Below are 72089 nucleotides of genomic sequence, written 5' to 3' on the forward strand. Positions count from 1 at the left end.
TTACAAGTTTATCTATGTAAATGACAATCAACAACACATGGGTTTGTACTTCATTGATCTATGAAAGTAGAAGTTAAACATTTTGACGGATATGGAAATTGAAGAGGAGAATCCGACGGAGCTTAACACTCTCAACATCGGTAGAGGATTCGCTAGCGTAGGCACATTGATGGATGAAGTAGGCAGAAAGTCAGATTGAACGATGAATCATGAATTCAATGCTCATTTATATTAAAAACATGCTCTTTCATTTTGTCTTCCATCTTCCATTGATGATGAACCTATTCCTATTTTGATCTTCTAGAAGGTGCATCCATATATTTTCTGCCAAATTTTCTTTTTGCTGCAATTAAGTAAATAACTTAACATATGGGTTAATTACTATAATACACATTTTTCATTTCCTGGTTTTTTGAAATAAACATAATTTTCAATTTGTTTGAACATTATTTTCCATTATTGCAGGAGATTCTTGATGGAATTGAGTTTGCTAAGGGTGACTCCAAATCAACCTGGGGTTCTATTGATGATGAACCTATTCCTATTTTGATCTTCTAGAAGGTGCATCCATATATTTTCTGCCAAATTTTCTTTTTGCTGCAATTAAGTAAATAACTTAACATATGGGTTAATTACTATAATACACATTTTTCATTTCCTGGTTTTTTGAAATAAACATAATTTTCAATTTGTTTGAACATTATTTTCCATTATTGCAGGAGATTCTTGATGGAATTGAGTTTGCTAAGGGTGACTCCAAATCAACCTGGGGTTCTATGCGTACAGCAATGGGGCACCCATAACCTTTTGACTTGAAATATGTTGCTATTGGGAATGAAGACTTTGTTACTATTCAATGATATTTTTTATTGAAAAAGATCCATATTTTATGAATAGTAATAAAATATGTTAGTATTCAATGATCTGCGAATGTGAAACCATCAAATGGCAAAATTCTGAAATGAAATGCATAATCTATTTGAAATTGCGAAAACTTATGCATAAAAGATTGTGACTAGCTCAATTGATCTTTTTTCCTAAATTTCTCAAAGTAGTGCTCTTATTTACTGACCTATTGGATAATGAGGTCTAACGCCCGCGATAGCCATCCTCTTGGCGAAGGTCTCGTGGTAACCAGATATATCAAGTGCTCGATGGCTGTTATTCGCGCCATTGAAGCAGAGCGAGCGAACAAAGAAAGGTATATATAGAGAAAATTTGGATTTTACATGGAGAGAGCTCAGTCCGAACAGGGTTCGTGATGAAACACTAAGAAATGAGCTGATGAAGCGGAAATTCGCCGCCTTGATCGGAGAAGAGACAAGAATCTCCGGCGCCATTCGCCGCCTTGGGGTTTCGAATATTGGCTTTTTACATTTTACCTATTTATTCCATGAATAAATACATTAGTTAAATAAATCCATAATTCTTTTCATTATTCTTTTTATACACCCAATTTTTATTAAAATAAAATAAATTAAATTCTTCATTATTTTAAATTAGAAGGAACATATAAAAAAAGTAATTTATAAATAATACAAATTACATTTATAAACATATGATCTATCGAATATAAAATTTGAAACAATTGGTTTGGACAAATTTTTTTAATATTAAAATTTTATTTTTTTAATATATTATTAAAGTATTGATTTAAATGAATTAATGTTTGAAAATTTTGTATATGTATGTCTATATTAACAAAGGGTTTAATTAATATTTGAGACTCGAACTTTAAATTGTGTCATAAGACCTAATTATCATTATTTTAGATATTTAAAAATTTTTCATAAACGAATAAATATTTGTCTTTTTATTTTAACATAATAGTTTTATTTTCTTAATTAATTTACCAATATAAATAAAATAGTAATACATTACACAACTTTTTAAGCCATTTAAACTGTATTCAATAGATTTAAACTTATTCAATATATTTAAACACATTTGTCTCGAAAAATATTCATTTTATGAAGTTATTTGATAATATAAAATACATTTATATTTAAAATTTCTCAAATTTTTATTTATTTATAGTCACCCAAATCTGTAAATCTCAAAAATAATATTTTAACTTTAAAAAAATATGTTAAAAAATAGCACATTAAAATAAAATAACACTTTTTATCCATTTTAAAAAATCTAAAAAACCAAAATTTCGATGGATCAAGATGGTACAAAGTTCAAGCCTCATCCTATAAAACAACTCTCATTCAATTACAATTTACAGCTTAATGTATTTCCAGATAGGCCCAATTATGAACAAATATTTGATCTATTCAAATAACATAACATGATTCTCAGTAGTCAATAAAATATGATATACTAATAATAAATTTGATGGGGGCAGTAAGTCCAAACATAAACTTGTAAAAAACCCACTCAAATAAAAACAAGTTAACTAACCAAATAAAAAATTCACATTGTCCAAGAACATAGTTTACAACCAGTAAAGACATAAGCAATTTGTTACAAAATGGGAAAAGATGCCAAACTAAAATCATTAAACTATTCAAGCATATAAAAAATAATAATAATAAAATGAACCAAGATCTGCATTGTTCTGCCTATAATAATTAAATCATTTGAAGAAAATAGTAAAACTCTAATACGGTTAGTCAAGTCAAGACCAAAACAATCCATCAAACAGTAGTAGTTGTTTATTGTTTTTGTTTTTGTTTTTTCCTTTACATATTAAACCGAAACTTGTCATTGCAGAACCCTCTTCCCAGCAGCCAATTCCATTTCTCTGGTATTAATTCCTTCGCTGCTCGAACCAGAAGGATTCAAACCATATTCGCTAGTGGTTTTCCCACCACTATACTCACTACTGCCTTGCTCCTGGCTCGGAAAAGCCATCTTTCTGAAGTTCTTCATATCGTCGTTATATTGACTGGCATCGTAATCGGAGCTTCCATAAGAGCTGTAAACTGTACTGTGTCCGGGCCTTATGCCTTCGTTTAGATCAGACAATGATACATCTCCTTCTAATGCTCTTACAACCTGTGTTTTTATCGTTTCAAAATCCCATTTAACTAACTCAATTTGACTTTTCTTTGTTAACAACAACCTTGAATTGAAATAAAATAAAATACCTGGCTCATTCTAGGGCGACGTTTTGCAGAATGGCGAACACAAGCTGCGGCACAAGCAATCATTCTAGACATCTCGTTTTGATTGAAACTCTTTGGTAATCGTGGGTCCACGAGATCGTCCAATTTTCCATCATCTAATGCTCGTGTCAGCAAAGGTCTTGCCTGCAATAATAAGAAATGCATTTTTTTTCATCTTGGTGTCAGCAGCCATATATGTTTGCGCTCTTTTAAGGCCTTGTTTTGTTCTTTTAATAATGAAGTGGTTATTTTTAAATAGTCGTGCTTCAAGTAGGTCATTGTTATTTGGGTACAAAAGCAATAAGGTCATGTTCTACAGAACTTGGGTCATTTTCAAATAACTTTGTTCTGCGTTGAAAATTGGGTTGTTAATGGGTTATTTGAGTAAAAGACAACAGGGGTATTAATGGGTTGAAATAATATGTGATGTGACAATGATCTCCGAGGCCAAGTGAAAAAGAACGAAGAATTTTGAAAAAATGCTTACCCAATCAACCAAACTATCGTCCATGAAAGCATAAGTAGAATCAACCGGACGCCTTCCAGTAATCAATTCCAACAACATAACACCGTAGGAGAAAACATCGGACTTGTCGGTTAGTTTACCCGAAGACGCATATTCAGGAGCTAGATAACTGTCGAGAGTGTGTGAAAAAAATGAGCTATCTTGGCCGCCAATTCTTGATAATACTATTAGATAAAAATAAGACAAGAATTTGACTTTACCCGAAGGTTCCCATAACCCGGGTTGAGACATGAGTATCCTGATCAGATGAAAATCTTGCAAGTCCAAAATCTGAAACCTGTTACAGAAAAAAAAAGAACATGTTTTAGTTTTGTCATGAGTTATTAATAGCTTTGAATCCTCGAAAAAAAAATCCAACCTTTGCCTCAAAGTTCATTTCTAGGAGAATGTTGGAACCCTTAATATCACGATGGATGATTTTAGGATGGCCTGCAACAAGAAAACCATAATATTTGAAACTATACCATTCACTAGTATTCAACGACAGACAGCAAAACCCGCATTTTATCCAGATCCATATGAGAAACAACCAATAATTTACATAATCTCAATCCAGAATTTTTTTATTGAGTAACACAAAGATTTACACTCTCCTAGAAATAACATCCAAAGTGAATAACTATACCAGTGAAATCACTCATTACATAATCACAATCAATCCTGAAAATAATAGCAAATGATAATTTAAGATACACATGAATCTTTCTTTCTTTTATTGAGACTAGGGTTTATATCAGGGATGAGCCTAGTACAACAACAACAAGGTGTTCTTAGTGGGAATAGAACCTGTTAGCACTCGTTACATAATCACAATCGCCCGTGAAAAAAATAACAAATGATAATTTAAGAGACATGCATTTTTCTTTTATCAAGACTAGAGTTGTACCCGGGATGAACCCAATACAACATTCAAGGTGTTTGGGAACAGAACCTGATACCGAGACCTCAACATCTATGCATTCAAACCTTTCGAGTTCATTCTCATTCTCAACATGATCCAACTCTCCCCTAAAGTCTAGTTTAACAACAAAAAGAACAAGTTCTATAGTAACTTACAGTCTTCATGAAGATATGCAAGTCCTTTTGCAGCCCCAAGAGCAATTTTCAGTCTTGTGTGCCATTCCATGGGAGGTCTTCCCTTTGCTGCAAGAAGAAGGTAATTTAAAACGAAACTCTAATCTGAGTATTGCAAGTGATAAACAGTTAAATACCATGTAAATGGAACTCCATAGTATTATTAGGAACAAACTCATAAACGAGCAATCTTCTAGATCCAGTGATGCAATATCCAACCAAAGAGACAAGATGTTTATGATGAACACGGCTAATAGTTTCAACCTCAGCATGAAATTCTCTTTCACCCTGTCCACTTCCAGCTTTAAGCTGTTTAACAGCAACTTCTTTTCCATTTGGAAGAATTCCTTTATGAACATATCCAAATCCACCTTGTCCAAGAAGATTTGCTTCTGAAAATCCATTAGTAGCCATCGACAACTCCTCATAAGTGAACGCGCTTTTAGTGAAACCCAATGACATCCCCGGAGATAGGTTTCCTTCTCCAACGGAATGGTTGGATCCTGAGCCACCGCCGCTGTTCATAAAGGCCTGTGGAGGTGCCGGAGGTGGAGGAGGACGGCCGGGAGAATATGGCGGACGGGGTTGATATTGAATTGGAGGAGATGGTTTGGGCGGCATTGCAACTGCGTGATGATTTGCCGCCGCCGGCGGTGGAATATTTTGCTGCCACCGTTGCCCTTGGATTCCGTATGGATCATCTGAAAAAATGAATCGGAAATCAGAAAACAGGAATTAGGTTAGGTTAGATTGATGAATGGATGGATAGAGAATGTGGGTAGTAAACCTTTAGGACCATGAGGAGGCGGAACATAGTAATCATGATCTCTCCTTCTCTTCTTCTTCTTGCAACAACAAATAAACAGAAGACTCAAAATCGCGAGAATAGCAACGCCGCCAATTGCAATTCCGACGACGAGACCCGTCGATATAGTAGACGAGTCGGAGCTCGAAGTCGGCGGCGGCGGCGGAGTATTCGATGAATGATGCGGAGGCGGAGGTGAGGATCTCGTTGGCGGCGGAGGCGGTGGCGATGGGTTTTTTGACGGAGGCGTATGGGTAGTTGGGGTTGGGGTTGCCGGCGACGGGGGAGAAGGTTGCGGTGTGACGGGAACCGGAGGAGATAAAGCTGGAGCTGGTGATGAAGGCGGCGGTGGAGAAGAAGATGGCGGTGGAGATAATGCCGGTGGCGGTGGCGAGGATGTAGGAGGTGGGGAAGCAACCGGAGGAGACGGCGGGGATGTGGTGTTGGTAGGAGGGGATGTCGTCGGAGACGGCGAGGATGTCGGAGAAGATGACATATCTAAGAAATTTGTTATTGCTAAATCAAAAAAAAATCTAGTAATCTTCTGGGTAGTTTAAGGATATGAATCAAAGGCTAGATCGGGCGTAATCCTTGAGACACATGTGGAAGAAAGAATGGAAAAGTTTTACTTTTTTTTGAAACCTAATGCTTTGCTGGTGGAATTAGGCCGGTGAGAGAGAGAGAGAGAGACATACCTTTTTATCATTTTCTCTCTCTACAGTTCTCCATACCCACTACCCCATGTGAGTGAGAAGATGAAGATGGAGTAGAAATCGATTGAGAAATGGGACCCACACGACCGGCCCGATAATCTCGCCGTCTTTTACTCCGGCAGCCGGAAACAAAATTTAAATCCGTCGTATTTCTCTTTCTTAAAGCGGCGACTGTTTGTCTTCTCTCTCACATCAAGAATTTTGGTCGTATTCTTTAATAACTATTTTTATTATAATATTTATAAAAAAAAATACTTTTAAATAATTTAAATATTAAAAATTAAAAAATGACTTTGATAGAATGTACAAATAATTCACATTGAACAAACTCTTATAACTGGTTTGATATAGGTTTTTTCATTTTTTATTAGTTTTCTTATAAATATTTTATTACATTAATATTATTTTAATTATTAAATCACTCGTTTATTAATTAAAATGTATTTACTTTATCTTTACCAAATTTTAAATATAAAAAAATATTATAGTAAGTAATTTAATCAATTAAAAACTCAAAAAACTTACCTTTTATATTTTACTTATTTTTTTATAAAAAAAAATCTAAAAAAAAAAAAACAATATGGAAGAAAACATTTTAAGGAGTAAGATAATAAGTTTGGATTATTGAGAAAAAAAACTCAAATTAGTGAAATGATTTGTATTTTTCAATGATTTTAAATTGATTTGTATTTTTCAATGATTTTAAATTGATTTGTATTAATTAGGAATATAAATATATGTTCTTGTGATAATAAGGCAACAAATTATATATTAATACAAAAAAAAAATATCACCTATATAATGTTTAAAACTCAACATTAAACAGCTAATTTACTATTTAGGTGACGTGAAATTATTTGAAATAGTAAAATTTCTGAATGTTTGAATTGGAATGGTAACTATAAAAGTTGGGATGTTTAAATTGTAACCAAACAAGTATAATATTATATTATTATCTTAAAGTATATTTTATAGATTCTAAGAAATCTACAAATTAGTCAACAAGAGAACAGATTTGATATGCCATTTTAACAAATGGATTAAATTATCATCATATTTTAAATTGCTATTATAATTATATAGATATTCTCATACAATTTCAATTTATGAGATTTTTAGTGAGAATATATAATCATCCGTCCTTTACAATAATAAAAATATAAATTCAATAATTGATACTTGAACATGTAGGTTCGACTTAGTAGTTGCACCAAAAATGTTTATAAGAAAATTTGATATATTTTTATCATGTTTCCACCATTATCTAATAAATAATCATAATATAATTAAGTTACTAGTGTTACAATTATCATCAATATATCTGTACTTATATTCTACAGATATTATTAACCTAATGTGAAATGATTGAGTTATACATTAAATAACATTAGCGTTACTTATGTCTTAATCTTCAATAATTGTAAAAAAAAACTGTTTATATTATTAAAAATACATTTTAATGCATATATTCACTGTGTTCAGTGATTTTATTTTTCTTAGTCCTAGTTAATTTTTAAGCATTGACTAAACTCAAATTTTATTCAAATTTATTTTGTTAAAAATAAAAATAATACAAAATGAGTGGTCTAAAGTGTTATTTATTTATTTATATATATATATATATATATATATATATATATATATATATATATATATATAAACGAGAAACAAAATGTTCACCGAACAATAAAAAAAATGTTCATTGATGAGTCAATAGTCTTAAAAAAAAAATGATTTTTTCAAAGAAACATTAAAATCGTTATAATAGCATAGGTTTAGAGTAAATGCATTAGTCAAACGAAATCATGTAATTGAATTTATTTCAAAATAAATGATAAGACTAATTTAACTCAAACAAACCGATTTAACTTAAAGTCAAATGCTATCAATTTGTCTCAAATCTCAATGAACTAATAGTGTAATATTCTGTAATTAAGTTTTTGAATTATATTCAAAATAATCTAATTGTTATTTAGAGCTTTAAACTTAAATCATTCTTAATAAATAATTGTCGAGAATTTTAAATTGTAATATAGATCTATTTATTATAATTTTAGTCATTTAAAATTTTTTTTTACGAATAAGCGTCCAACTTTTTTTACTTTTAACATAATATTATATTTTTATTAATTAATTTACCACATTTTCCAACAAAATAATAATTATATTTTTTCAATTATTTATATACATTTTTTAGGCATTCAAACCGTACCTAACCGTTTTGAATGCGTATATCTCAAAATACTTTATTTAAAATCAAAATAGTCCAAATTTGTCAAAATTAATAAACCATACACAAAATTATATCGTTATAAAATTATTTAAAAAATAAATACAAAATCTATTTTTATTCAAATTTTCTTAAATATTTTATTATCTTACATATTTTTTTAGTCACCCAAATAAAGTTTGATAAATTAGAAGTATAAATTTCGGAAACAATACTCAATTAAAAAAAGTACCTGCAACTGCAAAAAAGTCTCTAGATATTATTTAATTTAAAGACATGACAAATTAATCAGAAAAATGAAAATAATACGTTAAAATAAGATTACAGACGTTTTGTCTATTTAGAAAAAGCCTCAAATAACTAAAATTTTGATAGTTTAACCTCATATAACACAATTCAATCTTCAAATCTCATTTGAAATAAACGACTTAAGTTTAAGTTTGAACCTTAAATATCAATTTAGCCTATTCAAATTTCATTAGCTTTGTGATATAGTCTCATAGTCATGGAATGATAGACCATTGATGATTGTCTAATATATATATATATACTTAAGAAAATGGTATCTAAATATATTTTGCATTTGACGTTACATTAATCATGGTGTAAATATCAATTAAAATTCTTACAAATATAGACTTAAGCGGTCATGAATAAAATGTTAAACAAATGAAATAAAACATAAAACATAATAAAAATGAAGTCACCACTCACCACAATTCAAGTAGCCAATATCTAATATATAATTCATTTATCCTTTATAGTCTCATTTTATTTTGTTACACTACTAATTTATAAAATAATATGAATGAGAAAAGAATTAGTCTAAACATGGAAATGTTAATAATACATACAAATATTTTATATTAAACACAATTATAAGAAATAAACTAAATACATGCATTTTAGAGGTGATGACATGTTTAATAGTATAATTAATAATTGTTAAACATGAGCTTGTTGGTTGTTGCTTTTCAAATGCATGTTCTCTTGCTTCTCTAAGCAAAAAAGAGCTGGATACCATGATAGAGACATATTATTATGTTATTCTTTTTTTAATTATTGTTATGTAGTTTTAAACTTTTATTTACTTTTATCAAAAATTGTAATAAAATTTAGATTTTTAATCCCTTAGAACTTTTAACTAGCCGCTATGATAGGTTGGGGCTACCATAACTATATAAAATTCAAAAGTTATTTTATTTTAACTATAATTATATTTATACGTGGAGACTTATAATTTAGTGGTAAACTTAGTGGTAAACGCACGCATTCATATTCAAAAGGTAATATGTTTTCACGAATAAATATTTAAAAAATTAGTTTCTATTTTTTTTTTCAAATTATTTCTAAACATTTAACTACATATCAACAAATTACAAATTAGAGTTGGTGGAAACGGGAGTGATTGTTAATTTTGCTTCTTTTGGGGAATAAGAGAAAAAGTAAGGAACTAAATTTAAAAAATTAAGAAATGAGAAGTTAAGTGCTTTTCCTATATTTTTTTTTTAGTTTTAGTCTTTTCATAATTCACTTTAGTACAGAAATATATATTTAATTAATATTTACTTTTAGTTTCCACATAAATAAATAGATTTATATTAACAAATAAAATACTGACAATATAATAATAAATATAATACCATCCTCTATATTCTAATATGAGGTGATACAAAACTACACCTAACTAAAAATTGAATATCGATCTATGTATTTTTATTTGTTAATTTCATAATAATATATTTATTTGTAATCTAAGAAAATTTTGGTTGATAAATAATACAGTCTTTAATTAATAATAATTATTATTTTGCAGTACTTAATACATCTATTAAATAAAATTTAGGTAAAGAAAGTATTTTGAATAAAATATTTCATCATATATTTAAAATAAAGATAAATAATATATGATAAGAAACTATATCTCAAATTAAACAAATAAACTAAATAATTAATTTTAAAAATATCTTTATTTATATATAAACATGTTTTTAATATAAAAAATACAATAAAATAATGAAGGAAGAAAGAGAGCAAATCGAACAAATTAATAAAATAATTTCAAAAATATTTTACTTAAAATTCGAGCAGTATTTTAGTTTGTCCTAACGTTGATAAATAATATTAGAAAAAGTTATGTTAAATAATAATTCAATATCTACAAATATTGTAAATTAACGAGAACATATACAAATTATTTGAACCCCACTAAGGTAGTATAGTAGTAAGAATTTGTTTAAAAATCAAGATGTCACGGGTTTCTATTTTATTTGAAAACGTTTTGAATGCAAACGAAATATCATGACTATATGGTGTTATGCTAATTTTCCTTAATAAAAAAAAACGTTTAATAATTAAAAATAGATGTAAAAGTCTCTAGATAAATGATGAATTATTAAAACTATTTATTTAAAATAAAATAAAAAACAACTCAATATTTGATTATATAATTTTTTTCTGAAAAAAAGATAATGACTTTAACTTTAACTCTAACTCTAATTCGATAAATAAAGCATTAATATATTTAGAAGATATAAGCAGTTAGGATCAACCCTAATATTGATTAGGTCACTATATATGTGTTAACATAACATTTAAACAACTAAATTAGGTTAGTTTTTGTTAAAAATAATATAAATTTATTAATAAAATATATTTATTTAATAAAACATAAAATATAACTACTAAATAAAAAATTTTAATTTTTTTCGTTTATGGTCACTTCTATAAGCAATATACGACGTACAAAAGATTAAGGAGCGAATCTAAATTAGGACTTTGGCCCACAAAAAAAACGGTAAAAATGTTACATAAATCTTTAATTTCCTAAAAATTTTTCAATTAAATTCATTAGTTGTTTATCAAATTTTTAAAAATGACAAAATTAACATTTATTCACTCGTTTTATCCATAATTTTATCGATAAATTCTTTTAAGTCCACTACAATTTTATTTTTGAAATTCACCTCAGTTATAATTTTTAGATTCATCTCTACAAAAATTAAGAGTACTATTATTCAAATTACACAAATCAAAGACGATAAATCCAATTCGACTAAATAGAATGCCGACAAAATATGATTTGTGAATAAAGAAACGAGACACACTCATATGCTAAAAACTCATCGTCATCGAGGAGGCCATAAAAATGATTACATTTCAATTCTCTACGGATTTATTAGAGGGAAAAAACAAGAGAATAATAATTGTTTTTAATGGATGATTCTAATATGACTCCCTATATTCACTTAAGTCATTTAAGTAGAAATCTATATATATATAATGATGCTTAATTTTTAAAGTGTCCGGATTGCCGGGTCGAGAGCTGTGGTTAATTTGGATACTTGGGTCGGATTGTGGGTTGACCCGTTTTTAAATTTAAAACGGTTAAAAATAAAATTAAAAATGCTAGAGGTATGTTTCGAACTTGCAACCTAACAAAACAAATACAACTCTTTAACCAACTAGGCTACAAAAACTTTATATTTTAAATTCAACACCAAATTTGATAAACGCGGGACGTTTTAATATTAATATAAGTTCAACTTTTTAACTATCTAATATATAATGATGTTGAGTAAATGGATAATTGGGTCGGATTGTGGGTTGACTCACCCATAAACTTAAAACGGTTAAAAATAAAATAAAAAATGTTATCCGTAATTTTTTTTCACGGTTTTTATATTATTACTCGTGCAAATGCACGGGCTAAATGCTAGTTGAATTAATGATATTTGTCATTTAGAAACCATCGTTATCACTTAAATTATTTTAGAAATCATCTTTCATATAATATGATTTTATCTTTAAACATGATTTATTTTAACAAAAATATAAATATATTTAAGATGTCTAGTCTAATAAAAAAATATGTTATATTTCATACAACATTTTAATGTACATAAAATGAAATTATATACTTCATATTTATATATTTTAAATTAGCTAAATAATTGAAACATGTTACTAAAAATAATTTTATTAAAAAAAAGGAAATAAGTTGGATTTTGAGCTGTCAAAAGCTCATACAAAATAACCAATCATTCACCACAAAAAATAATTAAATTTGTATTTATTTATTTAGCAATTACAGACATTATAAATAAGCGAGCTAAATATGCGGCCGCTGCGAACAATCCGACCGACCGCTGCGAACAATCCGACCGACGCCATCGCCTGAGTCGGAGGAGCTTCGCGGCAATCGGGATCTTTCCTTTCTCTCTCATTTCCTATTGCCATTTTCATTCTCACTGCTGACTCTCCGTGGAAAATCCTCTGACACCCAGAGGAGTAAACCCTTCAATTTCCTCTTCCTCTCCTCGTTCCCCCAAGAATGCAGCGGATTCATGATAATCGGACGAGATCAATTCGTCCCACCACCATTCATGGGTTCGCCCAATCTGGGGATTTCCATGCCTTCCAGAAGTTGCTTCGAGAAAATCCTTCTCTTCTCAACGAACGAAATCCAATCGTAAGCCCTCTCACTTTGTTTTAAAAACAGATTTTAGTTTAATTTGTATATATAGGTTCATATTGTGTGTTTGGATCAATAATTTGAACATTTTGATGAAGATTTTACTTGAGATTGATCAGATATTCAGATCCATTCGCTTTATATACTGTTGTTAATGTTGTTTGAGATGAAACGTGATTGATTTTATGGCAGATGGGTCAGACACCACTTCATGTTTCAGCTGGTTATAACAATGTGGAGATTGTTAAGCTTTTGCTTAATTGGCAAGGATCTGATAAAGTTGAACTCGAAGCCAAGAACATGGTGGGTGAATATTGATTTAATTTGATTGGTTTAACCTGTTTTGATGTTAACAATTTGGTTTTCTTTCTTCAGTATGGAGAAACCCCTTTGCACATGGCAACTAAGAATGGATGTAATGAAGCTGCAAAATTGCTCCTTGCCAATGGTGCTGTAATTGAAGCCAAGGCTAATGTATGTATATACATGTTTCCTTCATCTTCTTTTTGTTTATCTTGGAAAACAAAAACTTTCTTACAATACCCATCTTAGGTAGTTTAGTGGGTGGTCAAAGACTTGGTCTAAAGTATGACAGGTGGATTGTTGTGTTAGCTTCTACATAGATTAGTCGAGGGTCATAAATCACAACAATGTTTATTTTGAGTCACTCGGATCATAAATTGAAGTGGGGTTATGACAATGGGTTGTTGTACATAGATTAGTTGAGGCTCACAAACTGAAGAAACTTTGATCATAAAATAAAACTTTTACATTCTCATTCACGACAATGTTTGTGTCTTGAATCACTGGGTTATGATTAGTGGATTGTTGTGCTAGCTTCTACATAGATTAGTCGAGATTCACAAACTGACTTGAATACTCTGATCATAAAAAAAACTTGTATCCTCAATCACGACAATGTTTGTCTTGAGTCACCCTGATCATAAATTGAAGTGGGGTTAGTGCTATCTTCCACATAAATTAGTCGAGGTGCACAAAACCCATACACTCTAATAAATAAAAATAAATTCAATCCTCAATCACAACAATGTTTGTCTTGAGTTACTCAATCAAAGGAAGATAACATGTACTTAGTGCCAACCACAAGCCACTAAAATCTCGTATGTTGAAACTATATTGTATCTTTTGTGATTCTCGAATGTGGTATGATCCATGTGAAGACATGTTTCATGCTTCTATCTTTTGTTACCATCCTATAACAATATAAATACTTAGGGGATAGTAAATTACGATCACAAGAGATTGCTCCCACAAAGGGTATATTAAGATTTGAGATGACCTCGGTAATGGTGTTTGGATATGTTGTTGCTCTTTGAGGGTTTTCTTTCTTGATGCTGACATTACTTCAACGGCTGTTTTTCCCATTGTGCATGCGACCTTCGCTTTGCATGAATCTATGAAAAGTAGTTTTTATTTTTTCAAAAATCATTGTTAATACTTCACCTTTTCAAGAGAAAAACAATGTAAATACTTAACCTTCTAACTTCTTCCCTTGTCTTTAATTATAGAATGGAATGACTCCATTACACCTAGCGGTTTGGCACTCGCTTCGCGTTGAAGACCACTCAACCGTCAAGACATTACTGGAATATAACGCCCTTTGCTCCGCAGAAGACAATGTAAGACTTTCTAATATAGTTCAGAAGCCTATGTTGTTTTTTCTATCCTAAGACTAAAGTTTTCTTCAAAATGCAGGATGGCATGACACCTCTGAATCATCTCTCTCAAGGCCCGGGAAACGAGAAACTAAAGAAGCTTCTAACCTCGTACCTCCAAGAACAGAGGAAACGAAAAGCTATCGAATTGTGTAGCGAAACAAAAGCCAAGATAGACGAGCTTGAGAAAGAAATCGCGAATATTGTCGGTCTCCATGATCTTAAGGTACAGCTTCGGAAATGGGCCAAGGGCATGTTCTTAGACGAAAGACGTCGAGCCCTTGGTCTAAAGGTCGGTCCTCGAAAGCCACCCCACATGGCATTCCTTGGCAATCCCGGGACAGGTAAACATAGTTGACGTTGTTTATGGATAAATCTTTATGTTTAGCTGCAAAATCTGATATCTTTTAGAAGATTGGAAGTTACCGATTTTATTAGGTAGTAGTTATGTTTATTTAGTTTAAAACTGCATTATATAAGCTTCAAATATAATGAAATCAGATAGTTAATTGTTCTACTCTAAATAAAAATGTAATTCAATAGAATAATAATTTCAGTTTAGCTTATTCTTCTTGAAATTCTTTACACAGGAAAAACAATGGTGGCAAGGATCCTGGGAAAGTTACTATATATGGTAGGAATTTTACCGACAGACAAGGTGACAGAAGTTCAAAGAACTGATTTGGTCGGGGAATTCGTCGGCCATACAGGACCAAAGACAAGGAAGAAGATAAAAGAAGCCGAGGGAGGTATTCTGTTCGTGGACGAAGCTTATCGGTTAATCCCAATGCAGAAATCCGACGATAAGGATTACGGGCTTGAAGCATTGGAAGAGATAATGTCTGTTATGGACAATGGAAAAATAGTAGTCATATTTGCAGGATACAGCGAACCGATGAAAAGGGTAATTTCATCAAACGAAGGTTTCTGCAGAAGGGTGACAAAGTTTTTCCATTTCGAGGATTTCAGTTGCGAAGATTTGGCGAAGATTGTTGTTATGAAGATGGAGAATCAGAAGGAGGATAGTTTATTGCTCGGATTCAAGTTGGATGGTTTGTGTAATGTGGATACGGTCGCGAATTTGATTGAGAGAGTCACATCGGAAAGGCAGCGTGGGGAGATGAATGGGGGTTTGATCGATCCGATGCTGGTAAATGCTCGAGAGAATTTAGATTTGAGGATCGATTTTGATTGTATTGAACCCGATGAATTGGTTACTTTAAAACTAGAAGATTTGGAAGTTGGGCTTAAGCTGTTATCATCTTCTATTATTACATGTAGTGATTGATTGATTATCAGAGAGTTGAGGAGAAAACATTGTATAATTTGAATGTGGGAAATTGTATTGTTCCAACTTAAAATACATTTAATTCAATCTGGTTGAATCTAAAGATGAATTTCCCAATCTTATCTGTTTTGATTAGCCATGTCATCATGGTCTCCAACAAACAGATAATTTTGTGAGGATAAGAATTAATCAAACAACCAAATAGAATCCGTGTCTTTCCCTTGTATAATGGATCTATACTTTGCTAGTTACTACTAACAGAAGTCTCTGATCTTCTTCAAAATTCAATTTAGGGTATAATCTTAAATGACTAATCAAACAAACCTTTATAGAGTTTGATATAGACTTTTTTTTTTTTTCCATTTTCTACTCATTCTGTATAACTTCTTACATTTTAAAATATATAATTATATGTGAATATTAATTATTAATTAATAATACGTGATGATGATGGAATAAAATGATAGAAAATAGGTAGATTACTTTCTATTGAGATAGTTCATCAAAAAATAATAAATAGAGTACTCAAAATGTATCCTATTTGTTGTGATAATTATTCAAAAATTTCGAGATCAACCACTATGAATTTCAGTAATACTGAATAAGAGAAAATGTGCCCATTATAAATATTGTCTCAATCATAAGGATTTCAATCTACATAACTTTAAGTTAAAAATATTCCAGCTATATAATCATCCAATGCTCATGATGGTGACTAGGAGCCAATACTTTCCATTTCAAAAGGGTAAAATACAATGCCATCATTAAAAGTTAACACAAAATAAAAGTAATAATGGAAGTATCTTAATCCACACTCATGTTTTGTCTCCATATATTCCCTCTTTTTCAGTAATTTGCTTCTTTCAGTTTCAATTTTTCCTACTCTCAATAGAGCCAAATAAATAGCACAAGACTATCATTTCTGTAGACCTCCATTCCAACCACAATGGTGCTAACTAGAACCTCCATAATTTCCAACACAAAGAAGTTCTTCAAAAGAAAATTGAAAAGCTTCAAGATATTCATCTCCGGTGGATACCAAAGGCTTCCTAAAACCTATCATTTCAACCCCTTTTCTTGCGGCTGCAACTCTTCCAACACTAACAATGACATTAATCCTCTGTTCTACTCCGATTTCGACATGCAAAACAAAGACAACGACAAAGCAAATGAAGCCAAAAGAGAAGATGATCAAAGGAAGGAAATGATCCCATCCAACATTAACAATAGACCGAAAAAAGGATTGTCTTGTTCCCGAAGTGTGAGGGAAAGAAGAGCTTGTATGGTTGGTAACAAGTTGATTAGAGAATTGGAAATTGTGGAAAAGAGAAGTAGTGTGGAACATCGATTGGACGTTGAAGAAGTTTTACATTACTACTCTCGTCTTACTTGCCCAACTTATCGAGATATAGTTGATCAATTCTTGATCAATTTGTATGAAGACATCTCCGACGAACAAAACCCTAGCTCCGGCTAATCACTCCATTCATAAACTATTAGATGAAGGATGGATTAATTAATTTAGTTCATTTATTAGAATTAAAGGAATCATGATATATATCAACCTCTCTATGTTGCTTTTACCAACTTTTTATTGATGTAGTTTGGTGGTTCACAGCCGGCATGTTTGAATTATCATTTTCAAATAATCATATGAAGAAGATGCGTAGTTGTTTGCAAGCTACAATTTTGAATTTATTCAAATCCAATTATATATATATATATATATATATATATATATATATTTTATCTTAATTTGTTAATTATTTAGATTTCACATTTTGATTTCTGGTTAATTAATTTATGTCAATTTATTTCATAACTTATTAACCAACTATTTTCATTGGATTTTTTTTACCATAATTTCTATATTTAAAATGTGAATGAAATAAATGTTTTATTATTTCAAAAAATTATTTAAATTCATATGATTATATAGAATCCATTACAAAAATTATTAAATAAAATATCAATGTTTTCAAATTCAAATCACTTACCTATTATAACTTCTTAAAAAAAATATATATATATATATTACATGACTTATAAATAATTTTGTAAGAGCTCATCAAAAAAATTATTATGTAAATATATTGATTGTGAGGATAAGAATTAATCAAACAACCAAAGTGTCATTCCTTGTATAACGGATCTACATTTTATCTAATTACTAACTAACAGTAGTCTCTTATCTTCTTCAAAAGCCAGAAGACAGTTCTTCACAAACAATTCTAACAGTAAGAAGACATGGAAGTGGCTGAAATTGAAAACCAGGCACCCAAAATCTCGTCCCCTTCGAAAAAAAGTTTCAATAAGTATGCTGTTTCTTGTGCCATTCTAGCTTCCACCAATTCATTGCTCGTGGGTTATGGTAAGTTATAAGTTCCATTAATGTTGGTTCATTTAAACACATAATCTGGTTTTAAATGAATTCTTTTATATATTGATCAGATATGGGGGTGATGAGTGGAGCAGTGTTGTATATTCAAGACGATCTGAAAATCTCACAGTCTCAAATTCAGGTCGTGGTGGGTTCATTAAACATCTGTTCTTTATTTGGATCCTTAGCTTCCGGAAAAACCTCAGATTTTATAGGCCGGCGATTCACCATAGTCCTCGCCGCCGGTACATTCTTGATGGGTGCACTTCTAATGGGTATGGCTAATTCATTCGCTCTTCTCTTGGCCGGAAGAATCATAGCCGGAATCGGCGTCGGCTACTCCCTCATGATCGCTCCTGTCTACTCGGCCGAGATCTCACCGGCGATGACACGTGGTTTCCTCACATCTCTTCCGGAGGCATTTATCACGATCGGCATATTACTCGGTTACATAGTTAATTACGCTTTATCGGGTTTGCCGGAAAATTTTAATTGGAGGCTAATGGTGGGTATCGCCGGCATACCCGCCATTTGCATTTCTGCCGGAGTTATGATAATGCCGGAATCTCCCAGGTGGCTGGTGATGAAAGGAAGAATGGCGGAGGCCAAACGGATTCTAGTGAAAACGTCGGAGAATGAAGAGGAAGCGAATGAAAGACTCCGGGAGATCATTAAGGCGGCGGATGATGCTTTGCCGACGACTAACGCCGGCGATGGCAGTTCGGAGAGGAATTTTAGCGGTGAAGGTGTTTGGAAAGAGCTCTTTTTACACCCGACGAAGAAAGTCCGACGGATGCTCGTCGCTGCGATCGGTATCAATTTCTTTATGCAAGCGTCGGGAAACGACGCCGTCGTTTACTATACGCCGGAAGTTTTCAAGTCGGCGGGAATCGTTAATCGGAAAGAGTTAGTTGGAGTTACCATAATAATGGGCCTAGCAAAGGCTTTTTTTGTACTGGTATCAGCTTTATTCCTAGACCGGTTCGGTCGAAGGCCTCTTTTGTTATTGGGAACATTGGGTATGGCCATTTCCCTTGCTTGTCTGGGCTTGGGTTCAAAATTTTTGGAACATAAGGATGATAAGCCTCTTTGGGCTATAGTTTTATGCGTGATTGCAGTATGTGCAGTGGAGTCGTTTTTCTCAATTGGGCTTGGGCCTATTACATGGGTTTATTCCTCGGAGATATTCCCTTTGCGGTTGCGAGCTCAAGGTTCGAGTCTCGCGATTTCGGTTAACCGATTAGTAAGTGGGATTATTTCTATGACGTTTTTGACCATTTCTAGTAAGATTACGTTTGGGGGTATGTTCTTTTTACTCGCGGGTATAATGGTAATTGCGACGGTTTTCTTTTACTATGTGTTGCCCGAAACTAAAGGGAAGACGTTGGAAGAGATCGAGGCTCTTTTCGACGATAAAGAAAACTAGGAGACATTTTATTTTGGAAGTTACTCTTGACATAATTATTATTTTTTTTGGTAAGATTATGTCTGTAACTTAAAAAATATATATATAGGATATGAATTGAATGATTATATTATGTTTTCTTATTCTGTAATTCATGTTTCTTTAATATTGTTTAGTGTTTTATTTATCTACATATTTTAAAAGATTTTTTTTTTATTAAAACAAAAATACATATGCAACCCAATTAGTAGTGGAACTAGCCTAGCCGCAAGCTTATTGGATAAGGTAGCCCAATTATTGAATACTAAGGTCAAATTAAATATATATTTTTTTTTGTATTTTTTTTGGAATTCACTAATTAAAAAAAATAAAAATGAACAATGTTATTTATTTTTTGAATAATACAAATTTGTTATATTTATTTAATAAAACTTAGAGTGAAAATAAAATAAAATTTATTTGGTTAGATTAAGTCACCTATTGATTGAACTCAAATCTCAATTGCCACCAACTCGAACTCTCTTACAATAAAACTCCACCTCAATTATATTTTCAAATTGAATATTTGAATTTTCAATTATTGATGAGCAAATAAGTTAAGGTTATGGACATAACATATGACAAAATCTCACATGCATGAGAAAAGTGGTTATTTTTTGAAAACTATATTGATGTGAAGACAAGTGAAGTGACAAAGGAGTTTGAAAAATTCAGAGCCAAATATATATATTATATTGAAACGGAAAGTTTTACAAAATGTTCAAAACTTGAAACAATATATATCAAACTTTTGTAGAAATTTGAGGTAATTTTACAGTGTAACACTACATTTATATAAGTTTAAGTTAAAAATTCCTAAATAACCCACATCAAAGGACCTCTCAAAGTTAGTTTAATCATATTTGAAACTCTTATTTATTAAACATTAAGGGTAAATAAAGAAAATGAAAAAAATTATATGAGTTGGTGAAGAAAACATAGTCAATAATGGCAGTTATAGTTTCTGTTTGTCGTTAAAGCTAAAAAACAGCATGGAAATCTCAATTCCCAACTCAAATCTTTAGTGAGTGTTCTTGAAATTTCTGTGAAATTTTGAAAATTTATTTATTTCTAATATGTTTAATTAATTGTTTGGTAGCTCTTGGAAGCTTCTCCTTGCAAGATGCTCACGCATAACTAATTATTTTAAGTATTAGCTAGTCTAGGAATTCGAAGAATATTATATAATTTTTTTTTGAAACAACAAAAATGTTATATATATATTAGTACCAATAATTAATAGAAGAAGAACATAGATTAAAGCCTCTTGTTATTATTAATTAAAAAAATAAGTTAATTTTTAATAACTAAAATAGAAAATTACATATAATAAATTAATTAATTGACAAATAATACAAAATAACATTTACAAAATCAAAACAACTTTATAAAATTCAAAGGAAAAGTTCAAACAATCTTTAAATTTATTGAGGGTGACTTCCGATACGAATTTGTTTGAGTTTTATAACGTTGAATGAAAAAGTAGAGTAAGTCGAACAAACTAATCCAGCGGTATCGGAAGAATGTATACCTAATATTTTGAGCGATAATTAAAATTGTTTTTGCTTATGCGTTGATCCACACCGAAAAATGTTATATCAGAATAATTGATTATGTACATAAATATGATTGAAGTAATGAAAAATTCATTAAAATCAATGGAAGATATCGGGTCTAAGGGTTTCCATTAAAGATCATCTTCAGTAATTTTTTATTAAATTAAACCAAATCGAAACAACTCTAAATCTAACAACTTCATCTGCTTTGTTTTTTTAAGAAGATGATGGAAAAAGACTCGATAAATAAACATCAAGACAATTGACGGATATTAAAATACCACCAAAAACTAAATAATTTGGTCCGACAAATCTAATCTCGCTAAACAAAATACAACATAAACTAAAATCTAAGTGGTGAAAAAAAATAACACTTTCCAATTCTAAAAAAAGACAATAAGGAAAAAGAAAGAAAAAAATATATACTATTTTTAGAGATATTTTTAAAAGATAAAATAATTTGCACAACTTAAAATATCCATTCTCTATTTTTTTTTACATATTTATTTGGCCCATTTAATTTGGTGTTAACTTGTATATTTATTGCATCTTAATAATACACTTTAAATTTGTGTAAAGTTCATAATTGTCTATCTTAGAGCTTTGATTGATGTTGTTTATTTGAATTTAAACTAATTTTATTAATGTCTAACAATACGTGGATATTTATTAAAATTATTAACTAAATATTGAAATTTATTTCATTTATAATATTTAATATTAAAAAATCTATTCAAACACCTACAGTTACCATTTTTTTTATTGTCTCTAGCGTCATATAGTCTTTATTTTTCTATATGTATTGTATTTGATGAATTTTAATTTTTATAATTGTCATTATTTGTTTAGTTGGGTTTAAAAACTCATTCTTAATATTTCATTGACCTTTAAAAAAATTATATTTGATTCAAATATCCCAAATAAAACACTTTTTTATCCAGCAATAATTTTTTAAAAAAAAAACTAAATTATTTAAAAATCAACCTTATGAAACAAGCTTACATATTAGAAAGGTCTTTTATAAATGAATATAAAAATGTATGAGACAAGGCAAAAGGTTTAATAATTAAGAGCCTGTCTTTTAGCAAGCAAACAAGTTCGAAGAGTTCATCAAGGTATGTACAAAATTTTTACTATATTATTTTATTTATCGATATGTAGGTAGATATTGTATTAATTTAATCAATTAAATATATAATATATTGACCAATAATAAATTTACTTTTTTTAATATGACTTTGATTTAGATTATCATATTAATTCAAATATAAGGAGGATAGGTTTGAAATTGATTTATAAATATATTATATTATTATATTTTTAATTTAAAAGGTTAACACAATCACATTTCACTTTAAATGGTTACAATGAGATTTGAACTCATAACAAATTAACAATCATTTATTTTATACACTTAATCAAAAATATATTTTGATTTGAATTTATATTTAATAATGTCTTAAAGTGGATTTTTTTTTAAGAATTGTGTTAATTTATTATAAAGAACAAAATTCTAATTTAAAAAAGTATATATAATATGAATTTTAAAATGTGGGTATTATATATATATATATATATATGGTTGACAATTTAAAATAGTTATTTGAAAAAAAACAAACATGGATCAGATGACAGTTTGGCGGTTTGGCCTTGTCCTTCATTTATTGGTCTCACTTTTCCACATATCTCTCTGATTGAGACAGAAGAAGAAATATATATTATATGCAAATAATAATATTTAATATTTGAAAAATAATAAATTAATAATTATACTAACAGCTATTCAAAATATGGGAACTTCGGACAAATCATTAGAAGTTGTATAAGATTCTGTGAAAAAAATGTTGTCACGAGCATCAATTTGTACATTCAATTAAACATGTATTGATATCTGCAATTCCAGAAACAAGGTATCATATATGTACAATTATAAACATTTTAATATTTTTAATTTTTTTTAAAGTGTATAGTATGGGTTTAAATTTAGGGTTAAAACTCTGAAGAGAATTGGTTAATAAAGTACTATATATTATCCTATCAAAGTAGTTCATGATAAGAGTCGGTTTAAGAGACCAAAATGTCACGGGTTCGATTTTATCATGAAAGCATTTTGAGTTTAAGATTGTTTAAATGTTAATAACTCACATTTATTCAAATAAAAATTAACTATCATTTATTAATTTTTAATGCTAGAATATTAAAAAAAATACAAAATATATAATTAAATATGCGTTCCATAAATGTAATAACATTTACCGATGAGTATTAGTTGCAAAATCAGAAATCTTTACAAAAAAAAAAAAAAAAAAAAACTTAAATAATTTGAACTAAGTAACCATTTATTCAAATAAGCCCTAGAATGGGTTAATCGTTGTTCATATTATATAAGAATATCAGAGTCTCCCGTTAAGCCACTGAAAATTCTCCTTCTTCTCTCTCTAAAAAAATATTGAATTTACAGAAAGATTTCCTTCACGATGGAGAACCAAAATCAAAGCAAGTTGAAACTGAAAATCTCTCGTATGTTCCGTTCTTCATTCGGTTATTGTAAATCAGTTTCCGATGTCATCGAACGCCCTCCGCCGCCCTCCGCCGCCGACCAACCCCATCGTCACTACCAGCTAATCGAACTCTTCTCACCAAAGATCGAACCTTCTCGTCATACTCGCCGAGATAAATGGTCGAAGTTCGTAGAATCAGTTGACCAAAACTGTTCCCTAGCCAAAGATCGAATCTTTCAAAACAAAAAAGTTCAATATCACTCTCCCATCGCCATCGCCCCTCCCGTCACACCCATTTCTCCGATCAAATCATTTTCGACTAAACAGAAGAATCGAAAACAGAAGAAACATAGAAAGAAAAGAGCGACTTACAGCATGGACAAATATTACGAGTTTTTCAGCAGCAGCAGTGAAGAAGATGAAGAAGACGACAGAACAACGGCGACCCTTTTCTCTTCACGGTCACTTTCGTCTGATTCGTCGGTTTCATTCCGGGGAGGTGTTGAGAGAAGTCGGATGAGAAGGGAAGGAAAGGCGGTTGGTATGAACATGATGATGAATATGATGATGCCGGCGATAGAGATGAAGAAAGATGATATTAAAGTGAAGGATAGTTTGATGGTTGTGAAGAAATCAAAGGATCCATATAGCGATTTCAGGAACTCGATGGTGGAGATGATTGTTGAGAAGCAGATTTTCGCGGCAAAGGATTTGGAGAATCTTTTGCAGACTTTTCTGTCTTTGAATTCGAGTAATCATCATAGGGTTATTGTTGAGGTGTATACTGAGATTTGGGAGACACTGTTTTCTAACTGGTCTTAGATTAATGGCTAGGGTTCTTGTTCATGTTAATGTTCATGTTTGTGGTTTGGTTTGGTTTTCATAGATTAGTTTGATAGTACCAAGTTAGTAGTACTGTTATTAACTGTATGGCATTAATGGTTGGTCTCTCTCGAGTTGCTTCAAATCTTATCATCATTGATAAATCATAAATTGTACTAAGTCCTATGGTTTCAGCTAGCAAGAAACAACAGACCATTTCAATTAATCTATCATATTTTCGTTACTTATTTTTTGAAAAGATAATTTATGTATAATGAAAAATTATAAAAAAATGATACTTTTTAAAATGTTTCAAAAAGTTTATTTGAAAAAACCTTTGAAATTATCTCTATTTGTTTCTATCAGACATATTTTAAAAAAATAACTATTAATTAGAAAGAATTTATAAAACAACTTGTTAGAAAAAAGGAGCTGAGTGATGATGTTGATAGTTGTTTGGATGGAAGCTTTTTGTAGATTCAGGAGAGAGAATTCATGAAGACGACAAAATTAAGCTACTATATTTTTGAAAGTGGACTGATGACTTCTCAAGAACCTGCATGGCATGTTTAAACTATATTAATTTGAAAAAAACAAAATATAATTTATCTTTTTCTTTATCTAATTTTATTATAAAAAATGAAAGAATTTGTATCATGAACTTGAACTCCATGATACAAGATTGTAATTAATATGTATGTATTTTAATTTTTTTTCTATTAAGTACAAGATTTTGTAATCAATACTTTAATTTAAGACATTTTAAAAATAGAAATTTCTAACTCTGGTTAATTTTGATTTCTTAACCACCTATCCTTATCCAAAGGCAGATTTATTACACCCACCAAAGGAAGGTGAAGTGAACTCTAATTTTTTATTTCTTTTAATCTAATTAACTATTTATAACTCCTCTAATTATCATAAAGAAACCTAATATAGTTAGATAGCCGGCCTAGCTAGCTATATATGAAGAAGAAATGAAGAGTAGTTAAAGATTTAGCCCCTAATTCACTAGTTTTATCCACAATCTTTTCATCATTTTTCTCGAAGTCTTTAATAATTTTTTTTCGAGTCCACTATAACTCTAATTTCTATATTAGTGTACTCTTCAAATTAGTTTGATATTGTTTTTTTTTACACAAACAATATTTTCTCAATTTTTTCACTTCATCTATCTCAATCACTCTTTTTATCCATAAAAATACCAAAATACTTTTAATATATTTTTTCTATCTTATCTATTTAAATAATAAAATCGTCATTAAAATTTTAAACTAATAAAGATTTTATTTATTATAGGTTAACTAGCATGGTATTTATTTGTAATAAAAATGTTTGGAAAGAAACTAGAGAGTGGGGAGGGGTGGATGGGCAGTTTGAATTAATGATGAGAGTGTGATTGGTAGTAGAAATATTCGAATGTAGATAGATAGATATATAGCCCGGCCATAGCTAGCTAGCTAGCTATGAAGAAGAAGAAGATGGAAGAAAGAGTAATTAAAGAATGTTTTGCACATGCATTCCTCTGCCTGCTTGGTCTGTCTGGTTTTGCAGAAGAGCAGATAAAGAAGGGTAAATAACATTAATATTAGCTGGATTTTCTCGATCCATCCGTAGTAATATTAGTTACTAGTCCATTTATTAATTGTCGCATTTTTTGGGATTTCGAGCTCACTTTCTCTCTCTCTCTCTTGAGAAGAGAAGAGAAGATAATAATGGCGTAGGAGGAGGAGGAAGAGGAGTACTGACATATGCTGCATTGCCTCATCCTTCCTTTGTTCCTTAAGAATTGCAGCAATGGGGAGCGTTTCTTTTCTTTCCTTTTTCCCTTAATTGTCTCTCTCCCTATACAATCCAACCGAGTACCATAAATTGACTATACATCACCTTATAACATATCCATCAATGGATCACGTGACCCACTATTATCATTTGGCTTTGTTTCATCAATTCAAATAACCTTACTTAGGTATATATACTATAGTGCTACTAGGGTTTGTTTTATCTTCATTCTTTTGCACCTTTTTTTATTGCTTTTTTGTTTATATCTTTTCATTCAACCTATAAGAAATTATAAAGGGAAGAATGCCAATTTTAAACACCAAGTTGTAAGAAGGTGTCAAATTTACTCATTAAGTATCAAAATTTTATTTATATATACTAACTTGTCAAAAAGTGTCAAATTTATTTAAAATAACAAAAAAGTTAAACGGAGTTAAAAGTTTTGCCACATTTAATATCCACCTATTTTTTATTTATTTTTAATTTACATTAATTATTTTAATATTTTTTTCATTCAAACAAAACATCTAAAATATTTTTCCTTGTCCATTTTTTCTCTCTCTATCCCCAACTCTTCATTTCTTTTAATTGTTCATCTTCTATCCACACCATTAATCATATTTGATGAAGAACCTTCTATCCACACCATTAATCATATCTGATGAAGAACCGCCGAAATATTTGGAATCAACTCCGTTTGAAATCCTAGATCAGGATTTCATTTTCCTGTTTTTCCGATAGTCGTCGCCGATCGATACACTACGGAGGGCCCCACCTTTTGTCCAGTACCTTCTACATATCTTGCAGAAATACCTCGGTTACGCGAAACTGTAGTTGTTGTAGTAACATATTGCATCTCGAACACTTCATCGGCTGTTCCGCCACCTTCACCGTCGTCACAGTTTTTTGGCCACCTGATTATTCTTCCATCACAATATTATTATTTGACGTCGACATAGCTAGTTCATTAATAGAGATTTCAGAAAAAATAGATTACTTATATTAGAGATGAAGAGGAACAGTGAGAAGAAAATGAAGAATTGGGTAAAGAGAGAGAAAAAATGGATATGGAAAAATTTAAATGTTTTGTTTAAATGAAAAAAGAATTAAAGTAATGTAAATTAAAAACAAATAAAAAATAGGTGGATATTAAATGTGGCAAAAATTTTAACTCCGTTAAATTTTTCTGTTAGTTTAAATAAATTTGACACTTTTGACAAGTTAGTATATATAAATAGAATTTTGATACTTAATAAGTAAATTTGACACCTTCTTACAACTTGGTGTGTAAAATTGACATTCTTTCCAAATTATAAATTAAATGAATTTTGTTTGAAAATCACATTTATATTTATTTAAAATTATTAATAAGAAAATCATTTTTTCATATGAATATTATTTTAAAATAAATATGATATTTTTCATTTTTTTGAAAATGTCAATATATATTTAAAAATGATAAAAAATCGTTTAAGCACAATAACAAAACATGAATGATTTAAAAATATTACTGAATAAGTTATCGAGCTCGTAAGTCCTCTAGAAGAATAATTAATTCTCCGACGGACTCTACTACATTTTCGGAACGAATCTCAGAAGTGTCATAATAATATCATTATGAATGATACACATTAGAGGACTACAATCATTAAAAGTTCGACGATTTCTCTCCATTCAGATAGTGCACAAAAATAATAATTGGGATAGTAACTCAAATATGAAAGTTTGTCATATCAGACGCATCAATCCAAACTTCTTAGCAACTATCCAAATACTCGGTTATCACCCAAGAAATCCCAATAATACTCTACAAAAGGCTCCATATACTAGTCATCTATCGACAATGCAAACATAAGTGAGTTATCGATTTAATCAATTCGTGACATATACGACTAACCATGATACAATCTTTTTTCATTCACATATATCATCCCTAAGAATACCACCGTGAATAACGCTTCATCCAAAGAACGAGATCTTGTTTGGAATCTTTGACATCCAAAGTTTCTCCCAACAAAAATTATATGAAATCGTCTTAGTGAACAATTTGTAACAATGCTCACATGAAAATTATCAATGTCTTGCCAACGCATAACGTCTTGTTTAGACGAGGACACTTGTTTGCATCCTACCAAAAGAAAACCCTATTATGTGATAACTCTCACTAATGTTTAATCTCCTTCTATATCTAATTCGACTAGCGAAACCACTAGATCGATGATCAAACATATCACTAACTGTGACAATTCTACATATAGAAATGGAAACAAGCTCATGATACGTCGTAGCTAGACTTTGACACTACACCAAATGTCTTCTTAAAAAATGATTGAAGAACCATCCCCACAATGAATCTAGATTGCTCACGAAAACTTTTCCACAAAATAAATTCCCCTCCAAATGTTAAATCTCGTTGGATAATTAGACATTATAGTGAACCAACTAGACCAATCATGACCATACTTTTATCTGATCATCGATGCCCAAAGACTATTCGATTCCGTTGCAAATCTATTACACAATTTTGATAGAAGAGTCTTATTAAAGAAAAATAAGATCACGAGTATTCAGACCTCACTGATCTTTAAAACATTTAACCTTATTTTAACTAGCTAGATGACAAAACAATGAGTTAAAAGATCTTCATAAAAATTTACACATTATTCTCTTCATTTTCACGGTCACACTCTTAAGAAGAATAAATAAATACATCATATATGTGGGCAAATATGACAATGCACTCTTAATGAAGATTAATCGACCATTTTTCGAGATTATTTTATTTTTCCATCTAGATAATTTATATTATACTTTAGTGATAATCGGGTCTCAAGAGAACTTAGATCGTAATTTAGCACCCAATGACATACCAAGATATGTTGACGGAAGACCACTAATTATAAACTTCAACACATATGCCAACCTCACTCTTCTTCTATTCGAAACAGAATTTGAGAAAAATATGTCTAACTTATTAAGATAAATTTGAAGACTAGAGAATGCACTGCATAACCATAAAATATCGCGAAGCAGTTTAAAATCCATGTAGGTAGTCTGAACCATACAAAGCGTTTCATCAACAAAAAAAATCAAATGTGATATGTCAAAATAATATCTTTTTAACTCACAACTCATTCCACGGATGAGTCTCGAGTTTTCTTCGAAAGCCATCATTTTTTAGATGACTTCTATAACAATAATGAACAAGAAAGGAGATACTGGATCACATTGTCTGATCCCTCGAGAGCTCTCAAAAAATCCATGAAAAGTTCCATTAACGATAACATAAAACTTAATTGTTGAGATACAAAATCTAATCCAACCAATCCATATCGCACCCATTCTCATTTTGTCTATTAAATCGAAAACTCCCAATTGACATGATCATAAACTTTTTGTATATTTAACTTGATAAACGCACATTTGTCACATCTTAAATTAGATGAGTCTATGCACACATTAACTATTGATACGACATCATAGATTTGACGTCCTTTGATTACGCCATCTAATTAACATATTGGACAAACATTTTGCGGCAATCTTATAGATAGACGAAATGAGACTAATATGCCTAAAGTTATTCACATCAATAGTCCATTGATCTTTACGAATGAGACATATCAAACTAGAGTTATAATTCTTGTAAAATGATAAAAAATAATTAATTGCTTCCATTATTCTAGTCTTAAGGAAATGTCATGCTTTCTTGAAAATGATCAAAGAAAACTCGTCGCATCCTAACGCTTTATCACTTCCACAACTCTTAATTGTCTCCTCAACCACCTCTAACTTAAAACGAGCCCCAATACATCTTTTTACGCTGTACTAATTGAATAAAAAATAATATAAAAAAAACCCTTAAGGTATGTTTGGATGGGTAAAATTATATTTGGAATTGGCATTGAAATTCTAATTCCAATTTAATAAGAAATATTGACATTGAATTACAATTCAATTCTTATGTTTTAGAAAACTATAGAATTGTAATTTAATCTCGGTTCTTATATTTGAAAAAAAAAATGAATATAATAAAAATAATTTTAATATATATTATTTATTTTATTAAAATATTGATTTGACATAACCAATTAGAATAGCTAAGTGTTAAATGATTTTTTAAGTTTAATTTTCTATTAAAAAAATACCGATTTAAAATGTTAAATTCATAGATTTAAAAAATAAAATATATTGGTTCGACATTTTAACTTTCTAAATTTAAAAACAAAATATTGGTTCAATATGTTAACTTACTTAAAAAAGAAAAGACATCGGTTCTATATTTTAACATCCTAAATTAAAAAAAAAAAAAATTATTAACTAAAATTTTTAATGTGTTTTAAATTATAAAATAATAAGTTGTTTTGATTGGAAAAAAATATAATTTAGAATTAAATTCTGACCTAAAAACAATGTAATTAAGAACTATAAAATTAGCTTAATTTCATTGATATTATAATTTTACTTCCAATTTTTAATATGAAATGGTCTATCAAAATTTAAGAATTAAAATTGGACCTTCCAATTTCATTTTTAATTTCAAATTTAATATCAATTTCAATTTCAAAGTTACCAAACATACCTAAATTTGACTATACTTTGTAATGTATACAAGTAGTGATTTCTGGTTTTTTCATTTTCTACTATCTAGATATAACTTTTTAAAATATATAAATATGTAAATAGTAAAGAGTAATTAATAATTAATAATTAATATTATAGAAAAGAAAACATACTATAAAAGATATCAATGAATAAAGTCTTAAAACTTTTAAGTGTGTATAAAAAAATAAATTTAAATAATATATATTAATAGATAACTCGCAGAGATACTTTAAGTATCAAAATATTTATTCAAAGCTAATAAAAAATTTAGGTTCTATTTTCGTTTTAAATCGAGGTGTACTACATTATTAAGATACTGCAAATTAGTAATTAATTCATTAAAAATTTAATATATATATATATATATATATATATATATATATATATATATATTTTTTTTAATTTTAGGAAGACCTCATATTCTTAGGCATTGTCATTGAGTTCAACTTAGCGATTTTAATTTTTAAATGAAGATTAATTTTGAATGTTTTCATCTCTCAAGTAATATTTTTTCAAATTATGATACAATCCTGAGCTAGTAATCAAACTAAATTTTAATTTCATTATCAATAAAAATATCAAATAAAAATAAATTTACTAGAGTAATTTAAGTGATAATAAAATTTACCTTATCGAACTTAAAGTTTCATGTTCATGCTTTTAATATATTTAAATTAATTGATTACAATGTTTTATATTTAATATTTAAATTAAGTGACAACGAGTCTTATATTATATTTTTTCAAGATTTTGTCTAAAAGTTTTTGTTTAATAAAAAGAATTAAGTTATTTAAATTTATATTTGGTTTAATTATTAAAGTGTCATTTTATATTTAAAATTAATATATAATAATTTTAAAAAATAATAGAAAATATATTAATATTTTAATTAATAAAATAAATGAGGCTATCAATAAGATAATGAATGATAATGTTTAATAATTTATGATTGATTTTTTTTTAAAACTCAATTGAATATAGATTTTTAAAAGAGTTCTTTTAAAAACATGTCTATTGTTAATTGAAAATTATTGGCTCAAGCCCACTTATTATTTACTTGGGCCTATTTATGGGCTATTCAAAATCCATTTCCTAAAATGAATTATAATCTAATTAACTTTATTATTATTTATTGTGAATTTACTCTTTATATAAAACATCAATTTACTGCAACATATTTATTTAATTTTTCTCTTGATTATCCAAATATAAAAAATGACAATTAATTAAATAATAATATTTTTATTTAATAAAAGATAAAGAATTTAGAGAAGGATGTAGCAAATACATTTGTATTATGTAGTTGTTTTGTTATGATTCCAGTAGGGCGCCGATAATCACGGCACAAGTGATGGGTTTTTGTGGTCATTAAAGTAAAACAAATATATAAATATATATATGGGACCATTTGACTCATTAGTTTTATTTATTTTTTAAATTTTAGAAATGATATTTTTACATTTTTTAACACAATTCAATAACTGAAAATGAATAATTAAAATATTTATAAATAAACATCAAAGAAAAAGTGTTAAATTGAATTATCAAAATATCATATTAAATTGGAGTGATAATAATAAGTTATTACTTTTCTTTAAAATAAAAAGAAATACTAATTAATTAATTATAATTTTTTAGAAAGTTTGTGAAGTAATATTTTAATATCTGAATTAGATAAAGAAAAATGATTGAAGAGAGAATTTGAAAGTGAGAATAGGTGAGGGAATGAATTTTTTCTATTTACTCAATCTTATTTTTTTTTTCAAGGCTACATCATTTCCTCTCATTCTCACACAAATTTCCGTTCATACCAAAAAAGTAATATGTACAATGACTCAATTAATAATTACTTAAAACTCCAAGATCACCTCTATGAATTTCAATAATATTGAATGGAGAAAATATGCCCATTATAAATATTGTCTCAATCATAAGGATTTCACTGGCCTAACTTTAAGTTAAAAATATTCCAGCTAAATAATCATCCAATGCTCATGATGGTGACTAGGAGCCAATACCTTCCATTTCAAAAGGGTAAAATACAATGCCATCATTAAAAGTTAACACAAAATAAAAGTAATAATGGAAGTATCTTAATCCACACTCATGTTTTGTCTCCATATATTCCCTCTTTTTCAGTAATTTGCTTCTTTCAGTTTCAATTTTTCCTACTCTCAATAGAGCCAAATAAATAGCACAAGACTATCATTTCTGTAGACCTCCATTCCAACCACAATGGTGCTAACTAGAACCTCCATAATTTCCAACACAAAGAAGTTCTTCAAAAGAAAATTGCAAAGCTTCAAGATCTTCATCTCCGGTGGATACCAAAGGCTTCCTAAAACCTATCATTTCAACCCCTTTTTTTGCGGCTGCAACTCATCCAACACCAACAATGTCATTAATCACGTGTTCTACTCCGATTTCAACATACAAAACAAAGACACTGACAAAGCAAATGAAACCGAAAGAGAAGATGATCAAAGGAAGGAAATAATCCCATCCAACATTAACAATCGACCGAAAAAAGGATTGTCTTGTTCCCGAAGTGTGAGGGAAAGAAGAGCTTGTATGGTTGGTAACAAGTTGATTAGAGAATTGGAAATTGTGGAAAAGAGAAGTAGTGTGGAACATCGATTGGACGTTGAAGAAGTTTTACATTACTACTCTCGTCTTACTTGCCCAGCTTATCGAGATATAGTTGATCAATTCTTGATCAATTTGTATGAAGACATCTCCGATGAACAAAACCCTAGCTCCGGCTAATCACTCATTCATGAACTATTAAATGAAGGATGAATTAATTAATTTAGTTCATTTATTAGAATTAAAGGAATCATGATATATATATCAACCTCTCTATGTTGCTTTTACCAACTTTTTATTGATGTAGTTTGGTGGTTCACAACCGGTTGAAGCCAACCAACACATGTTTGAATTATCATTTTCAAATAATCATATGAAGAAGATGCATAGTTGTTTGCAAGCTACAATTTTGAATTTAATCAAGTCCAATTATATATATTTTTCAATCTTAATTTGTTAATTATATAGATTTATATTATTTCAATGTTGAACATCATTTCACATTTTGATTTCTGGTCAATTTATTTCAAAACTTATAACCAACTATTTTCATTGGTTTTTTATACTATAATTTCTATATTTAAAATGTGAATGAAAGAAATGTTTTATTATTTCAAAAATTTATTTAAATTCATATGATTATATAGAATCTATTACAAAAAATTATTAAAAGTGTAACAGTTTTTAACTAATAAAACATTAGAATAATTAAAAGTACTCATCATTACAAAACTAATTTATTAAATAGTTAAACACAAAAAAAATTATCTTAATATATATTTATTTTAATGTAACTAATTTCATTTTTTCGAATATATAAAATATAAAAATTAATAAAAATATTTTAGAATTTAAAATATATATGATTTATATTTTATATATTAAATAAATAATAATATTAATATTTTTTTTCATATTTATAAATATGAAATAAAAATTATTTATAAAAACATGTTAAATATTGTTAAAAGTTTAAAAAATTATAATAAAATAATAATAATAATTATTATTTTTTTTATAAGTTTATAAAAAAATTATAAGACTTTATTCTGTTTAGATAGTTTACTTTACAATAATGTTTTGAAATAAATAAATTTAATAATAAGAATAATTAATTATACATATTTTATATATAAATGGATGTATATTTGTTTTTTATTTTAGGAAAATATGTGAAAAGTTATAAAGAATATATATTATATTTTGTTTATATAGAAAATAATATTATAACTAATAATAAATAATATAAATTATAAAACTAATAAATACTTGTTAAAAATAATAATTATTACATAAAAATATCATTATATATATATTAAATTTATTTTTCTAAAATTATAATATTTTAAGTATTTTCAAATTATTTTCAAATTAATTTATTAAATAAATATTAAATTGAAATTATTATAAAATAATTCAAATTATTCACTATAACAAAACTAATTTATCAAAACATAAATTATTATTTTTTATCTTAAACTATATATTTATTTTAATGTAAATAATATCATTTTTTTTTTCAAAAAAATAAAAAATTTATAAAATAAATAAAATTTATAAAAATAAAAATATTTTAGAATTTAAAATATGATTTGTTATATATTGAATAAATAATAATATTAATAAAATATATGTATATGGTTTTTTATATTTATAAATATGCATTAAAAATATTTATGATAAAAATAATTTTAAGAAAATACGTTAAACAATAATAAAATATTATTATTTTCTTTAATAAAATGATTATTATTATTATTATTATTTTTTTGATATATTATGAAAAATACTTTTGTAAATAATTATAAAAAAAATTGTTATTATATTGTAAAATTTATTAATCATATATATTTTATATTTGAATGAATGTATATTTGTTTATTTATTTATGAAAATATGTGGAAAAATAAAAATATTTATAGAAAATATAATATTATAAATAATAAAAATGAAATTATAAAACTAATAAATAATTATTAAAAATAAAACAATATACATATATTTTGTAAAATTTATTTTTCAAAATTACAAATATTTTATTCACTATAAATATAAAGGTTAATAATAAATATTTTTGAAATTTATTTTAAAATTAATTTATTAATTAAGTAAAGTATTATTATTAATAAAAAAAAGTTCATTAAAAATAAAAAAAATCATTTTAATAAAATAATATATTTGTTTTAATATTAAATAAAAATATATTTTTTAAATTCAAATATAAATATTATAAGTTTTAAAAATAAATACTTTATATCTACATTTACAATTAATCAAATTTATCTTTACCAATTTCCTCATCAATAATAATAAAAAATTATATACTAAAGTGAATAGTATTTTTAAAATAAGAATAATTTATTTATTTTTTAATATATTTATTTATATTGTTAATTTTTTTCTTAAAATTTTTTGTATGTCATTTTATTTAAAGAAATATTATGATTAAAATAAAAAAAATCAAATTTTGTTTAAAATATTTTAAAACACGTATATTATTATAATTGTATGATTATGTATAACAAAAATAATATTATGTTGTTATTATGAATGTTAAAAATTTGTTATTAAATATAAATAGTCTGTTAAATGTAATTATTTTTTTAGACTATTTGATTATACACATGAGTTTAAGTAGGAGGATAAAGATAAATAGTCAGTTATTTTCTTTTTAATAATTTTGATTTTCTTGTATGTTTTATACTTTATTATAAAAAAAACACTTCAATAATGAAGTTTAATATATAACTAGTTTAAACTTTTATTATGGTTGTATAAATATTTAATAATATTATATCATTAAAAAAAATAATTTATATAAAATATAAATTTAGAATTATAAAAATAATAGAAAAATAGTAGACTTTGGCTTTTCTCGTGTGATTTAATAATAGAATATGTGTCTAATGTCTTCCAACATTTTTGTGGAAACAATTTGTCCGGTTTAAAATCTAATCCTTTTTATAAGATATTGGTAAGAATTGCATAAAATATATTATTATATATTTATAAAGTGACAATTATTTTAAAATGATGTATACGAGAGATATAATATCAGTTAAATATTTGTTGAATTAAAATAAAAAATAGAGATAACTAATATTAACATAGTGAGCAAAAACAAAGAATAAATCTTTGTTAACATAAAAAATTGTTTTTGAACTAAGTTTGAGAGGTCAGACGATAATTTGTATATAGGACCAAAGGTCTAACCTATGACTGACTGATAGGTCTAAACCTAGGACCGATAATTTCTAAACATATGACCGATGAACTTAACCCAGAACTAACCTAAGACTGGTGGATTTATACACCTAGACCAATGATCTCAACCAAGGACCGAGATTCCTTAGAACCTAGACAGATGGATTTCGACACTTCGACTGAAGATCCCGAGTCTCGACCCAGACCGAGGGTTTAGACCCTGACCGATAAAAACGAACCCAAGGCTTAGGACTCCGATCCTAATGCCTGTTTGGTTCCACTTTTCAAAATCAAAATCTAAAAATCCTAAAAAATTAAAAAATTATTTCAAAATATTTTTGGGATATTTCCACAAAACAATATATTGACTAAGGCCTGTTTTGTGTTTATTTCTAAACTCTAACACTCTTAAAAATGACTAATGTTCTTCAGGTATAATCATCCACAGTTATCATCAGCAACATGAACCAACATTTAAATATTAGTATTTCAATATTTTAAATAACGTTAAAACCTATAATCACGACTAGGACCGGAAGATTAATCGTTAAAAATAAAACGTGATACAACCAATTTTAAAAATCCAACTTTATAAGTAGAGACCGTTTTTAAAACGGGTATTGAGGATGAAGCGTGAAAGCCTTTTTCTCGAGTATCACCAAACTATGGACTAAAAGAAATTATAGAAAATACGTTACTAACGTGTGTCAACTTTTATTTATTTTCAAAAATTAATTGGTGACTTTGTTTCAAAATAAATAATATTTTTAATTAATTATGTTTAATTAATTTAATTAAACTAAGGGATTAATTTCTAAAAAAATCAATTTTTGATTTGATTATGGTAAATTCCCGAATTATTTAAAAATTAAACCACAAAAAAGTTGTTTTTAATTAATTTCAAAAGCTGTCATTGATAATTTAAAAAAATAATTCTGACACGCTAACTTATGTTGAAATTCTAGAACCTCAAGCTTTTTCGGGAAATCGAACAAAATATTTTTTTAGGGTTACGCCTATTATTAATTAGTAATTGGATTTCAATTATTTTTATTATAAAATTAATATTCATATCAAGAATATTAGAAAACAAAGAATAATTTTTAAAATTCATAAACACTCGTCAAGAATAAATATATAGTCCAATAATAAAAAAAATTAATATTAAGAATCGGGTAATGATCGGAAATCTATAATAATAAGGAGAATCCCATAAAAAAAATTCATCAGGTATATATATCGAGATCAAAGACTATCACTAAAAAAAAATCAAGAATTAATGGAAAAACAAACTACATAAGTACATTAATTTTTAATGCCTTAATTTTAAGAGCTTACTCTAATAATTACCTTAAATCTCTTTGAATGAAAACATTGATCGAATAATATCTTCAAATATCATTATTCATTATTTTTAAATTTGAATAAAAGTTTATGTAAAAAAATAAGTATGTATTCATACTTAGATATCATTTTCACTTATATTCTTACCCACTAAGCCCATATGAAAATAAAACATTACTTACACCGGCCCTAACTAATCAAGGCCCATTAGTCCTTGATGAGAACTATCTATACTCAAACTCATCAAGGCTTGTAATTCCAAGTATAATAAATATAAATTCATGTGATTTAGTATGAATAAATAAATAAAAAATAAAATTGTATTTTTCTCAATAGTATATGATTAATAAGTAATTCCAATGAATCTAACTTGTTAGGACCACCATGATTGAGAACTAGTAGATCATACATGTTAGTAAACATGGTCCAGAGAGTCACGTGAAGTCCATAAGGACAAAATTAGGGTTTTGAAGGGCAGTTGAAATATCATTTTCGCCATCAATTTTTCTATCAACCAGCTTCTCTTCATAAGTTTTTTTCCGAAATTTCTAATGGTTGCACCATAATATGGAAACAATTTGTTGATCTTTGATCACCAAATTTTTTTCTAAGAATTTTTTATTTTATTTTTCGGTTTCACAATAAAGAATCTTTCTTTCATTTATGAACAAGATAACTTAGTTTGGAGAAATAGTGATTGTATATGCCATAGATATGGCAATAATATTGAATTTTAAAAAATTTCTCAAAACACATACGGTAACAAACTCGAATCGACTCTTCCTCATCGAATACTCTTTGTGGTATTTTTAATATTTCATTCTTACCAAAACTATAAATAAATGTAAAATGCTTGTTAGAAAAAACTAAATAAATAAAATTTCAATTTTGAAAGGGAGATAAAATTGTACTTAAAAATGTATGGTCCTAATATAATAATTGGTAGGGCATTTGTTGGTCCCATAAATTGGGATGTTTTAAAGAAATAGCCCCTCACTTACACTCACTGTCAGTGACTCTCTCTCTCTCTCTTGGTTCAAATCAAAGTGTCATTATAATCAAGTGATTTAATCAATTTGGTATATGTTCATGAAAACCATTTCGGTCGGAATAAACCCCACCATCACCTAATAATCATTTTTTTTATATATAGTTTTCAGCTAACTTAAAAAAAACATTTATTCTTTAAAAAAATAAAATTTACTAAAATCATTAATAGTCAAAAATTGAGTCAACCAAAAAAAAAATATTACAATACAAAGATCTCAAATATTACAGTGAGATCCAAAAAAAAATAATAGAACAAAGAATAACCAGAAATTACCTAGTCTAAATTAATTAATGAGACGTATATAACCAAGAATACATAGATAAAGAACAACACCACTAGTCTAAAAACAAGTATCAATGTCTTAACGGCTCTTTTCCTTTCTCATCTCTTGTCCTTCTTTGGATTTCATTTTTATGAATTAATGTTATTATATCATGATTGATATTAGGATGCATGAAAGAAGAATTTGTCCTAGCATTATTCCATTGGTATTGAAGATCTTCGGCTATCCATCTCGCTTCCATGGAAGTACCAAGGAGGCCTCGTTTTGAGAAACCGACAGCATACAAACCATTATCGCCTTTCCATCCTCCCGGAAATGGTTTTCGAGGACACCCATTCTTCTCTAAGAAGGAACTAGGCTCGGCCTGTTTTTTTGGACAAGCAATAACATTTTTATTAGTCACGCCAAAGTTGCATAAATCGTGGTAAAAAATTACAAGTCATGACAAGAGAATGTGATTAGTTAATCAAATGATAGTACCAACAAAACAACAAAGAAATTAAACAAATGCAAAACTTCAAAACCAATTAAAAAAAATCAAAGGATTTAATTGGAATATTGGGTCAAGATCATACCTTTAACCAAGTTGGTGTGTTACTTTTGTAACCGGTAGCCAAGATGACAGCATCAAAATCCTCTTCCCTACCATCTACGAATTCCACTGAACGACGCCTTACTCTCTTTATTTCAGGGCGAACCTAATTAATTTAAATATAATAAATATTTTTTTGGATAAATGGTCATTTTATAATATCTTTAATCAATTTTTAATTAAATTGATTTTGAGACCTCTATTAGTTCAAAATTTACCACTTTCAACTATTTTAAGTGTATACACAATCGAGATATCAAACTTATACATAATTGAAAACAACAAAATCAAATCAATTCTACCTGGATGTCCCCAGCTCTAATCTTGGCAAGTGTGCCAAAATCTAAGACGGGTGTCTTTCCCGAAACCATCTTGAGTTCAAGCGGACCAATCTTCGGCCGGTTTAGACCTAAACGAGCTGTATCACCAAGTATGATTCGCGAAACTAAGAGCAAAAACTTGTCCACAATCTTCATGGGAAACCACTTGAGCAAACACATGGACAATCCAAAAGTTGATGTTCCAAGCATCTCTTGAGGTAAGACGTGCACCTTAAAAAAAGGAAAAATAAATAAAAAAATAAAATAAAGGGAAAAGTTGTTCAATGATGAAAGTATAAGTACTAAAATATGATATAAATGGAAACTGCAATATAATTAAATATGTGCATATTTGAATAGATTCTGTACTTGAGAATCTGCTTTTACTATTTTTATGTATAGACACTGCATGAGCAATCTTTAATTTTAGGGTTTACAAGTACAGCGCATGTTAGCAAACTCCAAGAAAGATGATAATTTCACAACCCTTTGTTTACCTAAAGTGATTGTACTATTTCATGAACAATTTTTGTTTTTTAATATATTAATCTTATGATAATAAATCCAATCCCATTAAAAACATAAATGTAAATCTAGCTAACAGGAATCCTTATATTTGATTTGTAACCCTTATAAAAAAAATTTCAATTTAACATAACATTCCACTTAAATCAAAATGTTTCTTAGTATAAATAGAATATGAAACTTAATGGATTAATAATAAAATCAACTTACCGAATCTCTAACAACAAGAGACGGTCGAGCCCGATGATTGCAAAGATCCAAACAAACTTCCATTCCCGAATTTCCACATCCAACAACCAAAACCTTGTTCCCTTCAAAACATTCTCCGCTCTTATAACAACTTGTATGAACCACCGGTCCCAAGAACTCATCCATCCCTTCAATCTCCGGCACCAATTCATCGGCATTCTCTCCCGTCGCAACAATCAACCACCTTGAAAAGTACTCCTTCTCCTCCTCAGTCTTCACCCGCCAAAAACCGCTCCCCTTTTCGAACTCCGCCTCGACAACGGTTTCACCAAACGCGGGCTCGAGACCAAAACTAGCGGCGTAATCTTCCATATAGGAAATGAAATGTTGCTTTGTAGGGTAAGTTGGAAGATTTGAAGGGAAATGTAAAAAGGGTAACTCACAATATTGTTTAGGGAGATGAAGATGAAGACGATCATAAGTTTTGAGTTTCCATAAAGAAGCTATGCAATTGCTTCTTTCAAGAATCAAGCTTGGGATGCCTTTCTTCTTTAGACATGCGGCTGTGGCTAGGCCTGATGGGCCGGCCCCAATTATTAATGGGCCGGGAACATATACTCTCTTATCACCGCCACCATCTTCATCATTATTTGGCTGATATTGCATCTTGGTGGAATATTCAAAGTGAGGTTTTTGATGATGATCATGAATTATCTTGCCTTGAATCTCATTAAATATGAATTCCATGAAATTTTTTTCATGCAAGAAAAATGAAACCCATAATTTGGACAAATTCTTGATTTCTTGGAGAATTAAAAAGGAAGATTTTTCATGAGTGAAAATGAAAACCCTTTTGATGATCGAGACTTTAGGTTTCCAAATTCCAGAAGGTACCAATTCAGATGTGACAGAAGAAGAAGAAGAATCAAAGATGAAGAGGAGAGAGAAAGAGAGAAGGGAAGCATTGAACTGATGATGATACAGTCAACTATATATACATATTATATATATATACATACGTGGGAGTGTACACGTAGGCAGATTAATAACTGCCGAGTGTAGACCCAACTAGTAATAACTGTCCTTATATAGCCAATAATGAAGCTCGGTTTCAAGATGCTGTTTTTGTTTTATTTATTTACTTACTATGATTTACTATTTTTTTAATTTAAATTATAAAGCTACTCATCTTCTACGGAAATATTTTGTAATTTCTAAGTCAGACCAACTATGGTTAGTTCATTCAATCTATTTAATTCTTGTTAAGCTACTAATTTTATATTTTATTTGTAATAGTATTTAATAATTAATATTACATATAAACACATTAAATTGATCAATGTTACATATAGATGTTGGTCACTTTAAAAGAAATAATCTAAGTCATCCCTGTCTTTATACTAAAATTAAAAATCATGAATTACTAGATTTCATTCATGATGTGTCCGATGTAGAATCGGTGGATTTTAAGCTAGTTGATGTCAATGATAATATCTTAAAAGAATTCTCGACACACAATATGACGTTGAATGAAAACAAATCTTCCTTGGAGTAGGTCCTTGAATTAGAGACTAAAATGTGGCATAATGTGCGTAAGACTACCGTAGAGTTATATATGAAAGAGGAAAAATATGTATCGAAACTGAGAAATGATTATTCCGAATAGATTTCATAAATTATTGAAAAAAGTATTGTGTTAGGGTCTAAAATCAAGGCCTCGGTCCTAGAATAAATTCCAGCAACCTTCATCGGCACCCGGTCTCGGTCCTATGGTGCACATAGGCCAGATTTCTGTTTTGTTGTTTTATTATTTTGTTTTTGCTTTCCTTTTCTACTTTACAAACCGAATTCTGTTATTTTCTAGTTATTGTTGTAACTAGGGATGGCAATGGGGCGGTTCGGGGCGGGGAATGCAATTACCATCCCCGCCCCGTTTTAATTTAGGGGATTTTTTTAATACCATCCCCGCCCCGTTCGGTTTTTTTCGGTTTCGGAGAATCCCACGGGGCACCGTTAATAATTTTTATTTTAAAAAAATAAATAAAAATTATACAATAAAATTATATAAACGATTTTTTTAATATAATATAAATTATAATATATTAAAATTGTATATTACTATAAAGAAATAATTTTAATACTCTTATAAAATATAGTAAATAAATAAATATAATGGTGATTTAATATATTTAATTATGTTTATGGTATTCGGGGCAGAATCGGGGTGAAAACGGGGTGAAATCGGGGCGGGTCGGGGCGGGGGACACAAATACCATCCCCGCCCCATCCTCGTTCGGTTTCGGGGAAAAACCATCCCAAACGGGGCAATTCGGTTCGGTTTTCGCGGGGCGGTTTTAAATTGCCATCCTTAGTTGTAACCGAATATTTTGGGGCAAGACATCACCTATATAAGGCTGATCTTTCTTCCTCAAGGACCCATGAATAGAATGATGAAGATGTGACTTCGCCCCTATTCGTCTATCATTATTATTATGGACTGTTTGGTATAGACCAACAGTAATTCTCTTCGCACCCTTGATTCTTCTATCCCTTCCCCCCCAAATTCTCTATCGAAAACCTTCCGCTGCCCTTTGATTGTAGAATTTTCACCGGTCTTATAGATCAAGAACTTGATTCTTGAACCGAAAACACACCTTACGAAACAAGTCGTAACATTCTTGGTATCAGAGCAAGACGATTCTCAAATGAAAGAAACCAGATAGCAGCAAAGATGGATGATCTTAAGACCCTACTCGAAGGGCTGACCCAACAATATGCCTCCATGAATGCTGCCCTGCAACAAAATATGACCGAACAAGCTGCCTTGCACAATGCTTTTCTTCCAAATATGAACAGAAGGTATGCTGCTGGAAAAAGCTTGACAGCCATTGAAAATGGTGCGTTTAATAATGGCCAAGATCCCGACACCCGACCCTATAATATTGCTTCTTGCTACCTTTCTCCAACCCGGCTCACAAATATTGATATTCCTAAATTTGTGGGACTGATTTAGAGGGCTGGCTCTTATTTGCTGAGCAAGTATTTAGGGAGAGCAAGACGAATGATGCCACAAAGCTGGACATTGTCCGCACTCACTTCTCAAAAGAGGCAAGAACGTGGCATGAATCATATTTACGGAATCGCAACCATATGGAAGCATTGACGTGGCATAAATTCAAGAAAGATCTCTTGTTGCGATTCGGTCGCAGACCCTTGTACAATGCCAAACCGCCGCTGCTGCCCAAACCATGCATTGTTAACACGGTCTGGCCGAGCACAAAATGGGAGCTCAATCATAGGTGCAAATCCAGATTGTTCATGGTCCCGCCTAATCATCAAGAAGTCCAAGAAAGCGTTCAAGAACCCGTTCAAGAATCAGATTTTTATGACCCACTTTTGGTGCTTGAGACAAGGGACGAACGTGTCATTATCTTGCACACTTTCTCGGTCCAACAAGGTGCCCCTCGGTCGTGGGTCAACATAATAAAAGGCAGCCAGCTAGAAAAGGCCTTGGAAAATCATAATGTTGCTGTCACGGTACAAATAAAGAGCAAAAACGAATGTCAAACTGTTTCACTTGTTTTGGAAGACGCTCCTGAAAATTTCCAAAAAATAATCAAAGGGCTCACACAGCAACCCAACAACCGAACACCAGCCAGGAAGGTAGTCGGAAGACATGGCTATGTTGTTGCGCATGTGTTGCTGGTCTGGATAAAGGACTGGGCTTGGTTGTTTGAAGACATTCTAGAGTATGCCCGAAAGAAAAAATGGCTCTTTTGCAGCACCTGGCGTGTTGGGCCGAAGGAAGGACTGGTTATGGAGCATGAAGACCGAAGGCTTCTAAGAAATGCGGTCCTAAGACTCCGACACTTGCTGGACTTGCTGAAGTCCGACCGAATTCTTTGAAATATTTAGCATGCGCATTAGAGGCTCGGTAGACTCGGCAGACCACGGTCTTTTTCGTCGAGGGCGACGAATTTCGAAGGGGGAGATAATGTTAGGGTCTAAAATCAAGGCCTCGGTCCTAGAATAAATTTCAGCAACCTTCCTCGGCACCCGGTCTCGGTCCTATGGTGCACATAGGCCAGATTTCTGTTTTGTTGTTTTATTATTTTGTTTTTGCTTTCCTTTTCTACTTTACAAACCGAATTCTGTTATTTTCTAGTTATTGTTGTAACCGAATATTTTGGGGCAAGACATCACCTATATAAGGCTGATCTTTCTTCCTCAAGGACCCATGAATAGAATGATGAAGATGTGACTTCGCCCCTATTCGTCTATTATTATTATTATGGACTGTTTGGTATAGACCAACAGTAATTCTCTTCGCACCCTTGATTCTTCTATCCCTTCCCCCCCAAATTCTCTATCGAAAACCTTCCGCTGCTCTTTGATTGTAGAATTTCCACCGGTCTTATAGATCAAGAACTTGATTCTTGAACCCAAAACACACCTTACGAAACAAGTCGTAACATATTGCTTAAAATGTTTATGGAATCAATGATGTGTAAAGAGATGTGTCATTAAATCACTATTGAGAACTCTTGGCTGTGATATATATTGTCTTAGTGAAAAATGTATTAGTGTATTGTAAGAGATTTATGTAATGGACGATACTTGTGTAGTTGAGAACTCTTGATTTTATAGGGACATCTCGTGAAATTCTTGTGGTATTTATGATGAAAAGTTATATTTTAGAAAGTCATGTGTCTCATAAGGAGGTGGATTAAACAACTTATTTACTTTTACATTGTTAAAGATGACTACTTTTACATTGTTATTGATGACTAGTGTCTGAGTCTTTTGGAGACTATGACTAGAATTCAATAGATTATCACAAGTCTTTGTGTAATGGTTGTGAAGTTTGATTGAGACCATTGATATGACAAAAATATATGGTTAGGTTACTATCTCAATTTTTTCTAGTGGTTTTCTAGTTTGTGATAAATTTACGAACTTTCAATGATTGTAGTCGTTTAATGCGTATCATTTATAATTATTTATAATGTTATTATTATGATATTTTTTATATTTATTCTGTAGAGTTGATGAAGTCAATCGAGAAAATATTTGTTTTTTAAAAATTTACAAGCTAAATAATATGTTGGGTAATGTGTTTATATTTTTTTCTTATTGTTATGTTTTGTGACTTTTTATTATATTCCAATTTATGATATCATATTTTATTTTGTTGTTATGTTTAAATAATTTTTATCATTTTTAATATGCATGGATTATTTTTAAAAATAAATATATTATTATAATAATTATATATAATTAATGATTAAATAAACTATATAAAAAAGGAAAAAAAAGAAAAAAGAAAAAAAAATGATTAAAAATAAGAACAATAAGAGAGAAAAAATTATAAACTTAAAAGCTTTTGGAAGATGTAAAGTAAATTATAAACTTAAAATATTATAATTTTTTAAGAATTTATTAATTAAAATTATTGTATTAGATTATTATGGAAACGTGATTTATCTGAACTTATAAGCTAAATTAAACTAACCCTGCAATTATAAATGTATTATAAATATCGAGCTCAATGTTACTTGACCAAATAAGCCCTAATAAATATCTAAGGATTTAAGAACTTGTTTGATTTAGAGTTAACTTTAAATAATCTAAATATCTTTTGATTAAAATGATTTAGCCAAAAAAATAAGAATTTTAATAAATTTACTAAGATTACTCATAGTAAAAATAGTGTCTAAAAATAAAAATTTAATGTTTTAATTCTTATTAACTAATTACCAAACAAATAAATTTTTACTTTTGGGTCTAATTGTGGTATTTAAAATAAATAATGCAGTATGTGTTGTTGTACTCTTGTTAAATTTTGTAAATTTTTTTGGTGGGAAATTGGAATGAAATCTCATTTTCAAATAAAAATAAAAGAGGGTCCAAAACATTCTCTTCATTATAGAGACATTTATCTACTTTATAGAATGAGACTAAACAATATATATATATATTAAAGTGAGTTGTAACAGTCACAAGTTTAAATGTCAATTTACGTGAGAGCTTCCATTTTTGTTTCATAAGAGAGTCAGAATCCACGTGGCAGAAGGTGAGTGGTGATTGTTCATGTGAAGCCATATGTTAGAGCATACCTTAGCATAACCTATCGCTATAGAAAACCCGGTCCACAACCATTTACTACCCTTTATTTTTATTATTATTATTATTATTCCCTTTAGGCTCCATTTTAATTATTTATTAATTTAATTACACCTTTGGGCCCCCAGTTTTATCAGTTCAATCGCATGGCCCTTTTGTGGGCGTTCCCGCATTAAATCGGACCTTCAGCGTTTGAGATTTGAAACGTAAGGACGCACGATCGGACTTTCCAAATGGCCCACAAAGCATGTTCGTCTGTTTCTTAAATATTTCAGAAAATTCATAATTTTTGATATTGATCTCCTAACTATATGATATTAATTTAAGTAATCATTACATCATGTTTAAATTATGTGTTATATATTTTCAATGTTATAAATGTCACTTAAAGTTCAATCAAATATTGTAAAAAAACATAAAAACAAAATGAATGATCAATTATTTAAATATTAATTCATTATAATTATTTAAGAGAGTATGAACTAATAATACCTTAATTTCGATTCTTATAAAAGATTACTTAGTTTTGTTCGGATTTGGGTTATTCAAATAATTGGGTTATTTAGAAAAGAATGATATGTGATAATTTTGAGAATTTGATGTTTTTTTTGGTAAAAAAGATTTACAGGTATAAAATAATAATTTAAAATATAAGATATTTTAATATTTTGATTTTTGAATATTGAATTGACTAATACGATAAAAGAGAGCCGAATAATATGATGTTTTTGGGTTATAGTTATTTAAATAACACATACCGAAATAGGCCTTAAATGAAAGAAAAAGTTATCGCAAACTTGTTTGATTTTCCAATCTAATTATGTTTTTGATAGATTAATCATCATTAATCGCAACACAATTTGGAAACCAGCACAACCTAATATTGTAGAGTAATCTCATAAAAAAATGGCCAAAAAATGAAAAGAATTTGTGATATCTTAATTGTCATCTTATCAACATCATTGTAATCAAACGGACCCTGAAAGTCAATAATGTACTAACAACTTGCAGTGCATTTATCATTTGACTAATGGACAAAATGAGATTAATATGGGATGTGACATTATGGTCATCAAGAAAAAGTACTACCACTTTTCATACAAAAGTGAAAAAATATATTTACCTCATTTTTATGTTACAATTTATAAACTAACAAAACTCAAAAAAATAATTCAAAATTTTAAACAATGCCACTCTTAGAACAAGGTTAACCTCCCTATTATCATGCCTAATAACATCTCATCTTTATGCATAATTGGTGCTTAATCTAACTTAAAAACTTCTCATTCCACAATTTTTTACTTATTTTCTCATAATTTCAACAATTTTAAATTGTTCTTTACTTCTTTATTTAACATTTCGTCGTCCAAACTCGTAATCCTAACTGAACCCTTCTATCAGATGAGTACTTTGTTATGAGAACAAATCCTCGATATTGTTTCAAAAACCACGGGAATTAGGGTTCTCAACTAATATAAGTGCATATAGTTTTCTAATAAATGTAAATAATTGATAGTTATTTTGAGATTTTGGAGATCTCTAGATTAATAAATCGTAAGGTTATAATCTTGTATATAGTTTAGATTTTTGAATGAATAAAACAACGAATTGTATTCCTTTACGATATCAGAGCCAAGGATTTTTCTCTCTTTTCTATTCCGCAGCGCCCTAACCTAACGGTTCATAGTCTACTATCTTCTCTTCAATCACTCTCTTACATCATATTCTAACTATTCATCTTATGTTCATCTTCTCTTCAATTATTTTTTTTTTCAGATGACGATTAACAAATAATGATTTCACCTGGCCCTTGTCGTTTCCAACATCAATAATCACGTCTCTATTGTTCATGAGTTGGAAAACGTTCAATACATGACATGGGCAGAGTTGTTCAAGATCCATGCCCATTCTCATCGGGTCCTTCATCACATCATCCCGTCGGTCCATGTTCTATCGTCGCCATCGACAGATGAAGAGAAAGATATGTGGTTAACTCTCGATGCCACTGTCATTCGGTGGATCTATGCCACAATCTCATAGGATCTCCTTCACACGATCTTGGAACCGGACATTACAGTCGAGCAAGCTTAGATACGGCTATGTGGGATTTCAATTTAAGCATTAAACATGATATTCTTGTAGAAAATAGTAATACGATATCAGTTTCAGGTATTGGGCATGCCACTATTTCTTCTTCGAATCTTAAACTTGAATAATGTTCTCCATGCTCCTACTCTTGTTAAAAATTTAGTTTATGTTCGTAAATTCACTATGGATAATTCTGTGTATGTTGAGTTTGATCATTTGAGGTTTTTTGTTAAAAAATTTCGGACGGAGACGCGTCTAATGAGATGTGACAGTCGGGGGGATCTATATCAAATTCAAATATTCAATAGGTGAAATTTGTTGTTCAAAAAACTCAAAGTCCGATCACAACTGGGAGTCAAGTGTCGTCTTATGTTTTTGTTGTTTTGTCGTCATCCTTGAGGCATAGTCATTTGGGTCATCTTAGCAACTCTAGTTTTAAATCTTTTAGATTAAATAACTTAATCCACTGTAATAAACAACATGTTTCTCATATTTGTCCTTCGTGTTCATTGGGAAAACATGTCCGTTTGTCGTGTAAGACTTCTACTTTGATTTCTTTGTTACCGTTTGACATTATTCATAGTGATGTATGGACGTCTCAAGTATTAAGTTTTATGGGCTATAGATATTATGTTTTATTTCTCGATAACTTTTTATCTTTTTTGTGGACTTTTCTTTATCTCATAAATCCCAATAGCTTAATGTTTTAATTGTTAATAAGACGTGGGAGTTGTTTCCCCGTCTAAGTGATGTTAATATTAATCTTTCATTATGGATCTTTAATTATAAAGACTGTACTGATGGTTCTTTTGAGAGTCTTGCAGGTGATAGAAAAACTCAACAGGTTGTCGTTGATTGTGGGGAGAATTTCAGTCATGTTGTCAAATCGGCCACTATTCGATTGGTCTTCAGTCTTGCCCTATCGAAGAAATGGTCAATTCAACAACTTGATGTAAATAATGATTTTCTCCATGGCACTATTGATGATGTTTTATACATGCATCAACCCTTTGGGTTTAGAGATTTCTCATTTTCTCATCATGTCTATTGTTTGAAGAAATCATTATATGGTTTGAAGCAGGCTCCTCAAGTTTGTAACAAACGCTTTACGGATTTTGTGTCCACACTTGTTTTTTCCCGAATTGTTTTAGATCACTCATTGTTTGTGTTTCTCCAGGGTGAGCACATGGCATACTTATTATTGTAAGTTAATGATATAATATTGACGGCATCCTCTGACTCTCTCCGCCGATTCTTAATCTCTAGCTTGAGTATGGAATTTGCTATGAAGGATTTGGATCCCTTGTATTATTTTTTGGGCATTTCGGTAAAGCCTCATGCACGTGGTATGTTCATCTCTCAGTGAAAGTATGCGTCTGAGATTGTAAACTGTGCGGGTATGTCATCTTGTAAGCAGTCGACTACGTCGGTTGATACCACACTAAAACTTGGGGCTTTCATCTCTTCTCCTATGTTAGATTCTTATTTGTATCGCAGCCTGGCTGGTGCTCTACAATATTTGACGTTTTCTCGTCCTTATATCACGTATTCTGTTCAGCAAGTTTGTCTCTTCATGCTTGATCCTCGGGAGGTACACATGGAGGCTCTAAAGAGAATTATCTGATATATTCAGGAAACTCTTGATTTTGGCATTCATTTGTCTTTATCCTCTGTTACATCCCTCTTGGCTTACACTGATGATGACTGGGTGGGTGCCCTGACACGAGTCGTTCAACGTATGGTTATTGTGTCTTCTTGGGAGATAATTTAATCTCTTGGTCGCCTAAGAGACAAACCACTTTGTCCCGTTCTAGTGTCGAAGTTGAGTACCGGGCGGTTGCGGATGTGGTTTTGGATACTTGTTGGCTACGGAATTTATTCATAGAACTTCATTGTCCGGTTCCGACCGCTACTCGTGTTTACTGTGATAATATGAATACGATTTACCTCTCTAGTAATCTCGTTCAGCACCAACAGACCAAGCACATTGAGATGTACCTTCACTTTCTTCGTGAGAAGGTCTCACGCGAGACTCGAGTTTTTCATGTCCCATCTCGCTTTCAACTTGCGGATATCTTCACGAACGGGCTTTCGAGAGTTCTTTTTCAAAAAATTTGATCCAATCTCAGCATACATCGTCCTTCTGCTTCAATTGTGGGGTGTAATAAAAGTAATCAATTAATAGTTATCTTAGAATTTTCTATATAATTGTTGGTCTAGTTAATATATTGAAGATTTTTAGATCAGTGGATCTTAATGTCATAATCTTGTATATAGTTTATATTTTAAAATAATAGAACAACGGATTGAATTTCATTAGTTTCGCATAAATCACATAGTCAATGACCCGGTGCCTCCATGAACAACATTTTCTATGGTTCTAACACTAACACTAGTCAATAAAACACACTATCTTGATTGGTTTCACAATCCACGGTTGAATTCAATTCTCCCACTGAATTTGACACTAAAATTGCGGTATTTTTCAAGGTTTAGGTTTTGGTAAAATGATTGGAAATGATTAGGCATTAATTAGGGAGGGGCCAATGCCAGTAGTGAACGATGTTGAAAGGGTCCATTCATAATGTGGTTGTGGGTATCTCCTAGCCACTTACCCTTAATTAACTTGAAGGTCAAAAAAGAAAGGACTCATGTCATCATCATCAATACTTAGCCCCACTTACATTAATATCTCCTCTATCATTAATTCCTCAATTACAAATATATACGTCCCATGTTGTGAATCGACAGCTTACCAAGTTTCTTTCAGATTCAATTGTAGGAATTAGTTTAATAATTTTCATACTCTTAACAATAAAGCAAACTCGATTAGTGACATTCTAGACCAGTGAACGGGTTCATCATTTTTGTTTTTAAATCTTAGAAAATTTTCATTCGTCGTCTACATGGGATAAAATCATTTATAAATCAAGTCACGATAATAAAATGGTTACAAGTCAATTCTTTCAAACAAAACGTCTACAATTTTATTTTATTTTATCTAAAATCATAAAAAGAAAATCAACTTCATTAAAAAAAAAAAAACATACAATGTTTTAATATTCTCATTATTTTGATCATATTTTATTATTTTACTTCTCTATTTTTTATTTTTCTTAGTGCTTATCATAGCACTTACCATCCAAAAGGTATCTATTTGAAAGTCAACCTTGATTGTTACCAAAGTTATCACTTTATTGTTGACATTTTATTATAACTTTTGTGACAAAATTTACCAAATTATATTTTTATTATTTTTAAAAATATTTTAAGTTGAAGTGAAGAATCGAGATGACTTTGAATGATCATATTAACTTTCTAAACAATTTTAGTTAAAAAAATTAAATAAATCACTCATTTATTTATTTCTCTTTTGTTAAGAGAAAACGAGTAATCATATAAATATTAATACAGGGTGTGTTCTTAAATTTATATTTCAAATATATTCCTAGATCTTATCATAAAAAAAATACCTTTAATAATTCTTTAACTGCCATATCAAATGTCAAATCTCTCTAATCGAGCTAGATAAGTTATTGTGATGCTTATGTTTTTGGTTGGATCCTGAATTATTTTGGCCATAGTTTGGTGGGGTATTAATTTTATTATTATTATTAATAATAATAATAATAATAATAATAATATTATTTATGGATTGAGATTGATAGCTAGAGATCTGGATACTATCTATCTTTTAGATCTTATGAGACCACATACTCTTATTAACATTTATATATATTTTGGAAATTAATTTAATTGGTTTTAATGATGACAAATATTAAATCAAGATTGTGTGGGCTGAGGAAATATTGTTATATGGACATATATATAGAAACTAAACAAAAGTGAATAATTTGATTTAATTTTATACTGACTTGCTCTAATTTTCTTTTCCATTTTTCCTGTAATTTGTTTTAATAATTGTTTCAACTTTCAACCACATATATAAAATGTTCATGATTCAAAAACAAACAAATAAAATGGAATATTTGACTAAAATTATTTTTTAAATATTGAAATTTCATTATTGGAAGAAAAATTAGTCATTATAGTGAACACCAAATTCTTTTAATTAAATCAATCATGAAACACCTAAAAATTATTTTCTTAGCATTAAACTATGAATTTATACTTTACTAGTAATTATTTGGTCCAAGTATGTAAAAACCATTTATTAAACACATTTCATTAATTCATTAAATCACAAAGATCACAATAACTCGATGATATTAAAAAAATCACTAACATATGTGATTTCCATAAAATAAAATAAAATAAATAAACTCACGAATAAAAAGTATCATCATCATACCATTAGCTTAGAAGACAAGTGAATCGAGGAATTGATTATAATTTAGGGTCGTGTCTTTTTAAAATCATAGTTAATGTTCATATGAATTTTATATACTTCTATGTTAGCCCAACAATTTACTTACATTATTTTTTTTTCAATTTGATTAATTTATTTTTTAAAGTACTTTTGTTTTTGTTGAGGTCCAGATTAATACAATAATCACATTTCTTTCTCGAACCTTATTCATATTATATTGTGATATCTATTCGGAACCTCTTTAATCAATTTGTATTCTATGATATTGTACTTGTTTTAATTATTTTTGTATCATCGACCCAAAGAGATTCTCCATTGAACTAACGCTCTTCTTTCAAGTGGAGAGAATTCATTATTTTTTATAAAGAAATAATTATGTCAAAAATAGATAGTCCAAACTCCAATGAACTACTAATGATCTTACACTAAAGAATTAATACTCCCCATTTTTGATAGAAATAAACTTAATTAGAGTAATGATGAATTTTTGTGGTCCAAAAAATGGCATCATTGGATCCCCTCCACTAATCAAAATTTATATATATATAGACAATCACATATTAAGGATTTGATTGGACAATCCATCACTTTTGAATCAATTTTATAATACATAATTAGCTCCCATTTTAATTCGAGAAAGATTAAGTTTAATTAATCAATGATTAATGAACCATGTTGGCTTAATTAATGTATCCAACGTATATGATGACGTTTTGTTAACTTATCTATATCGCATCATAAATTATCATTCCATTAGAAAAAAATATATTATTTAATTAAACAAATTATAACAATGAATAAATAACTATAGATAATTTTATTTAAAATTTTAATGAGCTCCTGTTAAATAAAGTTTAACTAAACGTGTATTTTGGTGGTTAGTTTGAAATATATATATATATATATATATATATATATATATATATATATATATATATATATATTAATTTTTTTAAAATTTTAGAAATATAACATTAATAATAATGAAAGAGTCCATTTTAATTTAGAACGTTTTTAATTTAATATTTAAATTGTCTTAGTGAATTAATTTTTTTTTATATATTAACACAAAATAAGCTTGAGAAATTTGTTTATAATATTCCTGATATATTATTACAATCATGTAATGTTATTTGTTGTTTATATTGTTAAAATTGATAGAAAATTATAAAAATATTGTATTAAATGGTGTATGAAATTATAAATATGTTTAGATTCAATAAATTAAAGAGGTAAGAAAATTAACATAATAATATGTTTTTTTATAATATATATTATTATATATGCTCACAACTTTGTGTGATATTTTATATTTTTATCTGAAACAAACTTTCTTAGGGTTATATTATAAATTATTTAAAAAATAAATTATTTAACAAACTGACATGGGCCAGAGATATTTATACTTATTGGAGAAGGATTGCTTAAATTAACATAAAAAAATTCTCCACCAACCAACTAATTATTTAATAAATATACCCATCATATTGAAGGAAAATGAATTAATTAGAACTTAATTTAAGTAGGGATGATTAGTTCATTAATGATTAAATATACTAACTAGTAAGAGATTCAGCTACATTTATATATTCACTTTGTCGTTCAAAAAAGGGAAAATGAAACAAGTGTCAATTTTCTAACCATTTTAAAATTTAGATGCAATGCACTAGTAGTTGTCACATTAACTAGTTCAACAAATAAAATTATCAATAATTTATTTAAGATAATTGGTATTTCACCAACCAACTTTGTTTTGGTTATGTTTTTTTTGATAATATTCTAACTTCAAAAACTGAAATTTAAACAAAGTATAGTATAAAAAATACTAACAAAAGTTTTTTAAACTAATGCACAACTTCTTACTTCAATTTAGATCTTCTTAATGATAATGAAACTGATTTTTGCTCTATTATACAAGACTTTTTTTTTTTCAATTGAGCCACTATATTAGGTTAATTTACTTATTATTATTATTTTAAGAAATAGAAAGTGGGTAATGGATTCCTTTTACCAATAAAGATAAATTAATGGGAAGTTGATTCCAAAATAGAAAAGAAAGTTGTGGAAGAACCTTCTTGAGTCTTCATCCGTGTACAAAAATTGATATTTTAAACCATTGAGAATGATAAGAAAATAGTTATTCTAAATTAAATGGTTGTATTAAAAAAACAATTAGGGAGAAGATTTATTTGTAATACTTTAGGATAATGTTATATTTATAGAAAGAGTATTTCCTAATAGACTAATGGTCTCATGTTCGATAGTTGAAACGAGGGTCATAATTATAAGAGTCGTGTTATAGCTCACTCAAAAGAATAAATGGAATTTAAAGTTATATTGATGTTTTTATAATAACATAACAAATAAAATATGTTCAAATTACCAGAAATGTATAATGGGCCATGGCTAACTACAATCATGATTTTACTTTGCTATAATAAGACATGCAAAAGTATCATCATGTCATGTGATAAGTATTTGAATAAATAAGCACTTGAAAGTAAAGGGAAACATGTAATAATTTTCTTTAATTATCATATCATAGATAATTCTAATACCCTTTTGTAATATGTATAGAGATTCAGATGAGAAACTAATAAATTTATGCATTTTTGTAAAAAAATAACTTCACATTCAAATGTTGAAACAATTTGGTCATCTTTAAATAACACCCCCAACAAACAATTATATAGATTATTTGTTCAATGACCAGAGACAACTGAATCTTAATAGAGTCAGAATTGAGAGATTACATTGGATCCATAAGATTGAACTCAATAGTACTGCCACCACAATATATTTGAAAAAGCAAATTTCACATAGTCAAAACAGGATACAACATCAAGAGAGACTTGAAGAAAATCACTGACCCGACGAAGACATCAAAACGTTGTACTCTTTCAAACGTCGCTGAAACTGAGATAAACGAGTTTGCAGTTGTAAGATAACTGCTGCCTTCTGAGATAGAATTTCATCTAATTGAGACACATAATCATCCAACTGATTGCCTGGTTGCTCAACTTCAACCAAAAGGTTCATCTCCTGTATAAATATAATAATGATAAACATATACTAATAATGTTCAAAAAATAATAAAAATCAAAATCAAGTTTCAGATTACATACCTCCTTAACGATATCCATTGTCTCCTCAATGTGTTTCCTATGAGCAGATACCAGCTCTTCTTCTTCCTATTAATACCAACAAATAAAAAAATTACAAGATTTTCCCACTTGAACCACTATTTTCAGTTTTAAAACATTTCAAGTAAAACCAACCTTCAACAGGGCATCAAGATCATCATCAACCTTCAGCAGCTCGGACTTCCCAGTCATAAAAGGTGGAATTACATTCTCATACATTGCCTCTGAGTAGTAAAATTCATCTTCAGTTGTTTCCACTTGATCGCTTCTTCGATCCTTGTAACTGTTTGCGTAGGAAGAATTATTACTGTGTGCCCTTCCACTAGGAACACGCTCTATTATGTTTAAAGATGGTGATGGTTCCTTCTCAATTTGTTTTGACCATCCAAATCTGGTACTCTCATAAGGAGCAGCAGTTAAATTGTCGTCAAAGACTGGAAGGGAAGCTGCTGCTGATGATGATAAGGGAAATGTCACAGAACTTCTAACATTTAATGATGAAGACAATTGATCCTTTTTGGAGTTGTTCCCCTTTGAAAGACTTTTTACTCTGAAAAATAATAAACAACCGTTTTATAGAAGACATTTTCATTACATAGAGTTTATTTATAAACAATAATTACCTATCAGCGTATCTAAGGGTGTTTAAAGTGTGTTCGCATGATCCTGCATTGGGAGAAATGCAGGAAATCATAACTGTGCGAGAATTGCCAACAAATGAATCTCTAAGAACCTCAGTCAGCTTGCTCCCTCTGAATGGGATATGTCCTTGATCATTGTCCAGAGCTCTAATGCATTCTTTCAGAGCAAGTAAGCTTTTGTTTATTTCAGCACCCTCCATCCTGAAAGATGTAACAAGTTTGTGTTCAGAAGAATATTTAAGAGATTTTAATGAATTTTCTTTTTCAAAGTTTGTTTTCAATTTGTCATAGATAATCTCTTCTAAGGGTGTCTAACTCCCCCAAACATTTATAAGTTTTGTATCCACGTCTACATACAAATAAGTTTAGAAACCAAACTTAGTAAGTGACAGCTCTGAAATTGATTGGTTATTTCACATTTAAATCCGAATACAAAAACAGAAAATTGGAAACACTTTCTTTTTGTGTTAGATGAGATCACGTTTGAAAACATAGCCTAGTCAAATAGATTCAAATAATTATCGACGGTTTCTCATATGGATCCGGATTCAGATCAATAAACATAAAGTGTTTGCAAATATCGACTAATCCCTAGAGAAGGCTAGCTCAAATCTGGTGCTTTCAAATCAAACTTGTCTTCTTGCCAAAACTACCCAGCTTAGGTTACTTAAAACCAACTAGTTAGCTAGCAGAACTGGTTGTAGGTTGATTTACTAATTGTGCCATATCTACTGGACCTAACCCTACTCACCATTTAAAGAATCTTATAAGTGAACATGTTAGTCTTCCAATGCTAGTTGATCAGAACTATAGAAAATTGTTCAATAAATTTAATGAATCAAACTCATGACAACGTTGAGAGTTGGAATAGGAAACAACAAACAATATCTTTCTGAAACAAAAATAAATAGAAATAGAAGTTGTACCTTGTTTGTTTATCATTATCAGTAGTGTCTGCACCACGTTCACTTCCAGCAAGATCAATAAATGATAATTTTCCAATATTTCGAGGAGGCTTTTTAGCATCATTCCCATCAACTAGTTTCTTGATGGCAAGTTGAAGTATAGCATGAGATCGAGAGGACTCCTCATTTGCACCAGTTGTGCCAGTACTCCTAGTGGAATTTCCTCTCTCGATCAGCTCCTTGATTACTTCTACATCAGATACTCTAAATTCTTGTAAACCCACAATGCAAACTTGTTGTTTTCCATCTTCCCTCATGCAAAGCTTCCTGCAACAAAAAAAAATTAAATCATATGTTTAAACTAAAAGCAAGTATATGTAAGGCAGCATGTCAAATTGTTAAATAACTTACTTCCTGTCATTGAGGAGGTCAAACAATTTTCCTCCATATATTTCAAAGAAACTGACAAACAACTGAAACCCTTGGTTTCTGTATTCATGGTGCATCAATCTGAAAATATCTTGGGATGCTTTGAGGGGCAGTGGCTTCATGGTATAAGTTTTTCCACTTCCTAAAACAACAAACAAGGACATTAAGTACTTCAAAATAGTCTTACAGAAATGAAGTAAACCTATCTGTAAGTTGCAAGACCAAAATGTGCATCATCGTATACTCTTTCAATCATGATGAATTACAAACCATGAAAAATGGATTAGATTGGTAATGGTTTGAATCTTTGCCTGAATTACTTGAAATCTAAACATTTATGATATATAAACAAAAGTTTTCAAGACATATAAAGAGTACCAGCAAGTTCTTTTAATTATGTTGGGGATTTTTCTGTTTTTTTATACCAATGTTTTTTCCTTGGAGGAGGGCTGGGGATGGTTAAGGCGAACTATAACCAGATTTTTCTTTTTTTTGTGATACATGTTTTTTATTGTGGGGGGTTGAGGGGAAAGGGAGGGTATAAGAGTGAAAGCTATAACCCCACTTATAATTTCAATGAGAATAAAATATCTCAAACTTCTAGATCATATTGTATTACATACTATAGGTTTAAAATGGATTTAAGCTTGTTTGAAGGTTCTATGACCACTACCTTATTTTTTGTAAAATTGAACTGACAGGTGCTACCTTAGCGGCTTTAAGCTTGTTTAAACTTTTTGTTTTCAATAAACAATCACATATCTCAAGTAGAAAGCATAAAGTAGTAAAAGCTCAGTCACTACCTGTTTGTCCATATGCAAAGCAAGTAGCTTTAGTTCGTTGGAAAATAATTGGGACTATGGGCTGTACAGTTTCTGCATAGACCTGCACAAAGAAAACGTGATACAAGTCAGTCAAGGGGAAATTTGCAGTTAAGGAGTTAAAGTAATGTTTTATACTAACTTCTTCATTTGAAACATCCTCACTGAGCACAGCATCGAAAACAAATTCATGTTTCTCCACATACTCAGTTAAATCAACCTGCAATATTCAGTCGGTTAGTATCCAGAAGCCATAAAAAAATTGATAGTATTATGACAATGGATAGTGTGGCTGAAATACAATAGCACAAACAACAGTAGGATTATATGACATAACTTTCGAATTGAAAATTTTCTAGTAGATTAAACATAAGACTATTTGTAACTAAATCTGTAAGACATCAATGTAGCACCGAATATGGTGGTAATACTAATACTAAGTTACCTTTATTTTTATAACATTTCAAATATTACAAAATATTTTATATTTAACCCAAATAAGCAAAAATAATCCACTTTTTCATGAAACAAGAAGGAAGAAAGTTAAATCTCACAAAAAAAAATGCTCCAAAATTATTGATGAGAACACACCCTAAGCGGCAAGGATCTTGCATAAAAAAAAAAATCAGGTTCCATTCCCACTAATAACACTCTGATTTAAAGGGGATCATGACTGTGAGGTCATGCTAGCCACCTCGGGACCAAACACGGGTCACAAACAAAAAATTTGTTGATGAGATGACAAGGATAATCCTAACAGATTTTGCCTTTTGACCATACATATTCAAGAAATTGCCTATTAACCAAACATATGACATTAAAAGATTCTTTATCAAACAATCACAAATTTTGCACTCACCTTGAGTTTACTTTCATGCACAGCGAGTCTATTACTGTTTGATTGTATGGTTACAATGTCTTCCTCCTTCCTTGAATTTTCCTTTCTGTTCAATGGTCTTTTACGAACCTAAATTTGGCAATCCAATCAATTATAGCACCAATGGAGGTCATATCCATCAAACATGACATTTTGTAAAATACACAGAAGATCATAGATGAAAATATACAAACAGCAAAGAAACATACCACAACTTTGATCTTAGCAACATTGGTGGGCTTCTCTTTATCATTTGAGAAGTTGTTGACAACATTAGTTTCATTTGAAATTTTGTCAACTGGGAAATATGGATCAAAATCTTCAAAATTTGCACGATGGACAGACTGGTAATGTAAAGATTCATTATACTGTTTGGGAATCTGCACATGTCAAAAGCAATTGTTACTGTAAAATAACACTTCCAGTATCAAGATGATTACATTAAATGAGAAGAAATGTATCAAAGATCAATCAATTCTCCGGAACCTTGAGCTATTGATTTTCAGGCCATTATGGATTTTCAAGGATAATCTTCATATATTATGCTTGGTATAAGGGAAAATGCAATTTGTATGACTAATTGGAAATATAATGCTTTGTCGTCTCATGGTAAAACAAACAATAAAGGGGTATGTGTTTCAGATTAGTTTGAGGATCTTCAAAACAATCCTGAGTACCTGTTTGATTAACTACATTAGACCTTAAATAAAAGGAAGATGCCTATAAAGAAACTAGTGTGCATACATCGGTTAATAGCTCTGTATCAAAGGATTGCAGGTCGAGCAATCCAGGGCTGAAATCTCCATGAGGACCACCATCATCTTCACCATTCTTCCTCATGTTAGATCTTGAACTAAAAGGTGGAATGGAAGGATCGGCAAAAAAATCATTTTCTCCTCCATAGTCATTTCCCTGATAGTTCCTCGCATATCTTGAATAAGGCCCTGCACCGTTATTACCGTACAACCCTATATCCTGCATTGAGAGATGAGATTAGCATTTATATGTATTATTATAGAAATAGAGAGAGTAAAGGTGAACCTGCAAAGGAGGGATCGAAGGGTTAGAAGGCTGAATATGGTGGAGGCCAGCCGATTGAAGCCATTTGTTGTTGAAAGATGAATCTACATAGCCGTCGGAGGAGTGCTGGCGCTGATGAGTGTGGCCGGTCGAACCGGATTTCTGAAGCTTCCTTCCGACGACATTCATCTTTCGTATCTTAATCGGAACACCGGAGATCCAACCCTGTCCGCTCGCTCACCGAATCCTAAGAAACAGTCAACTGACCTATTTAGTGTTGTACTGTAGTCTGTAGGCCCATCAACTGCCGGCTGAAGAATTAAGAAATCAACGGAAAGAAGATCAAGATGGAGCAACGGATAGAAGTAGAGAGATGAGGCTTCTTCTTCTTCTTCTTTCTTCTTGTTTGGTGGAGCGTTTTTGAATGGGATTTTTGAAACTTTTTGAAAGAGAAGCCGGGCGATATTCTGGAGGGACGCCTGTCACTCTCTCTTTCTCTCTCTAGGGTTTTTTTGATTTGATATATTTTATCTGAATTTTGTAGTGTCAATTTTATCTGTTATAATTATTATTTATTCCAAAATACTCCAATTCAAATTTATAATATTTTGTTTAGTATATTCAAATCATGTTAAGATCATTATTCACATCAATATTTTTTTTCTTCTTTTATTTAGTATTTTTATATTATTATAATTTTTTGGTCAAAACAAAAGAGTTCAATTAGAAAAATATTCAATACTATGTACATGATTTAAAAGAAAACAAATTTAATTAAAATAGAAATAAATGATTTTTACAATTACTAGAACCGTTTGAAAACCAGATAGTGTTTTTAAGAATCAATTACATTTGAATTGTTGACCTTCATTTTGAATCCTCTGACCATATCATTCTTTTAACAACAAATTTGGTGAGTAATCTTGAATAAGCAAAATAAATATCACACTTATGATATTTAAAATATTTAATCAAAATAGTATAGTGATAAGAGTCGCTTTAAGAGAGAAAACGAGTTCGATTTCATCTATAAGTACTTTGAGTTTAAGCAGGGGTCATTACTGTCGGGTGTTATGCTAGTTTTCTTTTAATTTCAAAAAAAAATGATAATCTTTAAAATAATTGAATTTTAAACAACAAATTATGTTCTTTGTCATAAAAAAATACTAAATTGTATCATGAATTTAATGTAACTCATACCATTAACATTCAAACAAAACCCTCTATTACAATATTATATTATTAATTTGTGTGATATTTCGATAATAGAACTTTGAACTGACGCTGCATTGTCGTTCTTGATTTTGTTCTTATTCTTATTCATAGAATTCACCCGATTGAATTAAAATAGCGATCTTTGCCAATTTGTAGACTAATCAAATTTTCTGACATGTTTCCATTAGTGATGATTATATTGCCATGATCATTTTAAGACCACCAAATATTTTGATTATAGATGCCTAGTTTAAAACAAAGTATATGGAAAAGCCTTACCAAGGATAATTAAAGATAAAATCGGATGCCTCCACGACGTTATTATTACGACGACATGATAGATATTTTTTAAAAAATCGATGGAGACAATCGGTAAACTAATTGATCTTTTTGAGTATCTCTGAACTCGTTAACATTAAACTTTAGTTAGGTTTAATAAACATTTTTTACTTATGTTTGTATTACTGCTCCCAAATTATTAATTTTGTTGTATTTTGAGTATCTTTGTTGACCATGTGAATAATCATATTTTTTATTTTTTTGTCATCATCATTAAAATACCCTCGTTTACCTTGTATCTCATTAATTAAAAAAAAGATGAAGTTAGATAAAATTAGACAATAAATAAGTGAACTAAATATTAGAAAATAATATTCAATCACACACTCAAACGAAAAAGAGAGATTTAGAAAAACAGCCTATTATGATCAAGATACATAATATTAAATAATACAATTACAATTTACAACTGTTTTTAGAACAAAGTAGCAATGGGCTAATTGGGTTTTCTTGTGTTTAAGAAAACCCAATAACAAATGGAATCATTATTATGTAAACTAAATAATTTGTTACAACTGTAATCACTTTGGAATATTGTAAAATAAAAATGAGAAGAGTTTTATTTTTATCTGGTAAGAAATATGTTATTAAATTAGATGATATTTTTTAAGTAAAAAGTGAATAAAAAATATGTTTTGATTAAATTTAAATAATGCTTATATTTCATAAAATAATTTTGATCATGAAATCAAAAGCCACATTATGTTATCTATATAATATTATACAAGGTGAGCTATTGGTTTTCATCTTATAATCATACTCCAACTTTATTAATTACAACTCTATTAAAACATTGTGAAAAGTTAAAAAATTGATCTTAGATTAAGAAGGTCTCATCAAACACATCAATGAAGAAGAAGTGAAGCAGTAACTTTTATTCACAAACCATTTAAATTTTAAAAAAAGGCAGTCATATTCCACAATAGATGAAGAAATTCAAAGCAGTAAATTTTCTTAGTTTAATCATAAAGATAAGATGAACGACGATTGATTAACAACCAATTAGATTTACTTACGGCTTCAACATATTTTGGTTCAACTCGAGCAACAGAAGCCGCGCCCTCTATTCCTCCTTTCTTGAGGTCTGTTATGTAGTCTCATCCCGGTTGGCCTTGCTGGTGCTGCTTTCGCTAGTTTTTTTGCTGCATCGGGTTTGGTTTTCCAATGGGTAAGCATCAAACTTTGCACAAAAGTAATAAGAACAAATACTGATGCTGCATTTTTTCAGTTCTCAGATTCTTGAACTTAAGGAAAAGGTTAACATATACATACCTATTTCATAGAAAAGCTCATTGACATTTTGAGCACTTTTTGCAGATGTTTCAAAGAAAATGAGGCCATTCTCTTTAGCATACTTCTCACCTACCTGGAACAGAAAGGATTTGTAAATTAACGCGAGAATAGATCAAATAGACTGTGCTAGAAATGAAAATGCAGTTATTTTTCTAAACAGAGAACAAACTACCAATATTGATCAAGAAAGAAGAAAAACCTCCAATTGAACTTGTCTTTTACTTTCTAAGTCAGCCTTATTTGCCACAAAAACAATAACCAGGTTTGGATTTGCTGCAAAAAATGCACAAAATATTTATCAGGAAAAGATAAACACCGAGGCTGATCTTCCCATCTATAAAATATAAAACAGATTTTACTTTGTCTTTGTAGTTCTTGGACCCATTTTTTGCCTCGTTCAAACGAATCCTGTGATCAATAGCATTATAATCAAATATCAAACCTAGATAAACAAAACATTGTCCCCATATGAATATAACATACCATGCTTGTTATATCATAAACCACCACAGCTGAAGCTGCACCACGATAGTACATTGGCGCTAAGCTATAGTACCGTTCTTGTCCCGCTGTGTCCCAAATATCAAACTTTATAGTAGCTTCATTTAATGATAAGACCTGAGTAAAAAAAGCTGCTCCAATGGTTGATTCCTGCAGAAAATAAAACTATTATATATGAATCATGCAAAATTATGATAAGAGAAAAACAAACTAGTCTTGAAAACAAAACCTGGTACTCATAAAATTGGCCTTTTACAAATCTTAGCACCAAGCTGGTTTTCCCAGTACCCATATCTCCAAGTAATACCTGGAGAAAACCATAAGAAATTCAAACTATGGATGAACATTTTCTGAATCATTTATACTAACATGCAAAGTTATGAGGTGAAGATCCTTCAGATCAAATCAAAATACACCAAATGTCCAAGAAATGAATTAGGCTAATAATTCACTATCTAATATCTATGTTCTGTATTCTGGATCCTCCATGAAAGGTAACATAAGCTAATTCAGAAGCAATATGTAGCTAGTTATTAAAGTAAGGCATGATTACAGCTACATAAATCATTTGAACCAATCATGAAATGTTTTGCAGTTTCCTTCATCTATGATTCTATTCGATCTGAGTTTGTTCACTTGTGTGCAATTTAAGATTCAATAAAGAACTAGATACTGGAAAACATAGACTCCATAGTATGAAGCTAAGACATTCAACAGGTTCAATTTGATTATGCAGAGAGATCTGCTTATGAATTGTAGCGATAATTTGAAAGTATAAAGTTGTATTAAAACAAACCTATGCATATTTCCGTGAACAAAAGGAAGACGTACCTACCAGCTTCGCCTGGATGTTCTTGTTGCCGGTTCTCGCCATTTCAGTTGAGTTGAGAGAGAAAGTGATATTGGATCAGATGATGATGATAAAGATATTCAATGAATTATTTTAGGTTTTGAAGATTAGAATGGAGTTCAGAAGGAGCGAAGGACCGTTAGGTTTTCTCTATTGACTGGTAAGTTGGCAGCCTTCTTTCTTTCTTCTCTCCAATAGGATAATTGTTTCTGTTTTAAAAAATAATTAAATAAATTTATTCAAAATTACTTATAAATTTTAACATTACTTTTTAATTTCTTAAACTATTTTCTATCTATTTATTTATAAATAAAAGACAAACTTATATTTATTTATTTTCATTTTTATTCATAATTTTCTTGTTACTTTTTTAACTTCATTCCAACTCAAATTTATGGAACCGTAATTCTGAAGAGAGGTCTACGTTATTAAGTCTATCATTTTATCCCACTATGAATTTTTTGTTTTTTAGTGTATTAAAATGATTTTATCTCTTAATTTTCTATTTTTTCCAATTTAATTAACTATTTATTTAAAAAAATCTTAAATAATAATGTTTATACACTTTGATTTATCAATAATTTTTCTTTTAAAATCGTCATTTTTTTCAAGGTCACCGTAATTATAATTTCTAAATGAATTTGTACAAAGGTGATGCTAACGTTACAAAAAAGAAAATACATTTTTAATGGAAATGAATTCCAGTTCACTTATTTTATATTATGTTTTTAGTTTTAAAAATTTTCATTTTTTATATTGAATGTCATTCATTATTATATTAAGAGATTGTTAATTTTCTTGACACGGGTCATGTAGAACTTGATTCCAATAAAATCTTTGAAATTTTATTTGAATTATTATGTTCTTAAATTTTATGTCCAACCATTAAAATAACTTTATCTTTAATTTAACTATATTTGATATGTAACTGAAAAATATGTATATGTGTGTCAATAAGCTATTTGTGAAATAAAGTGTGATATCAGTCAAACACACTTATCTTATTTTAAAAGCACTTAAAAGTATCTATATCACAATTCACAATTGTCTTTTTTCTAAAAAATATATTTAGGTACGAAGAAGATAAAAAAAATAAAAGGATAAACATCACTTTACAAATAGTTTATTATTATTATTATTATTATTTTGTCTGTAACAAGATATTCTATAAAAAGTCATATTGTATTAAAGCTTTAGAAAATGTGATAATCTATATTAAGGATGAATTAACCAATAAGAATATGTATTAAAGTATATTATACGATAAAGTCACTTGATGGTTACGTGTTATACTGTGTTTTTAACTATTTTATCATAAATTTTGTTAGAATATTTGGATGACGCGTCTATTGATTAATGGTTTATTAAATTATTACCAGCTAAAGCTTGTTTAGTATTGGATTAAATGAAATGATTAATAATAACATTAATTTGAATTTAAAAAATAGAATTGCCCTCATAAAAAATTTATAGGAATAAAAAGATAAAAGTGATTTGAGTAATTTAATTATTTTTTCTCTTTTTTCTACATCACACATTTGCAAGAAATATTGATTTCTTTATGATCGTATATTGTTATTTTATTTTTTTTAATAGAATATTATAAATTAAGGTATTTTGATTTTTGATAGATGATAAATTAAAAAAAAAAGTATTATGATTAATTATTGTAGAATTTATTGCAATAAGTAAAGACGATATCTCAATTGTTTTTGCTTTACAAATGAATGACTACTATTTGAGTTTAGAATTTAGAATTTTTTATTAAAACTGCGAACTCACACATTTAACTATGCGCAGAACTTACCTCATGACGGGCTCGAACCCAAGAACTTAGGGTTAGTATCCACATCTTATTGACGCTAGGCTAGAAGAGGAGATTATTCCGGTTATCTTATGATAAATCATTTGACTCAAAACAACCGTAAAACATTCAGTGATCACGGTCAATCAATATATTTACTCCACAACACTATTATATGACGATAAAGGAGGTCTCTTCGGAAAAATCGGTAGAGACATACGGTAAATCTATTAATTTCTTGAGAATTTCCGAGCTTGTTAATGCTATTTTCTTTTGTTGATAAATTTTTTTTTATTTATATATTTAATATTGTTAACAAATTATTAATCTCATTGTGTTTGATTATGTTTAGTGACATTTTTGTACACTAATTGGTGATTTTCATATATATCATATTATATGGACTTACAAACAAAAATTATATTAATTAATTTTTATTTTTTTATAATTGTTTTTTTTTTAAGATTAATATTATTTTTTGGGGGGATAATATCATTAAATTTATGAAGTGTATCTAAAATCATGAATTATTTAGGTGTATCAGGAAAATATATAAAATTATATTTCATTAAATGATGAATAAAAAATATTTTACCTTTAAAAATAAAAACTATTTGTCATCTAACCTTATATTTTCGGCTTTAACTAACTTAATATGCCAAAATAGAATTGTTATTTTATGTTTAAAATATATTATATTATTATTGGGCGATTTTAAATCCAATATTCTTACTAGAAAATATGTTGATATTTAAGTATAAGTTAAAATTATCAATTATAATCGTTTCCAATTAGAAAGGTCTCATTTTAGAATAGTAGTTTAGTGTGTACGGATATTTGTATCACTTGCTCTAATTTTATTATTTCTTTTCAAACACTAATAATAATAAATAAATATATAATAATATATTTATTTATTATTTATAATTTATAATTTTTTTTATAACAATATAAAATTTTAATATATTATATATAAAAAATAATCTTATATAATTTTATCATATACTTTTATTTTCTTAGAGATATGTTTCTAGACCGAATTAGAACATCCCGGACGGTGGATGGATAGTCGCTTCTATTGTTATCCCTATTCTAATATTCTTATACTATTTAATTACGGACACATTATTTTAAATTAAAAATTAATCAATGACTCATATATTATAAGTTGACCTGTCACAATCAGGTTAAATGTGTGACCTACATAATATATATTTTTTAAATATATTTAAAATTATTGTAGTAAAATACAACCACCCAAAAAAAATTTCAAAACATGAAAAATAATTTTCTAAAATGTTGAAAATTCAAATAAGAAAAGTCTCTTATTCTCTTCATTTCAATTTAAAGTTATAATCTATTTTCTTCAATTTTAAAAAGATAATCTGCCATTTAAAAGTACAGTATTAAATTAATTATTTCTCAAGTAAGTTTTGTTTGAGATTAATATTTAGTTAGTTTTGAAATATTTGAAACTGGAGTGTTGTTAAATGAAAAAAAGGTTATTAAATTAATTAATATATATAATTAAAGTATATTTTATAATATTAATTTATTTTATAATGTATTAAAAAACAAATATATATATTAAAGTTTAAATAGACAAAAATAAAAAATAGAAGAATAAATATACAATTTAAAGACACGCTTAGAATTTACGCTTCCACAATAAGCTAGCTTTATACATACCCTCCAACTAATTAAAATATATAAAAAAAAATGCTCAGTTTCACATAGACAATTAAGATGGCTTTATTCCCACCCCATTGACGCCACGTCATCCACGTGACATCAAAATATTTATAAAAAACTTTATTTATTTATTTATTATTATTTTTTTATTTCCAGCACATATATACATAACTAAATAAATAATGAGTTATATGATTTTATACATCAGAGACTGTTTTGTTTTAAAAAATAATATTTAATAAAAAAAAGTATTTTCATTTCTCAAAGAGCAGTGACAGGAGAGATAATTAATTTGTTAAATTATAATATCTTTTATTTAAATTTTATAAAATAAAATAGTATTAGATAAATTTTATAAAATATGATATATAATTTTTTGGTTAAAAAATATATTATCAAACTCAAAATTGAATGATAAATTTTTAATATAAAATAATAATTTAATAAAATTTATGGGTATTAGTTTTTATTGAACCACCTCTAATATCTCAATGACTCTACTTACCTTAGTGAGTTTTAAATATTATTGATATTAATAATATCTATGTTCTTATTTAAAATGATGTGTTTTTAAAAAATGTATGCAAATTATTTTAAAAACTAAATTCAGTAAAAATATTTAAATTATTAATATTCAAGTGAATGGTATATTTTAAATTTATTAGTTACTATAGATAAAAACAGACACATTACATTTTATGAAAAAAAGAAAAAAGGCCTAATTGTTTTGTTAGACTCAAACTTGTATTGTACTTAATAAACATGGCTCAAACTTTATATTATGTCATAGGAATTCAACTTTCATCATTTTAGTTATTTAAGATATCTCACAAATAAATAAATGACCATCTTCATATTTTAACATAATTGTTTCACTTTCTTAGTTAATTTATCACTTCTTTACCAACAAAATAATAATTCTATATTTTCAATATATTTTCACATATTACATATATTTTTAAATTATTCAAATCATATTCGACAATTTTAAACGTTTATATCTCAAAAAAATATTTAATTTAAATTATAATACGTCAAATTCGGTATACTGTACACAATATTATATCATTATAAAGATATTTAAAAAATAAATTCAAAATTTATTAAATCTTTTTTTAGTTGCACATTTTTGTAGTTAGCTAAACCAATTTTAATAAATTAGAATAAGTAAATATAAAAAAAAAATAATTAAAAAATATACTTCTCTCAAAATATTCAGGTCTCATCTAATAAAATTAATCAAAGTTGGAACGTTAGACAAAAATTGTTCCCAAAAAACATACCAATTATTATCCAAAACAAAATTGAAAAGTATTAGGAAGGTATGCTAGGGTTTGTAGTATAAGGGTAAATTAATTATTTGAGTATAAATAAAAGGGCAAGTTTAACCTATTTCCAGTCAAGAGTCAGATTGATCATGCTTTTAAAGATCAAACATTTGGACTCACGCGATTTCACGAAGCCGCCGGCCTGCCTGGCTTCCTCACGATTTGACTAAACGCTCGCACTTTCCTTTGAAAATTCATCTCACCAGAATTGTATGTAAACCAGAAGCCTAATATAATTGCATCGCCGATCCGTCATTTGCATCATCAATCTCTCTCCTCCACCGATTCCTTGATATGAACACGATGAAATCGACGACTCTTCCCGTTATTGGCTTCCTTTTGCTTGCGATTTGCCGATTTGTCGCCGGTCAGTCGATCGCTCCATCGCCTGCTCCTTCTGGTCCTTCCAGCGACGGTAAGTCTCTGAAATAAAGTAGAATCTGTTGTTCATTGCGTAGTAATTTACAATTTTCTTTTGTTTGTTTGTTTGTTTGTGTGTTGAATTTGGGGAAATGCAGGATCATCGATTGATCAAGGAATTGCTTATGTTCTTCTGTTTATCGCATTGGCTTTGACATACTTTGTTCACTAAACGGATCTGAATTTGATTTGTATTTCCAGTGTTTTTGAAGTTCTTTCTTCCTCTGGTTTACAAATGGATTCAGAATTTAGGGTTTAGTAATTATATTATTTACTGTCGAATGTATATCTGGGGTTTACATTTTTACGGTATGAAAATTCTGAGCTGAAACTCATTATTTAATTTTTTTTTATATACAATATTTGATGGATTGGATGAATGAATTGGGTACTTGGTCAGTTTGTTTGGTTTATTAATTAGAATGTAATTGATTTTAGTATAAACTAATGACTCAATAACATTGTTGTTAATTGAATAATTCAATTGTTAGGTCACGTTGAGTTGATTTGATTTGAAATATAAATATGATGAAATGTAGAGATTTGAATAGGTAAGGGTTAAGCTTATGTATATATCTGTAACCGAGGATCCTCCTATATGCATCTCACCATTGCAAAAGAAAGAAGTCAATTTAACATCTATAAGACACCTCCCAAGATAATACATCTATTTTCATTCGTTTAGTGTCCACCAATAACACTCAAACTAAAAAATAAATTTTCTAAAAAACAACTTTTTTAAGATATATTAGACTCTCGCAACTTCTCCCGACATAAATCGTATAGAAACAACTTAGCAAACATATTGTAACATGAAAATAATATGTCTGGTTAATATCCTGCCTAGATAGTGTCAACTCTTTATGCCCATCATTATCAATACCTTACCATGTTAAAAGAATTTCTCGTTAGGTTCAACCTCCTTTTATATTAGATGTTCGTAGCAAAATCGTTAGTCCAATAATCGAACATGTCATTATGTCATTAACCGTGACATTCCTCTATATTATAATAGAGGCGAACTTAGAGAACAACACAACCTGACACTTAACCCCTACCAAGCATTATCCCATAAGCTAATTATGACCTCACTTTCCATAGTGAATCTAGAGTTCTCGATAAATTATTTTATAAGAAATATATATCAATATGAATGTTGTAGTCGGGTAATTAAATATATTTTTAGA

The 72089-nt window shown here is 29.1% G+C and overlaps 9 protein-coding genes and 1 long non-coding RNA gene across 11 annotated transcripts; 6 read left to right on the forward strand and 4 right to left on the reverse strand.

Moving 5' to 3' along the window:
- Positions 1-2390: 2390 nt before the first annotated feature.
- Positions 2391-6422, reverse strand: LOC124931149 (proline-rich receptor-like protein kinase PERK1). The gene is made up of 8 exons (XM_047471545.1): positions 5501-6422; positions 4851-5414; positions 4696-4782; positions 3998-4068; positions 3840-3916; positions 3601-3748; positions 3096-3257; positions 2391-3003 (listed from the first exon to the last, which is right to left on the reverse strand). Exons 1-8 carry the CDS (start codon positions 6012-6014, stop codon positions 2710-2712), a joined length of 1917 nt encoding a protein of 638 aa, XP_047327501.1. The 5' UTR covers positions 6015-6422; the 3' UTR covers positions 2391-2709.
- Positions 6423-12616: 6194 nt separating this feature from the next.
- Positions 12617-16019, forward strand: LOC124931615 (protein CfxQ homolog). Its single transcript, XM_047472126.1, has 6 exons — positions 12617-12932; positions 13128-13238; positions 13311-13409; positions 14465-14575; positions 14652-14955; positions 15202-16019. The coding sequence occupies exons 1-6, from the start codon at positions 12795-12797 to the stop codon at positions 15897-15899; spliced, it is 1461 nt and encodes a 486-aa protein (XP_047328082.1). The 5' UTR covers positions 12617-12794; the 3' UTR covers positions 15900-16019.
- Positions 16020-16789: 770 nt separating this feature from the next.
- On the forward strand, positions 16790-17504 carry LOC124933071. Its single transcript, XM_047473798.1, has one exon. It carries the CDS (start codon positions 16846-16848, stop codon positions 17374-17376), a length of 531 nt encoding a protein of 176 aa, XP_047329754.1. The 5' UTR covers positions 16790-16845; the 3' UTR covers positions 17377-17504.
- A 591-nt stretch (positions 17505-18095) lies between these two features.
- On the forward strand, positions 18096-19705 carry LOC124929839 (polyol transporter 5-like). Its single transcript, XM_047470225.1, has 2 exons — positions 18096-18270; positions 18351-19705. Exons 1-2 carry the CDS (start codon positions 18147-18149, stop codon positions 19703-19705), a joined length of 1479 nt encoding a protein of 492 aa, XP_047326181.1. The 5' UTR covers positions 18096-18146.
- Positions 19706-23755: 4050 nt separating this feature from the next.
- Positions 23756-24624, forward strand: LOC124932943 (transcription repressor OFP8-like). Its single transcript, XM_047473657.1, has one exon. The coding sequence runs from the start codon at positions 23757-23759 to the stop codon at positions 24600-24602; it is 846 nt and encodes a 281-aa protein (XP_047329613.1). The 5' UTR covers position 23756; the 3' UTR covers positions 24603-24624.
- An 8544-nt stretch (positions 24625-33168) lies between these two features.
- LOC124932950 lies at positions 33169-33757 on the forward strand. Its single transcript, XM_047473667.1, has one exon. The coding sequence runs from the start codon at positions 33225-33227 to the stop codon at positions 33753-33755; it is 531 nt and encodes a 176-aa protein (XP_047329623.1). The 5' UTR covers positions 33169-33224; the 3' UTR covers positions 33756-33757.
- A 6567-nt stretch (positions 33758-40324) lies between these two features.
- On the reverse strand, positions 40325-41830 carry LOC124932150 (indole-3-pyruvate monooxygenase YUCCA2-like). Its single transcript, XM_047472759.1, has 2 exons — positions 41105-41830; positions 40325-40600 (listed from the first exon to the last, which is right to left on the reverse strand). Exons 1-2 carry the CDS (start codon positions 41828-41830, stop codon positions 40337-40339), a joined length of 990 nt encoding a protein of 329 aa, XP_047328715.1. The 3' UTR covers positions 40325-40336.
- Positions 41831-56243: 14413 nt separating this feature from the next.
- On the reverse strand, positions 56244-61982 carry LOC124931824 (kinesin-like protein KIN-13B). The gene is made up of 12 exons (XM_047472397.1): positions 61482-61982; positions 61185-61415; positions 60650-60820; positions 60423-60530; positions 59706-59783; positions 59546-59627; positions 58725-58884; positions 58335-58640; positions 57391-57609; positions 56903-57317; positions 56750-56815; positions 56244-56666 (listed from the first exon to the last, which is right to left on the reverse strand). Exons 1-12 carry the CDS (start codon positions 61647-61649, stop codon positions 56487-56489), a joined length of 2184 nt encoding a protein of 727 aa, XP_047328353.1. The 5' UTR covers positions 61650-61982; the 3' UTR covers positions 56244-56486.
- Positions 61983-63863: 1881 nt separating this feature from the next.
- LOC124931485 (ras-related protein RHN1-like) lies at positions 63864-65782 on the reverse strand. Of its 2 annotated transcripts, none has more exons than XM_047471963.1 (7): positions 65644-65782; positions 65038-65115; positions 64791-64958; positions 64667-64715; positions 64507-64580; positions 64287-64380; positions 63864-64156 (listed from the first exon to the last, which is right to left on the reverse strand). In XM_047471963.1, exons 1-7 carry the CDS (start codon positions 65680-65682, stop codon positions 64050-64052), a joined length of 609 nt encoding a protein of 202 aa, XP_047327919.1. In that variant the 5' UTR covers positions 65683-65782; the 3' UTR covers positions 63864-64049. The 2 variants fall into 2 exon arrangements, with proteins under 2 accessions (XP_047327919.1, XP_047327920.1); XM_047471964.1 differs by having other exon boundaries at positions 65640-65764.
- Positions 65783-70569: 4787 nt separating this feature from the next.
- LOC124932637 lies at positions 70570-71301 on the forward strand. The gene is made up of 2 exons (XR_007098770.1): positions 70570-70897; positions 71001-71301. It is a non-coding gene; the product is annotated as an uncharacterized LOC124932637 (long non-coding RNA).
- The last annotated feature ends 788 nt before the right edge of the window (positions 71302-72089 follow it).

The sequence above is a fragment of the Impatiens glandulifera genome, chromosome 3 (genome assembly GCF_907164915.1).
Source record: "Impatiens glandulifera chromosome 3, dImpGla2.1, whole genome shotgun sequence".
NCBI lineage: Eukaryota > Viridiplantae > Streptophyta > Magnoliopsida > Ericales > Balsaminaceae > Impatiens > Impatiens glandulifera.

What these genes read in the sequence shown, in the direction of transcription:
- LOC124931149 (XM_047471545.1), bottom strand. Translation starts at nt 6,014, where the DNA reads ATGTCATCTTCTCCGACATCCTCGCCGTCTCCGACGACATCCCCTCCT. An exon ending in TATGGAGTTCCATTTACATG is followed by an intron (nt 4,783 to 4,850) that starts GTATTTAACTGT and finishes TTCTTCTTGCAG; the next exon opens with CAAAGGGAAGACCTCCCATG. An exon ending in AAATGAACTTTGAGGCAAAG is followed by an intron (nt 3,917 to 3,997) that starts GTTGGATTTTTT and finishes TTTCTGTAACAG; the next exon opens with GTTTCAGATTTTGGACTTGC.
- LOC124931615 (XM_047472126.1), top strand. Translation starts at nt 12,795, where the DNA reads ATGCAGCGGATTCATGATAATCGGACGAGATCAATTCGTCCCACCACC. An exon ending in AACTCGAAGCCAAGAACATG is followed by an intron (nt 13,239 to 13,310) that starts GTGGGTGAATAT and finishes TTCTTTCTTCAG; the next exon opens with TATGGAGAAACCCCTTTGCA. An exon ending in CCTTGGCAATCCCGGGACAG is followed by an intron (nt 14,956 to 15,201) that starts GTAAACATAGTT and finishes TTCTTTACACAG; the next exon opens with GAAAAACAATGGTGGCAAGG.
- LOC124933071 (XM_047473798.1), top strand. Translation starts at nt 16,846, where the DNA reads ATGGTGCTAACTAGAACCTCCATAATTTCCAACACAAAGAAGTTCTTC.
- LOC124929839 (XM_047470225.1), top strand. Translation starts at nt 18,147, where the DNA reads ATGGAAGTGGCTGAAATTGAAAACCAGGCACCCAAAATCTCGTCCCCT. An exon ending in TTCATTGCTCGTGGGTTATG is followed by an intron (nt 18,271 to 18,350) that starts GTAAGTTATAAG and finishes TATATTGATCAG; the next exon opens with ATATGGGGGTGATGAGTGGA.
- LOC124932943 (XM_047473657.1), top strand. Translation starts at nt 23,757, where the DNA reads ATGGAGAACCAAAATCAAAGCAAGTTGAAACTGAAAATCTCTCGTATG.
- LOC124932950 (XM_047473667.1), top strand. Translation starts at nt 33,225, where the DNA reads ATGGTGCTAACTAGAACCTCCATAATTTCCAACACAAAGAAGTTCTTC.
- LOC124932150 (XM_047472759.1), bottom strand. Translation starts at nt 41,830, where the DNA reads ATGGAATTCATATTTAATGAGATTCAAGGCAAGATAATTCATGATCAT. An exon ending in CTCTTGTTGTTAGAGATTCG is followed by an intron (nt 40,601 to 41,104) that starts GTAAGTTGATTT and finishes CCTTTTTTTAAG; the next exon opens with GTGCACGTCTTACCTCAAGA.
- LOC124931824 (XM_047472397.1), bottom strand. Translation starts at nt 61,649, where the DNA reads ATGAATGTCGTCGGAAGGAAGCTTCAGAAATCCGGTTCGACCGGCCAC. An exon ending in TGCATGAAAGTAAACTCAAG is followed by an intron (nt 59,784 to 60,422) that starts GTGAGTGCAAAA and finishes TGAATATTGCAG; the next exon opens with GTTGATTTAACTGAGTATGT. An exon ending in ATCTTGATGCCCTGTTGAAG is followed by an intron (nt 56,816 to 56,902) that starts GTTGGTTTTACT and finishes TGGTATTAATAG; the next exon opens with GAAGAAGAAGAGCTGGTATC.
- LOC124931485 (XM_047471963.1), bottom strand. Translation starts at nt 65,682, where the DNA reads ATGGCGAGAACCGGCAACAAGAACATCCAGGCGAAGCTG. An exon ending in AGAACATCCAGGCGAAGCTG is followed by an intron (nt 65,116 to 65,643) that starts GTAGGTACGTCT and finishes GGTTTTCTCCAG; the next exon opens with GTATTACTTGGAGATATGGG. An exon ending in CCAAGAACTACAAAGACAAA is followed by an intron (nt 64,581 to 64,666) that starts GTAAAATCTGTT and finishes CATTTTTTGCAG; the next exon opens with CAAATCCAAACCTGGTTATT.